We start from the raw sequence: 72,089 nt of genomic DNA, 5'->3' as shown, positions 1-72,089 counted from the left end.
AAAGACACTTGATGTCTTGATATTTTTGCCATTTAATTACCTATAACATGTAAAGTTTGTTATAACATCTATAGTGTTTATTTCCATTTATATGTCCATAAGCATAAATGTTGTTAACGGGTTATTTTATATTTAATAAATTTGGTTTTTCGTGGTTTTTTTAAATAAAAACGGTATGACGGTTTGCTTCTTGTTGGTAGTGTAATGCAATGTTCATCGCTTGCATTATAAAGTCATTTCAAGATTGAATTAAATTTTACCGTACATCAAGTAAATATATACCTTAAAAACAGGTACTTGAAGCTTTTTGCTTAATGTTTATTTCATTTTCATGTGCATTATCAAAACCAGGATCTCCTCAAACTCGTGAATTTAATACCACTTTTCTTTCGAGACAGCACAATGCTTTATTGAATGAAATTTCTATAAGATTGGCACATAATACAACATGTTCTTCTTCTTATATATGTAATACAAGATAATATGTCAAACCTGCTTAAAAAATGTGCGTCGTCTAGCCAATTAATAGTTAATTACATTATTTATTAAAATGCGTCTAATGTTTTATACTTTCTGCTGACCTTTATGTATTATGTTGGTAGGCAGCTGTTTTAATGTATATCTTATACGATTTGTGTTCTCTTCTTTATATCTTAACAATTATATCTACCTCCAGAACTTGGGGTTCTCGCGTCATTCTTAATAAACTCATTCTCTTCTTGGGTTTCTAGTTCAACCAGTTTTCCACCAAGGCCTTGACAGCTTTCCTTAATGAAAATAAAGATATCTGCAAAATATCTTTTACCATGTGACATTCCTTGCAATTTTCTTACAAAACTGTATTAATTGAAAGAATTCCACTACTTCTTATTCTTACAACACAGTTGAACATTTTGTAAGTTACAACCAAAATCGTATACCAAAATTGTATGTTGTACTATAGCTGAGTGACATTCAGACCTGAAACATATTTGTAATTCACCTATCCGACACACGGCTACATTATCTACCTTTGCAAAGGGAAAAATGTGCGGACTTCATTTGGCTCGGTAGTAAAAGTGAAATGTGATGGATTTGTTTTAATATAGGTCAAAGGTCGGACGAAACAGTTGTCAGATTTCATACTAGTCTTACCATTATGAAATAATTCGAAGCTTTGGGGTTATGAAATTGTTTTTTATTTACTTTATTCAATACAAAAATATTGTTTCTCCAATTGGTAACTACAAATACTACATGCAATAGCGAACATCAACGTCAGTTTGACGTTTCTACCCTGATATAAGTAGACCAATACTTTTGACAATATATGACTGAATTCAAATGAATTTGTCCTTAAACGTCCAATTTGATATTGAGAATGCAATTATAGAGAAAATAAAGATTTTTTTTCAAAGACACAAGTAAAATAGTGAGATAGATATCGAAATAAAAAAAGGTTTCAATAGTTGACGTTTTCGTCGAATCAACAATAATGAAGGCCTCCTGTTTGTTTAAAGGCTGACAACCACGTCAATGTCGTAGATCCTTTGGCGGTCTATACAAATGTTTATATTTTTGTATATTTTATCTGTTGTTAGATATTTCAAGAGTATATCGAAGGGATTTTGATTATTCTAATACATTGTTTTCACGTCATGTGATATCATCTATATGATTGTTTGTAATCTGACTTTTACAACGTGTTGTTTGAAATACAATTCGTTCAGTAGAAGGCGAATAAGAGAGTAGGATTTGCTAGTTGTAAGTCTTAAATATCTGCATTTTGGGTCATACAACTTACAAGTTCTCTCGCAACATAGGTATAGATGTAAATTTCTGGGTGATTTAGCTGTGAAAGACACGCAAGTTCTGCAGATGAAGACAGCTTTAAAACAGACTTTTTTCCCAATGTCGAAGGGGCTTGATGAGGTGTCACAACCAGTAAGAGCATGAAGTACAGGTCGAATTTTAAGTGTCGTGTGTGTTAGAGAACTACATATACGGGGATGTATCGCCTACTAACCTTACCACTATTGACAGCAGCCATGAGTAACCATAGCTAATCTGTGTTAAGCATATAGGAAAGTAATGACAAGAGAGAACTAAATCATCAGTTTCAGAACATTTGACAATCGTTCTCCCTCTAGCATGTCTAACATTACACACTTTGAATTGTTTGTCTGCATGGAGAGTATGTAGAACGAGTATTCTGTCGTCTACCTAATGTGTGTCTATCTAGAAAAAATATTCCCGTTTGTCACAAAAATAATATGGGAGTATAGTGCGGACTGAAGTCAAATGAAGTGGCTGTATACAATTTCTCTCTGCTCGAATGTTTTGTTGCATGCTACTCAAATAATTCAGAAACTAGTCCCAAAAACTGACTCTAGGGGACACAACACTGCTCCATTCCTTAAATTCTTTCAATAGAGGCGCTTGATATATGTCAACTGATTCCATGAGGACATATCACAAGAAAATATATCATAACACATCTGATGGGCGTCCGAAATTATTTTTTTGAATTTTAATAAGAAGATGTGTGGTCCTAAATCACACGAAATTAGCTCGAACTGCTATGATGATTTTTTTTCCGGAAATCATTTGTTTAACAGTACATGCTGCGTATACTATCAAATCAACGAGCAGATCTACTAGACTCCCATCACCCAAAATTTTCCAATAGAAGAAATAAAGCATAATACGGTGTGGAAACCTCCAAAATGAATGATATAACTTTGGAATTCAAAAGGCCTAGATCATTTGATCTGATTTGCAATGGCGTACACCTGTTGGTCAAAGGTCTGACCTGATTGCTGCTGGCCGGATTTCGTACGCATATCAGCAGTTAACGACAAGTGCATATGCTACTATGCTGAATATTTCTACAGAGCACAGATGTTTAACGGTGATAGATCAAAAAAAGAATGGTTCATCTCTCAAGTAGCCAATTTTGAAATAGTAAATGGTTCTCAATTGCAAAATCAACAATATTCATTGACAATAGGCTTTAAAATACCGAAGCCATGTCTGATGTTTTCGGGCATCACACTTTGTGATTTATTTATATTCGTCCTCATCACTTAAAGGTTATGCGTTCTTTGGTTTTCCGTATTGCATACATCTGATACGAGTAATTGCAGCCTTATTCAAAGGAAGGGAACGCAATTGGTTAACTCTGATCATAAATTCAATCCAAGATTAGTATGAAACAAAGACTGAACCTGAAACTACGCCCTGGCCATTGAGTGAAACTATTGTGTCAGTAATAATGTCAACTGTGTCTGTACCTTCCTATATGAAGTTAACTTCAAAGGAGATGAACAAATACCTTGAGGAATCTGGTCGATCTCATGCTAGTTGTATGATTAGTTTTAGTCAACATGGTAAACAATGACACTAGTCTGTGTCAGAGTAGGACTGTTTTATTGTTCTAAGTTGGAGGAAGTCAATTGGTGGTATGACACATAATACCGTCAAAACAACATGTAATAAATTAGGTAAAACATTGGAAGGATAAAAAGATTGATTTTTTTTAAAACAAAATCCAGTAAGCATGAAACAACTACAAAATATTAACAAGAAGGGGTAGGATTTTTTGAAAAATTACAAAATGTAACAAAAAATACTTTTCGAAAACGCAATATGTTTTTTTTTTAAATTGTTATATTAAACTAAAATATGTAATATGCCTATAATCAATACATTGTATTGACAGAAGAGGAAGTAAAAAGATATTAATTAAGTTGAGAAACAGGTTATAATTTTTTAATTTGAAAATATTTCTCCACTTTAATTCAATTTTAACAAAATATTGCATCGTGATCAATGAGAAAGGAAACCTGTTCATGAAAAATCATTCACAACATTCATCTTAAATTTCACAAAAGCTTACGAAATGTAAAGTTCTAATTCTAAACTTTTTAACTTACGTTCGCCTTCACCCATTCTTCATGCTCTTCAATAATACAGTACGTGGAATTGCCAAAGCTAATGGATCTTGAATTGGTCATCGGAACTTAAACACAAATATGAGGATTGATCGTAAAAACGTTATGTGAATTTTATCTACATGTATTTATAATCAATTTACACAAATTATTTTTTTGGACGACTATTAAAGTCAAATATAACATCGGCATTCAACCCTACGTTACCGCATGGTCATGCCATGCCGATCAACAAGTTATGTTTAATATGACATCTACATACAGTGTCGGCTGGCCACCATTTTCATCCGCATTCCAGCGATCATTTGATAAATAATTTGATTTTCATACGTATTATATATGTCCCGCATTTCATCATTATGCATTATTTTCTTACTGAATGGTTATAGATATATAAACTCCATTTGAATACTAGTAGATATCGCTTTCACGTTGGTCAACAGACCTGCGAATTCATACCTGGTTCAAATTTGTCAATTATATTTTAAGTTTATACTGACATTTCATGAGCGTTTGTCTTGTGTCCGTAAATAACATCTGTTTAAATATTGCTTTCATATACATTATAATGTTCTTATACAATAGACATCAATTTATTTGAAACAAGAACCAATGAAGGTAACAATAGTTTAGCGATGTCGAAAATTCATACATCGATAATATTGTAAATAAATCTGTATGACAATTAATTGTAAATATGACAATTATTCAAACATTAAAACTTACAGCATATGTTCCGTCGAATAGTAGTCCATCCGTTTATGGTTTCTGTTTCTATGTCACATTTCTCTGAAATATCAATACGACATGTTGATGTTCCTTCCGAAAAGCTTGCCAAACAACATTGTCGATTTGATAGACATTGCAGTGCACATTCAATTTTTGACGCCGAGTAAACATCGACGGTGTTTTTGCTCTGTATAGCTCTAGTGCTGCCCATCGCTTGAAATCTGACCTCTTTGGCAATTGTGTTTACTAAGTTAAGAAGACATGTTGCAATGCAATAAACAGTTGTACAATACAGAAAACTACGAATTGTCATACTTTGCTGAAGAGTGGACTGCAGTCATGGATGTGATATTTTCAGAACAATAAATCTTCAATATCATATATAATGACATTGAGATGGTTAAGTAAAAGCATTGATCTGATTTGTTGCAACTAACCAATAGAATATACATCGTACTACTGCACAAACCAACAGCGCAACTCTATATTTCATCATAAAGAAAACTTCTGCTATCAATATCAGAATCAACTATACAATAATACGGAAGCTAAAATTTTCAATTCATAAAATATTTTTGTGTTGTGTTATATCAACGGAGATTACCATGAGATTATTGAAAATATTTCCTTGTTGAATAAATCAAAGAGTATAGAATAAGAAATAAAGAAACAGAGGTTCTGTGAATAATATTTCTATTCAATTTAAATATTATTTCAACATACGATCAATACACTTTTCAGTGTCGTGAAAATATTTCCTTTTTGAATTAATCAAGGAGTAAAGAAAAAGAAAAAGAAATAAAGAAACAGACGTTCTGTGAATAATATTTCTATTCAATTTCAATGTTATTTCAACATACGATAAATAAATACACCTTTCTGTGTCTCTGTAGCAACATTCAACACAGCCTGTTCCCTATGATTATTTATAAGACAGGATTACTGTTTACAATGAATCAAATCCAATCCAATAGTGTCAAAGTAGATGTAATCTCTTACACAGTTTTACGGATTTCATCAGGACAGGTTGAATATTATGTGATGTCTGTTGCACATATGGCTACGGAAATGTTACAATTGTCGTAACCATAATATTGTCCTAGTTCCTCAATCGTTACTAAACCGAATGAGACTTATCACTGAATTTGAACTTTACATGAGCAGCACAGCAGATGAAACTAGTGGAACATGATTAGGTTACTTATATCAAATACATGAAGTCCCCCAATATTTGTTAGGTTCGTGTTGCTGAATCTATGTTTTTTCGAGGGTTTTTTCTGGTTTGTCTTCTCGTCGCTTTAGGGTTGTTGTTTTGTTTTTGGCTTGCCAGGGCTTTGTCGTCCCTTAGTACATTCTGCATCTTGTTGCACAACCAGAGCAAATTTGAATAAGCTAGCTGTTTTCAAAAATGCAAGTGTGACTTCTTTGCAAAATGTTCTTCCAAATAATACAGCTTGCAGAATGATAGTTTTAACATATCAACATTTGTTAGAAACTTATTTCAAAAAATCGTACATTTTGCTCTATGATCACTGGTCCATTTCATAACACTGTTTTACCTTTTATCTTGTGTTTAGTGCATTATTTAATATACAGAAGTGTGAAAAATTTAAACGTCTTTATTGATAGGTAGTTCATCAAATCATTATACGTTTTAGTTCCCCGTATGAACGGTTTTAAACTACTGAAAACCGGGAAATTTTCGCACCGTCTTTATTTCGCGATTTACTAACACAATCCAAGTTCGCGCTGTTTAGAATTCGCGATTTCCCTGTGTTCTATATAAATATTTTCATAAATGATTTTCAAAAGTGAACAGCTATAATATATCCTAAATCAAGTTATTAAATCAATCATAAATCTTTTGTTTTCGGTTTATTAATCATGTGAATTTTAAAGTAGATTAAAAGTTTGTCAAAAGCTTGTAAAAACACATCCACAATATCAGAAAAGTAGACCTAATTAGGAAAGAATTAAAATTAAAAGCTGTCAGGATTAATGCTAATTTTTCGATCGTTTGACCTGATTAATCTGTATAGTAGATTCAACGAGGTGATACTTTTATTACTGATTGACATGTGTCATTAACATAATGGTAATGCGTGTTGTTTACATAACCATATACATAATGATCGCTTATGAGATTACTGATTTGAGTTAAAGACATGACTTCTAACATTGCTTTTCATTACGATATACAGTTATGATTTCAGGTATATATGTGTCATCTATAAATTCAATTTTATACAATAGTCCTATAGATATTTTATCCAGATATGTAGATATAAGAAGCTGTGATATGAGTGCTAATGAGGCAACTCTCCATCTAAGTCACGATTTGTAAAAGTAAATTAAATAAAAAGAGTTTACTTGATATTTTCGCTGTCGTTTTATTTTCGCGGTTCAATGCTAACAGCGAAAATAGCGAAAATTAAACTACCGCGAAAATTTCCCTGTTTACAGTAGTAATTTTGTGGCCCTTTATAGCTTGCAATTCGGTGTAAGTCAGGGCTCCCGGTTGAAGGCCGTACTTTGATTTATAACAGTTTACTGTTACAGTTTTTTGGCAAACACCAGAATCTGACAGGTAAAGGTCAGTCTGTCGACACAAAAAGTACTCGTATGTAAAATGTGTACGCCAACAAACAGCACAACCTAATTTTTTTTTCTACGATGTTCTGTTCTGTAGGGAATTAAAACATTAAATAAACTAAAACATAGAAAAGTAAGTGAAGAAAACTAATTAAAAGATATTTTGCACATGGTTGGTTATGTATGTTACTCTGGTAATGTGCGCAATGTCCTTTAATCCAAGATTGAAAATTAGTTTGTTTCCTACGTTAAAATGGCGTATTCCGATGTTTACATTTTCCCATCAATTTGAGAGCTGACACAATTGCGTATCTAATCATTAATTTGCATATTACGCATTGTGTAGGGTAGCTTATCCAATGGGACTTATTGTTACAAAGTGGCTATACGTAACCAGCCATCGTTACAAAAGTACCATTTGTTTTGTGGGGTGCATTCATTATTTTCGGTAAAAAATCAATGTTATCTTCATTAAAATTCCATGCATACATAAGTCATAACAGCAAGTGCTTTTTTATACAACTTATTAGGTAAACAGACATGTTTAAATGTCTGCATTAGCAAAAAAATGTGTAAATAAACCTGATGGGTCGTTTTGAATTGAAGCACAGCAGACAAACACATGGTAGATTGTAGATGTTTGTTTACCTAAATTACTAAATTGATTAAGTAAGCAACAGAACTTCTTATATCGGGTTCGAATCCAGCCAATTTTAAACGGATATGGGGTATTCGCAACCCAGGATAAAGAGGGGTGGAGGTCCAATTTTATCCTTCTATCTACCAAAAGGGTGTTTAAGAATTTACAATTAGTCTAAGTTTCAGAGAAAAGTCAGTTAGATCTATAATTTTCTTCTTTGGAAGTTTCCAAAAACCTGTAAGTACGTGGAAAAAAATGCCATATTCAACCATTCCATGACTACTTTAATGTAACAACAGAAGAGATACATGACATAATAAAAAGTTATTCAAGAAAGTGTCAAAATATAACATGTATAACTACAATCATTAGTTTTACCCGAATTTACTTGTGAACTTGTAATATCCTACGATGCGTGTACCGAGTTATCTCCCTTTGATCACCGCTTCGCAACGAATAAGCTGACACTATTTCGTATCCAGAATTTTTGTGATCAATGATGAATAAAATAAGTACTAAAAAATTATTCACTTCATATGCAATACCCCCCCCCCCCCCCCCCAACACGTTACCATACCTATTTAATGAAGAATTAGGGATTTTCCGTGGACCAACTCAAATTTTCAAACAAAAGTTTCACTTCACTCTTGAATTTATAATACTTAAACAAAACTTGTAAATAATAATTATATAAAGTAAGGAAGCTTATTTAATCTAGAATTGACCAATTTGATTTTTGTTAATGTATGAGTTTAAATAAGATGATACGAGTAAACAAACCACGAAGCATGCACGTTTACCAAAAAATCATCAACTCTGAACTTGTGTCACGTGATCAATGTCTTGACCTTATAAGTCATTAAACCGTTTGCTCTCCAACTGTTACAAATTGTGACTTGAATGGAGAGTTGTCTCATTGGCACTCATACCCTATCTTCTTATATGTATATGCAAATCTGATTGTATGTTGTTTGAATACGAATAATTCAATTACTAAACTTGCTCAATTTGTTTAAATGCATCTAAGGATGGTAATATAAGACAATGAGCTGCGCCTTTATATTTAATCAACCAATCGGCGTGCAACCTTTTTTTAAATCTCAGTTCAAAAGACAGCCGATCATTGTTTGGTGATTTGACTGAGTCGTATATTCATTTAAAATCATTTTGAAGTAGTCTATTGTTAATCTAACCGCCAATTCTTCAACAAAGGTAGCCAGATATACATAATATTCAGAAACTATCATAGTATTATTGATAGGTGTTAAGAGATGACATAGCCTAGTTTTTATTCAAATGTTCAAGTAATGAATTATTCGATCAATTTTATTCCATGCTCGAACTATTCGTTTACTTTTTATGCAGTTTTACTGATAGGTTATAGATCAGATACACCGTAAAATATTTTCTTAACTAAACACTTGTCATTTTATCAAGAGATACAGTTAAGTCGGTCTCATATCTTGACTTACATCTAGAAATTGACAATGAGGGTCAGTTGAAACAAAACTTTACGACAAAAGAGATGATTTCGGCTTTCCAATTGAGAACATTCCATTTTAAAGTGGCAACATTCCAGCAGCACCTGCATACGGGGTATATATATTCCAATTGTTACGATAATCCCGTGCTAGTATTTCCTTTCTAGAGAGCAGTACATATTTAAAGGTATCTGTTTGATGAGTGTAATTATTGTGTACTATCCGACTGTAGACCTTTTTTTGTTTAGATATTTCGGAACCTTGCTTTTACGATGACATACGAATATTTCTGTAAACATTGTACAAGAAAAGCCTTCTTCTTTTTTGTGTTTAAAGCTTATGTTTATGGCGGTGTGTTTGTTTTATGGATTTCTGTATTGCCCTGGTTTTTTTCATTATGACGTGAAACCTGACTCTTGTTTTACAAAATCAGAAACAAAGACATCAACTTACATTGGTACGACAGATCGATATGCATACGTTGAATGACGTGATAAGTGTTGTTAATAAGCATGGCTAATATAGAAAATCGTTTTTTACCTTTTGTTAAGTGTATTTTATATATAAAGAAGTTTACAAATTCAAATGTCTTTACTGATAAGTAGTTCAGCAATACATTTGACCGATGAATTTCCCGTATGAATGGTTTAAAACTAGTCATTTGAGGGGTCCGTTATAGCTGACAATTCGGTGAGCGTCAGGGCTCTGGATGAAAGACCGTATTTTGACTTATAATGGTTTACTGTTACAAATTGTGACTTGAATGGAGAGTTGTCTCATTTTCGATTTATGAGTTTGACTGTCTCTCTGGTATCTTTCGCCCCTCTTTCATATTCCAGAGTTCGAATCGGTCTGCCTTGTTTGGAAAATATCATGTAATTAAACAAATACACACAATAGTTTTATTTCTGTTTTATTCATTTCTGTGTGTTCTTAGGAAAAAACGGAACCTTTCTGGTCCGATGAAACATAAACAATTTCGTAAAATTTTACAAGTCTACTTGTGTACTGATTTTTTGTTGTTAAAAATTTCTGCAAATGATGATCGTTTGTAATGTGTATTTTTGTATTTCATAGTGGGTTTTTTATTCATTAAATCATGGTGTACTGCCCGAATTTCTTTTCCAAGATAAGTACAAAGACGACAACTTATACTGATACGACAGATCGATATCCATTTGGTAACTGACTAATTTGAAATACTCATTGCATATTTGAATAATTCCACGGTTCATTGTATCCCATTTAACGAATATCCGTTAGATGAAACGTTCAATTTTTATCTTTATGTGTATTTACATAAATTTCGAAACATAGTCTTATATTTTTAATAAACAAGCAAACGTAACCGAATTTATGAAAAACTGAAAAACGAATCATTTGATTACATAACTTGCATTCATTTCGTAACAACGCGTAAATATGTCGTAACAAACACTTTAACGAATCAATGAATAGTAACATTTCGTTATATAATAATAGCAATCCACAAAAGCATTTCGAATATATATTTGATGTAGTTATCCTTGATAACTCGTAACAAATCGTTGAATTTTTCGTAAAAAGTCATATTACAAAATCGTAAATGTAGAAATAAACAAATCGTATGGATCTGTTTATTTGTGAATCAGTAAAGAAAATCAATGGATGTAAAGTGGGCATGGCATACATTTTATCGACATATTTAAACAACATACATAGCAAAACAATATTGTACAAAACAAGAATATTGTTACATGAAAACTTTACATAAAACACAAAATGAAGCACTATCATTAGGAATTAAGGAGGTAGACCTAGGTTAAGGGAAATAACTCTTAAAATCATCAGTACGTTTGTGTCAACCATTTTCAAAAATATATTCTTAGCTTCTAGGTTACATAGATTATTTTCAATCTGTTTCAGGTAAATGCTTAAAATACATTGATGAACTTGACTTTTACAAACGCTTGACTGATTTAAAGAGTTATCTCCCTGAACCAAGGTCTACCCCCTTAAACAATCTTTCTTCTGTCCTCATTATACCACCTCTTTTCTATGATAAAAAAAGGAAGCAATCCAAGAGTTACACGCTACCAATTTAACTCTTTGAAACCAAGTAAAAGTATCAACATTGCATCATTATGATCGTTACATGACAATTTTATTTATACAAGCTATATATCATCACTTAATGTACCGGTAGGCCTGTAGTCAATTCAGAGTGATTGCTTGCTTAGTTGTCAGATGTAAGTTGTAATCCGATGACAAACATGTATAATGATTGAGAAAAATAATAAATATCTTACGATCTATAAACTTGTTTTAAAATTGATCACCTCACCATAAAAATTGTAGCTGTATGATGTATTATTGGTTGCACTCGGATTCAGATATCAGAAATACCTCATATGACAATTTCTGTCGAACTTCTGTGTTTAATTTTAATTTTACTTTTTCAACATTCAAAATGTTAATTACATATTCATATTTATTCTCGATGATCTGGTAGCACAAAAATTTAATGAAGTATTCTTTTCAAAGTTGTACGAAATTAATGATTATTTCAATGTAAATACGAAGTGTTTTTTGCAAAATGTACTAGTCACTTGCATTCATTTCGTAAACTATTACAAAACTCAAACTTCAAAAAGAAGAGCAAAAGACACCAAAGTAATATTCAAACTCTAAAGATGAAAATACTGCACACGTAATGGCAAAAAAAAAAAACGCAAAAAAAAACGAGCATATTAAACACAAGATCGAGATCTATAAGCTAAGCAATACAAAACGAAAAAAAAATCATGAATTTAATAATAATATAATTTTCTTTTGATTTTTTAACTCTTGTGACTTTTTCTATAGTAGTGTTTAAACCTGTACATATATTACTTGGCGTCATGTATCAAGACAACTGTATTGACAAGCTGCTCTATTTAACTGTCTTACAACGCACAATTATTAGAAAACTTTTAGTAACAATAAGAGGATTCATAAAGATGTTTTTTCTTAACCAATACAATGTAAAACAAAAGTGTTAAAATTGAATCACAAAGACTTCAGTCATGAATAAAAAAAAACACAATAAAGACGTTAAATAATCAAACGTATAAAAGTTGTACTTACAAAAAAATGTACACATTCATTTGAATGATAAGCAGTAAATCACGAAACCAATTATAATTTATAAGGGAAAATATCAAGGTTATAAGGACGAATATATTAAATATCAAACGTAAATTGCTTACAAAACAGTCAATAATATTTTGTCAAAAACATATTCAGAGTCTCCAAAAAAATATCATGCACACATAACCACTACCATCATTAGTAACATCATGATTAAAATTACAGGTATGATCTGGTCAAGCTTATTGGAACTCAAATTTACATATGTATGAACTGTGGGTCTCACAAATATGATCACCCCAAAGAAAATCAAAAACCGTCTAAATCCCCGGGCATAACTGCTCCATAGGCATATTTGGTTGGTTCGGGCCCATGTCACTAAATGGCATAACCTAGTTTGGTTTACTTATCCATTCCATGTCACCATCATTGTTGAAATTATAACCACCGATCCAGTATCTGTCGACTTGATAGAAAGAAAATAAAGAAGAATTAAAAACCAATTGTTCAGAGAACAATTGAAGGTCTTTCCACCAAAACAATGTATTTTAATATGAAAGGTGTAAAAATAGGTTTAAAATGTCATTTCAATCGTCAAATGATAGCTTATTGTACGCTGATTCCAAAAATATATGGTTTCTAAACAATATTTTTTTAGATAAGGGAGATAATTTCTTACTTCCGGTTTGAAAACTCTATTTCCGATAATATTTGACTATTTACTTGACACTGATTCCAAAAATATCTTGTTTTTTATACTTTTATGTAATAAAGTACAATAAATAGCTACTTCCGGTTTACACAAGGTCACTTCCGGTTGTTTTTTTAAGTTTAAATGGTTTGATACCGTTTGTCAAAAAGTCTCATGACTTTATTATGTATACAGATGGGGTAAAAGCAAAGGTCAAAATCTAGAACGTCAAATTAAGCTATGACCTTGTGATCAATTTCAAGGTCATTAACCAAGAACCTCAAATCAAAAGACCATAGGTCTTAATTATGTTTAGTTAATGAGTTATATCACCATACGCGTATTTTTAAATACCAAAGGGGAGAAAACTCCCTTTCACATTCAACGTACCCTTGCAATCAAAATTTACGTGTTACGACATGTCACAACAAACGATTTAGAAAAAATAATTTGTCGATATCTTAAACGTTTTTTGGAAATGAGTAGAAATGAGCCATATTCAAAAATTAGAATATGACCTTGACCTTTGACCTTGACCTAATTTTCATTTTTTTGGACCAAGGACCTCAAATCAAAAGATCCTAGGTCTCTATAATTATGGTTTACCAGTTAGAAATGCAATTCACTTATATCAAATGAATAAGGGGAAATAACTCTCGTATGGAGCATTCATATCACTTCGGTCAAAATAGGACAAATCATGCAAAGGATATAACGAGCAATTTTGTAAAATAAATTTGTCATAATATTTTACGTTTGCGAAGGAGTTGCGCTCACAAGGAAAACAGTGTTTGGGGAGATTACTCCTACAAAGAAAAGTTTTCGGTTACGCAGGGTAAATTTCAAAAGCGCATCAATTGTTCGATATCATATACCAAATATCTAAGCGACATATTGCAAAACAAATGTTTATCGCAAGAACAAAATTAGGCGGAAGAAAAAAAAAAAAAAATTCAGAGAACAATTGAAGGTCTTTCCATCCTTTTTGATATGAAAAGTTGTGAAACTAAGTTTAAAATGTCATTTCAATTGTCAAATGATAGCTCCTAGTAAGCTGATTCCAAAAATATATTGTTTCCATACATTTTTTTTTTAAATAAGGGAGATAATTTGTTACTTCCGGTTTGAAAAATGTTACTTCCGATTATATTTAAATATTTACTTGAAACCGATTCCAAAAATATCTGGTTCTATATACTTTTATATTAATAAAGTACAAAAAATAGCTACTTCCGGTTTACAAAAGGTCACTTCCGGTTGTTTTTTTTAAGGTTAAATGGCTTGATACCTTTTTCTAAAAGTTGTATATCTTTATCATGTATACATATAGAATAAAAGCAAAGGTCAAAATATAGAACGTCAAATTAAGCTATGACCTTGAGATCAATTTCAAGGTCATAAACCAAGGACCTCAAATCAAAAGACCATAGGTCTTAATTATATTTAGTTAATGAGTTATATCACCAAACGCGTATTTTTTAATACAAGAGGGGAGAAAACTCCCTTTCACATTCAACGTACGCTTGCAATCAAAATTTACATCTTACGACATGTCGCAACTAACAATTTAGTAAAAATAATTTGTTGATATCTTATACAGTCTTTGGATATAAGTGAAAATAAGCCAAATTCAAATATTAAAATATGACCCTGACCTTTGACCTTGACCTAATTTTCATTTTTTTGGACCAAGGACCTCAAATCAAAAGATCCTAGGTCTCTATCACTTATGGTTTATAAGATAGAAATTCATATCACTTATATCAGATGCATAAGGGGAAATAACTCTCATATGGAGCGGTCATATCGCTTCGGTCAAAATAGGACAAATCATGCGAAGGATATAACGAGCAATTTTGTAAAATAAATTTATCATAATCTTTTACGGTTGCGAAGGAGATGCGCTAACAAGGAAAACAGTGTTTGGGGAGATAACTCCTACAAAGAAAAGTATTTGTTTACGCAGGGTAAATTTCAAAAGCGCATAAACTGTTCGATATCATATACAAAATATCTAAGCGACATATTGCGAAACAAATGTTTATCGCAAGAACAAAATTAGGCGGAAGAAAAAAAAAAAAAAAAAATAATCAGAAGAAAAACAATAGGTCTTTCCACAGAAAAGTGGAAAGACCTAATTACTTGATTGTTTACACAATATATGCGCAACCAGTTTACAATTGGTTAATAGTTAATAGCTTGTCGTGTTTATAATTTTGTCAAAAGGTGTAGCTATTATAATTCCAAACATTTTTACATTAAACGAACGTAAATTTTACATAATACAAATTTGTTATGGTTAATTACAAATTCAACATAAATTTAAAAATATACCTCTATTTATCGTTCCAAATATTTTTCACTTGTCAGACTTTAAATTAAACATTTAAAAACATTTTTGTTGCTATTGTTATTTAAGATCCTTAGGGTTGATAATCTATGTTCCTCATTTATTCAAACCAGGGACTATAACGATCCAGACAAATGTATTAAACTGTCAATTGGTATATCGATTGCTTTTGTGGTTGTGTTTCGTTCTGTTGCTGGCGCATCTTATATACTACACATATCTTTTCATTTATATCTATAGTTCCTTGATTATTTAGTCGTTACGGCAAACAAATTACATGGATATTATCAATATGTCGATTCCGTTATGATCTTTGTTTGAATTGGATATCATGTTCCTTTCAGAACAGAACAATGTTTTCGTGTATTCTATTCCTTACAGTTTAAGACGGGAATTCAATACAGAGTTTTAAAATTTATTCTTCTTCTTGTATGTGTACATTGGTGTATGTGTCAACATGGTCAAACCAAAATCAAGTAAAATCCTTATCGATTTTATCTGACGTTAATTGTGCGTTGTTTATATAAAAATAAGAAGATGTGGTATGAATGCCAATGATCCAATTCTCCACAAGAGACCAGATGACACAATATTAACAACTATAGATCAACATACGACCGTCAATAATATAGTGTTATTAACTGGCTGTTTCTGTATTGGCATTGGTATAGATTCAAGGTTTGCTGTATTGGCCTCGAGACCCGTAGGGTCGAGGGCCAATACAGCTGAACGAGAATCTATACCAGTGCCAATACAGAAACAGCCAGTTCATAACACTTTTATTAAATGATTATAAGAGAATTAAAAACCGGAAGTGAACGTCTCGTATTAGCCCATGGGCCAATACAGCTTTTTCCCCGCTTTTTTTTCTGTACTGGCCCTGTTTTTTCCGTTTCAAAACTTTAAGACGTTACAAAACATTGCACATCATTTAACCTGTTTATTTTATGACTTTAATTTAAAAAATATTATACAAATGTTTTTATGCATAACGATACTTCCAAAGTTAAGTAATGGCGTAAGAAAATTGAAAACCGGAAGTGAACGTCCTGTATTAGCCTTAGGGCTAATACGGCTTTTTTCCCGCTTTTTTCTGTATTGGCCCGTTTTTTTCCGTAATGGCCCTGTTCGAAGAGCAATATTAAATCTTGATTTATATCGACAGTGGAACGTTTTTAGTATTGCACATGCTGATTTATCCGTATTAGGGCTTATTTGCTCATATCATTTAATAATAAGTAAAACCCATTCCACATAGTCAGCTATTAAAAGGCAAAAAAACCACTCAATATCAAGCTCCTAACTTACGATATACACATTAACCATGTGGCGGTGGAAAGCTACATTGAAGGCGCCAACATCCGTATAAGCTGGAACAGTAGTGTAACAGGACAACTTAAAAACAAATTTTGACATTAAGTTGGAAAGGACTTAACTCATCAGATCGAAACAAAGCACATAACATCCGTATAAGTATTCATATTCATATGATAATCATTCAACGATTAGGATTTTGTCAAAGTGTATCGAATGGTTCATTTTTCAACTGATTGATGTCTGGACGTGTTTCGTTTAGTTGCTTTCGCATTGAGTCTAGTCCACACATCATTTTGTATTCATAACACTGGTTCCGTCGATAATAAATGTACTACAGAAAACAAACGGCATGAATAGTATTTCGATATGTTTTTGGAACTGGCATATTCTGTTCCTTTAATAACAGAGCAGTGTTTTCTGAAACATTATTCCATACAATTTAAAACAGAAATAATAATCTTAGTATAAACATATTAGCTTATTCTTTTCAAAACCCAATTCAAGAAAACGACAATATGCGGGTTTCGTTAGTTTAATCTTCATGTTTTTACTTTGAGGTAGCTGTGGCTTGTCTCAGCAATTCATGTTTTTTTCTTTACTATATATGTGTCATATAATAAAAACTCTTTGCTAACTGTATTCCTGTTGTATGTTGATGTTCTGTTTTACTTACGTTTAACTCATTTTTTGGGATATTCGTACTTTAGAAAAAAAACAGTACCTCCAGTATTCAGAGTCCTCACTTTATCCTTGATAAACTCATTCTCCTCAGATTTTTCCAATTCTACCAGCTTACCTCCCAGACATTTACAGTTTTCCTTCGCAACAAAAATATATTAAGTTACTTACAAACCTGCTCGTGCATTTTTCATTGTTATTCAACGCAAATTTCTTTTCTAAGATACCTGGGACGATCTTATTTCACAAAGGATTTCTATTGTCTACTTATTGTACCTCGAACTTATTTACCCGATGTAGGTCTTTAAGTTGAGGTTCAATTCAATACAAGTTAATCGGGCATGACTAATTAGATACGCCCTCTTAAAATCAGGGGGTCCGAAATAGGATTGGGAAAAACACCCAGCAAAATACCTCAATTTACCATTTCAAGAATTTGTTTGATTCAAAGTGCTTTTGGTTGCTTAAATATCTTCGATCAATAATCAGGTGGTATTTTGTGGAAATAAATAACCTGTCCCGAAACGGGAGATGTTGGCTGCAATAGGAATAAATTTATAAAAAAAGTCCATATCTCATTTACTTATAATGGCCGTTATTGTTTGTAAATTCATGACGTTTTGTATATGACATTCGTCTTTCGTGGAGAAAAAAAAGGAAGGAGGGCTTTATAACTTACGAGTTCGATCATTATGGTTCAAATCTATTCTATTACGGTATACGTTTTACCTCTAGCGAACGCTCTGCCTTATTGTAAAAAGTGCCACTCTAAATTTGTAAGCAGTTGCTTCAAATTGATCCACTTTGAATCTAGTCGTGAATATGCATGACATATTTGCCACTGGACACAAAGGAGCAATAAATTAATCAGCTTCATTTAGTGATTTATAATAATTTGTTCTCAGTTGATTATAGTCTCAAACAATTTTCCAATTTTTATATATTTCATTTTTATTTACATTTGAATTTTTATGCGAAAATCTTAGCATTTCTTCCATCATTTTTCTCTTTGCATTTAAGTTTTTTTTTTTAATATTAAAAAAAACGTTGTCGTAGTACACATCATGGGTTACATTGTATAATTTCCAACAAAACTAACAGGGGAGGGACTACATCAGAAAAACAATCTTCATTGAGTGGCAATAACTCATATATTGAAGCATACAATGACGGCTCCCTCGTCTAGGTGACAACATTTGCTGTTTGAAGTTTATTTATATCTCAAACTGGTATAATAGTTATCATAAAATGTGAAACAAATGATAAAAAAAAGGTTGACAACAATTTATAAAAAGAGATTCAACTTATTTTGAGCGTTTCATTTGTTTTATATTGTCTTGCTGATCGGTTTTGTTATAATTTTTTTCCATCTACTATTGTTCTAGAAAAAGTCACAAAAATGTAGTTAAAATCAGCCATGCGACTTATAATTATTTAAAAAGATTAAGCTGACTTTTCTTGTTGTTTACACATTTCAATCATTCAACTCGTGTGTAGATCGTCTTTCCCTCTAATGTTTTTTTTAAGGTAAAGATAGCGTGGAATTCTCACTGCACCAGGCATCTGATATACATTCCTATTATATTTTAATCAGACGAAGCTGCGTATTTATATAACCAATAAGCCAAACGAACGCACCAATTTAGCAAGGGTATCCTGTGGAACAGGAGAGGTCTAGAGATGTAAATATTTCTATACCCAAGCAAATCTTGGTTTTGAATAAAAGGAGATAAAGGTATACATTAATGCGACAGCAACCCAAAGACACAGATAAATAAAAATATTTAGAGTCAACATTCGGTCTTTTTTATAGAACATTCCGTATACAGAATAATAAGCTCAAAACTGACACATGACTAAATAATAGTTATACGGAGTTAATAAAATATGTTCCGTCAAATATTATATATCCGAAAAGGCACATTTGATTTACTATTATTTACCGTGAAAGATAATAATCCCAACAATCACAAGTGTTTTATCAAATTCACCTGCCATTTTTTAATTTTGATTGGTGAAAATTTAAGAAGTTTTAATATATACTAGCAAAAGAAAAACACTTCACTGTATAATAAAACGGTAAAATAAATAATGATAATGGATGACGACCAGCGGCGAATAAAATTAATATTCAGGACGATTACGTGAAATATAACAAGAGCATTAACCCCGTTTTTTTACTAGACTGAAAAGCTGAGTCTTTTTTTATCGTGTAAGTTCACAAGATATTAGTTCGCAGGAAGAAAAGTTACCCGACCAGGACACATTTCTCACGCTGAGCCGGCCAGTCTGTGCTCTTACTTTATTATGCCACGTGTTAAGCGTTGAAATAGAATACCAATTTAATTAACGTCTTTGTTTGACCCGAACGCCCCCACACGAGACCAACCAGGAAAGCAGTAGTGATCGGTAGTACAGAATATCATACCAAAAACTAAAGTACAATACACAATACAGTTTCACAGAATTCTCACAGTTACTAAAGCGAGCTAAAAGTATCTAATCTAAATTGGATGCGTGAAATGATAATAAATGTAAAACTACACGTAAACATGGATGATCGACTTCAGGGTAGATTTTATGAATCAAATTAAAAACTCTTGCACCTATTGTACGACCTACCTATTGTATTTAAAATTTATGTGTTATAGTCATTAACAGGCATGAAATATTTGCTACTGGACTTAAAGCAAACAACAATCAATCAATTTGATTAATATCCCTGTTACAGTACTAGTACTTGGCACACAAATACAAGATCTTGTAAAATGCTATAATTTACAATTTTCATTTAAATTTTTATGTTGTTTTCTTTTCTGGTTTTTTTTTTTTTTTTTTTTTTTTTGGGGGGGGGTCTCTTCAGTTTATCACATAAATGATTGCTTATTCAAAAGTTTTAGATATTTTTTTACTATTGTTCTTATCTAATGTTTAAATACGATTTATGACATATGATTTTTTTTGTCAGGCAAGGATAAAACTAAGAAAGATAAAAAAAAAAATTCAGGTGTTTTTGCTTCATTTAGACACGAAAAGGAATAACGGACGACTAAATTAAAGTGTTCGTTTTCATATAATATATTGAACTTGCTAATTTATCTCACCCAACACGTTTTGATCGGGACAATGAAACCTAGTTCAATACGGTTTTATTCATTGAACTTTGCATGCATAGTTCTTATTTAAAAAAAAAACACACAAATATTAAGCAAGATCTATAAAGTAATTGGACTGAATAGACAAAACTAATTATTTTGCATTCGCATGTATCTTAATGTAGAAAAATTACCAAATCAGAAACAAAAGGAACATTTGCCGGATGAATATTGTGAAGGACCTTATGCATCTAGGACTGTCCGATTAAAAGTTCTAAAACAAGCTGTTTAAAAAGCTAATTGTTGGAAGAGTTTACTTACTGTTTTCTAGGGTCTGATCTTTACGATTCTATTTCATGATTACTGACAGATCAAAAACATCAAGTATATATAGCATGAAGTTGATGGGCATAATATTCATTAGTCAGTTATAAATGAGGTCTGTACGGGGGTTTTGATTGCAGATTTATTAAATAAGAAATCGTTATTTTGAAAAGTTGGCTAAAAAATAATAATTTACCCCCTAATTTTGTAAAACTATCATTTGGTGTTTTTTAGATGCAAATTTTTTTTTATCATAAATAAATAATTATATGATGTAATGCCATTAAATTGGTCCGTTTTCATTTCAATTTGGTAACTGTTAATTGTATATATCAGTCTGAGTACTGTTTAACTATCATTTAAGTTTAACATATTTAGACTCGTCCAGTTCAGGGGAATTAGGTTTCTGCAAGTGCTTTTTATGTACTTTTCATATATTTTTGACGGTTTGTAAGTCAGTAAAAGTTCAATGATTAAGTTAATATTGACATTAAAAGACCTCCTCACAAAAAGGGGTCTTCAAATCCCCTCGCCCTTCGGGCACGGGGATCTGAACACCCCTTTTTGTTCGGAGGCCTTTTAATATCAATATTAACTTATCATTGAACTTTTACTATTACTTAAAATATATCGTATCATGCATAAATGTATATTTAAAAAAAAGGGAAAAAAGGGACATTGTATTCTATGCATGTATTTTTCTAATTCTCAATTTTTACTTAACAATTGACCATTTTGTCAGATACAACCAATGGCCAATAATGAAGAATAAATACAGTTCTATGTGATCCTGCAGAAAAAATGTATTCGTCAATTTGTGCAATATTTATATTCATCAATGAGTCAAATTAGTCAATAGGAATGTGTTGGTTTTTTTTCTTAATTTGAACAGAGCGCGATATTTCTACTTTAATAAATCAAACGTTTATTTGATAACAAATAAGATCTGTTAAAAAATTGAATACTAGAAAATCCTCAAGGTAAAACTGTATATGATTTTTTTATAGATGAAGTTCTGAATACTTTTATTTTTAGTTTGATTTGTGTTTTCTGAATCATTGGGATTTTCAAATTTAATGATAGTTGAAATATTACTCTTTGAATAAGTTTAATCTCAATATGTGTGGCATACCGTAAGTGAAAGAAACATATTTAGAAGTATGAGGTTTTTTTTTATAATCTGAAATAAAGACTATTCTTTCCATCCTGAAAAACAGAAAGGAAACATGTACATAGTAGATTGTATGCGGTGGCTTTCCCGTTTGAAAGGTTTTAAACTAGTAATTTTGGGGCCATTTATAGCTTGTTGTTTGGTGTGAGCCAAGGCTCCGTGTTGAAGGCCGTACATGGACCTATAATGGTTTACTTTTATATATTGTTATTTGGATCAAGAGTTATCTCATTTGCACTCACACCACATCTTCCTATATCGATTTATGAAAACAAATGCCATGCACATTTAAACATTACAAATTTAAGTGAATTTGTAAATATCCTTCCATTTCCTATAATCAGTTTATTTTTTACAAAACTAATAATGAACTATTTTAAACCAATAAAATGGTAAACTTTCGCATTCTTCCATTCTTCATACTTTGGAATGATAGAATACATGGACGTGCCAAATGATATGCTTCCTGTACAGGTAATTGGAACTGTAAACACAAAAATGTCGATTTACAATTTAGATAAAAACAAATATAATCTTTGTAATTTTTTTATCAAGATATATTAAGTATATGACAGCACTAGTTAAATACAACAATCCTGTATCACAGCGTAATTTACCGTGTGCTTATTTTCCCGTCACTGTGTTTTTGTGTTATTGTACATATTCGTGTTTTTGTCTTTCATCTTTACTTTCATGTTTTGTCGAGCAATATCTTGTTTTTCACATATTTGTTTGGTTTTATAGTAATTAAGATTATTACACAAAGTTGATTGCTTTTTTCTTTGGTCGGGTTATTGTCTCTTTGACACATTCGCCATTTTATCCTATATCACTATTTTGGTATAATGTATGTTTGTTGTATTTAATTAGTGCTGTCATATACTTAATATATCTTGATAAAACAAAACATTGATCGCACAAAGATTATAAACAAATATTTCCGAATTGAATTTTTTTGTCACCAGACCTTGAATTTAATGCAAGTTAACACTTTCAATGGTATTTGAAATGACAAGGTTAATTTCAAAGGTAAGTCCAACTATGTCTATAATACCATTAGCCAAAATATAACTATATAAATAATTATGATCTTAAAATTATCATTATAATTATCAAGGCAATGATTTCAACTTACGATAATTATAGACTTTTCGAATTGATTTTCCTCTCAGTTCAGTATTTTTGAGATTTTACTTTATGTTAAGTTCACAACATTGATTATTTGTTAATATTACTGAATTTGATGCGATTGTCATACACGTGAGAGGTTAAGCTGGCTATAAAACCAGGCATAACTCACCATAGTTTACATCAAGAAAAAAATGTACTAACTCCGGGATATCACAGATACTGTCTATTCCTGTGTTGCGTTTTGGGCTTTTGATTTCATCATTTGATGAGGACCTTCACGTTTTGAATGTTCGGTCTGTTTAATATTTTACTTTTCACTTGTTAATGTGTTATGCATGCTGGCCAACAAGACATTTAAAATTTCAAATAAACATACAGTTTAAAATTATATACGACTGATTTGTACATACTGTAACAGTTACAGACAGAAGAGAGACCCTTTTTAATTTCCACATCTTAATGTCTCGAGCGAAGGCATATCGTCTACACATTTTGCAGTGGTAGACTAGATTTATGTCAACCTTTAAGTCAAGTGGTCTTATCAGTGAACAACAATAAATATTTTAATTCAGAATGTTTATAACTTTAAGATGCAACCATTTGTTTAGAAATGTTGTGTTCTCCAGGTAGAGAATAAAAGTAAATTGATACTTCCTATGCAATTTAGAGAGTTGACGATATCAAACATACATTTTAGTTTCGAGTTTCTGATGAGTTTTTCTATAGTTCAGAGGAAACGTTTTTTTATTTAATTTTTTTGTCACCAGACCTTGGAATTAATTCAAGCTAACACTTTCAATGGTATTTAAAATGACAAGGTTAATTTCAATGGTAAGTCAAACTATGTCTATAATACCATTAGCCAAAATATAACTATATAAATAATTATGATCTTACAATTATCATTATCATTATCAAGGCAATGAATTCAACTTACGATAATTATTTCGTCGAATAGTCCTCCATCCGTCTTTGGTTTCAGTATCAATGCAACACTTCTCGGAAATATCTAAACGACATGTTGATGTATTCTTAGAAAAGCTTGAAACACAGTATTGCCGATGTGATAAACATTTCTGTCAAATACAAGTATTGACTTAGAGTCTAAGGTATTTACGATCCATATAGCTCTTTTGCTTGCCTTCGTTTGAAACGATTCGACATCTTTAACATTCATGTTTACGGCGTATAACAGGAATGTTGTAATGACATAAACAGTTGTTAAACAGAAAACAGCCTATTGTCATACTGATTGCAGTATATACATCAATGTATCTTGTGTGTTGCAGTTTGAACTGTCGTCTTTTAATGAAGAAAATATCTTGAATAGGTTTTCCTAATATAACCCCATAGTAACCAAACATATGGAGGGTGAACTAAAATCATTGGTTTGATTTGCAATTATCCAACAGAATATAAACGATACTAAAGCATAAACCAAACAGTACAGCACTGAATCGTATCATCAAGAACAAAAAAACGTTATCGATATTAGGAACAATTACACGGATGTTGAAAATGCAGTTCAGCCAAAAGTGACGTATTCTCTTTTATTTGGGAGAAAGTCAATAATATTTTGTTTTGGATTCCTTTAATCATTTAGAAAAGCTGTAATCAGGGGATAGGTATTGAAATCAAAACACTTAAAATGAATGTGATTCCCTTAATAGCAATGCATTATATTTTTATTGTTTCATATCAACGGAGATTACCATGATATTATTGAAAATTGTACTCGTTCAAGAAAATGAAAACCCGATATATAGAAAAGGAAACAGAAAAACGGACGTTGTGAAAACATTATTTCTATTTAATTTTTAGCATACGATCTAAACACTTTCCTGTGTCTGTGTAGAAAAATTTCAGCACTGCCTGCATATGAAGTTTATTCCTCTATTTGTTGATATTCCAGCGCATGCATTTCCTATAATGACTTCCTTGGTAGGGTTGACGCTTACAGTGAATCTAATGAACCTATGGTTCATTTTTTGAAATTAAAAGAATCTCTTCGACAGTTGTATGGAGTTCATCAGGACAAGGTTAACTGTGATGTGATATCTGTGTGACATATGGCTACTGAAATGTTCCAATTGACGTCATCACAAATTTGCACTTTTTTCTTCGATCATAACTAAACCGAATGAGACTGTTCACTGAATTTGCACTTAACATGAGCAGCACAACGGGTGACACTAGTTGAGCATGATCGAGGTATTCTTACCGAACACTTGAAATCTGCGTGTATTTAATGGGTTTCATGTTGATAAATCTAGTTTTTGTGTAGCGTTTTTTTTTTTCTTGTCGCTTTGTTTTTTGGTTTGCAACGGCTTTGTCAGTTTTGTTTCGATTTATTTATTTATTTTTTTCCTTCATACATTCTGCCTCTTTTTGCACAACCAGAGAAATTTGAATAAGATTCCTCAAAGCTAACTTTTCCAAAACAAAAAGCAAGTTGGTCTTATTTAACCATTTACGAACTGTTCTTCCAAATAATACAGCTTTGAGAATGAAAGAGTTCTAATATACCGAACTTTGTTAGAAATTGAAGACTGTTTTCAAGTTTTTCAAATCATTGATTAGCTTTCTATTCGAACTAAAATTTGAAAGGATCAAAATTTCAAATCTTACCGGACATCTTACGCTAGAGAGTCTTTTTAATCATGTTGATATTCTAAAAATATTCTTAAACAACTTAGCGTATTTCCATCCGCTCAAACTGATAGTCATTGTGATATGTTGCTGTTGGGTGCATTCTGATAAAAACTGTTTCCGCCGAGTCAATTTCTTTTTGCATCACTGCTTTCGCCAAAACAATATTTTTTTCGCCATTCTCAATTTTTTTTCGCCAACTCACATAAACATGTTTTTGTTTATTACTTGTTTGCCTTACAAACAAATCAGTTTACAGCCTTGTTGTCTTATTTATTATAACTGTACATATCAATGTTATATCCTACCTTTCAATAAATGAATAACTAATTATTACAAAACTTTCTCTAACTGTCAAAAAAAACAACTGTAAAATTTGACTTCGAAAGACGATGATAACACAAAATGAATTATTTTGTGAATCACAATACATTTATTAAGCACCATTAAAACGTTTAATCCCACTGAAAATGTTTGCACCTGTCCTAAGTCAGGAATCTGATGTACAGTAGTTTTCGTCTGTTTATGTAGTTCATACGTGTTTCTCGTTTCTCGTTTTTATATAGATTAGACCGTTGATTTTCCCGTTTGAATGGTTTTACACTTATCTAGGAATTTTTGGGGCCCTTTATAGCTTGCTGTTTGCCGTGAGCCAATGCTCCGTGTTGAAGGCCGTACCTTGACCTGTAATGGTTTACTTTTATAAATTGTTACTTGGATGGGGAGTTGTTTCATTGGCACTCATACCACATCTTACTATATCTATTATATGAAAATAAGAAGAGGTGGTATGATTGCTAATGAGACAATTCTCCTCAAGAGACCAAATGACACAGAAATTAACAACTATAGGTCACCGTACGGTCATCAACAATGAGTAAAACCGATACCGCATAGTCAGCGTCAAAAGGCCCCGAAATGACAAATGTAAATTAATTCAAACGATAAAACAAATGTATGTACAAAAGAATTAACGAAAAACAAATACGACATACAGCCACAAACGACAACCACCTTATTACAGGCTTCTGACTTGGGACAGGCAAATATAGAATGTGGCGGGGTTAAACAAGTTTGTCGGCGCCCAGTCCTTCTCTAACATAGGACAGTGGTGTAAAAGTATAACTCTACTTCCAACAGAGTGTTTTGCTTTAAATAGTTTGTCTAAAAAAATTGTCATGTTTATGTTTTAGAAAACTGATTAACTGCCTAAAATACTTTACCGGGCTTCTACACCATTTACACATATGGTCGCGGGCTATAAATGCCTCTCGTGTATGAAGAGTATAACAGAAATTTTGCCTAGCAAATGATCTATGTTGACAAACTGCTTCGTGAAACCTCTGTGTACCAAAACACGACCATTAGAAATATCTTTGCTATTATTAATTAGGCATATAATAATAATGATTGTTTCCTTCTAAACCAAGACAACTTGAGCCTACTGTTAAAATTTCAACCACAAAAACACTAGCCATATATCAAAAATGTTACTTTTGCTTTGAAAGGTTTATAATTGGAATGAATGGAGTTTGAACGAACACATTCTTTTGATGTATGGATGTTCAATTGTGAAAACAAATACATTATGCAGAACAGAAGCTATTAGATACAGAACAAAATATTAGGACAGAATTTATTAAATGCTAAATGTCCCAATGCTTAGTACAACATAAAACACCGAACAATAGTTTGTCTATCATCATGCAAGCATGGCCGCTTTCATCAATGGCAATGTTCTAATTGCCAAAAAATGTTTGAATTGGATAACTTTATTGGTACTGAAATTCACATATATGTGAAGCCGGGAAGTCACAAAAATAATCAGTCCACATAAAATCATAATCCCTCCGCATCCCCATGCATAGCTGGTCCGTCGGTCTATTTGGTTGTCCGAGTGCCATGTCACTAAATGGCATAACTTGGTTTGGTTTACTTATCCATTCCATGTCATCATCCTTGTTGAAATTATAACCACCGATCCAGTATCCCTTGACTAGAAAGAAAGAACATTTACTATACAATATTTTCGTAATCATTTTACAAGTGTCAAATAGTTTACACGTCATTTGTAATGTATTCTTTTGAAAAAGCGTAGCTCTGATAATTTTCGTAGCAGTTTTTACATCTCCTAGGGACGTATGAATATTGATATGATACAATTAATGCATCAAAAACACAAACAACAGAAAATACTAAATGTGACGCCATTTCAATTTAATTAAGTGAGCATTTATGACAACAAATTAAATTAATACGAGGTTAATATAGACATTCTTGCTATCCATAATGGATTTGGCATGTCCAAAAGCGGAACCTTGTTGGCGGTTTTTTAAAGAAAATTTTTAATGTTGTTGTGTTTGTTTATTGTTATAAGTAGTTTTTCGGGGATGTAGTACTGATGTATCGCTTTAATAGTTGATGCTGAATTAATTTACATGTCGGTTTTTTTTCTTCTAAATCTAGGCCATTTCACATCATGTTGATTCAAGGTCTTGGGCTTTATTAAAGCCGAAGATATCGAAAAATTGCATTTAAATTATAAGAAGAGAAGTTTAAAAATTACATAAACTGTTCATCATACTGTATATTTTCAGTTAGTTAGAATGCTGTTATATGTGACTTGATATATGAAAAAGGTCAGCTACTGGTTGACATTGTTAAAAACAGAAAATTGTATTTTAAAGAATGTATAAATAGATATGTAAGAATCTAATTATGTGAAGCCAAATGACAAGCTTAATTCGTCCTGTTAAGTACGAGATATATTATGTAAATGTTGATGAAGTGATGTTTGGTTCTCACAGATTGTGAGAAACAGCCTTTCTTTTTGGAGTGAATTCAAACAAAGAGTTATAGATTATTGTATATCTTAAGGTTATACTTTTTTTGAAAAACTACTTTGTTCCAGTATTCTCACTATTGCAACACTGTGCATGTTTACCTTCGTCGCTAATTAAACAGTTTTTTCTAGATATTATAATGCTTAATATAGAATAAATGCCTATGAACTGTGTAAGCAAACAGGCAAATATTTTGGTACAACCTGTAATGCACGTTTTTGTAGTATGTGTAAACAAAATTGCTATAATTGTAATACTAGCAAGTATTTTTTAATTTAGATCCTGATAAATAAAGGATGTCAGAAATTAGTATATCAAGGTTAATTATTATGACAGACCGCCACTTTCAAACTAGTAAAACTGTAAGCTGTGAGAAATTTAAAAAAACAAAAAAACTTCAATAATATTTACATTCTTCAGAAAAGCCGTGTAATAATAATTGTTTAAACGGATTTATCTGTTGAGTAGGTCTTTGTGTCATAATTCGATTTAAAGGGCTTGACCGTTAAATCACGTTATCAGAGGAAGACAAGACTTGCTACAGTTCATGCACAGGTCAATGTAACGCGCATGTCTTAATTCGATTACACGGCATATCAATTTTACCAGCTAAAGCACTCCTCACAATATTTTGAATGCACGGTCTGCTAGGAAGTAACTATATATATCTAAGGTCAGATTGTTGAGTTTATTTTACGCATAATTATTGTAAATACTTATCTTAATAATTTTTCAATTTCAACTGATTATTGATTAATTAATTTCAAATCGGTCACATTCAATTTGATAATTCATAAATTATTGGACAATTTACTAAAGCAAGGATTTATATATAGTATACAAATCTTTGTCTAAAGTTATTATAATACGAGCGAATTTATTTTAATTTATTTTTATGATTGTATAATAAATTTTTGATTCGCATAATTTCTAATTCCAGTTATATTGATATTTTTGTATCTTTTTATCGAGGTATTAAAATATGAAAACTAGGTTCCAGGTATTTCTATTCAATTTACATTTCGTAATGCAGATTAAAATGGTAATGTTCCATTATCAGGTATGTTTAACTATTATTTAATAATGGGGTTTCTTGTGAGACATTAACACCATCAAATGCAATAATTAATTTATGGTATCATTTATTGTTCTTTAGCGTGTTTAGGACAGCAGTAAATCGTAAATTATATTTCAAAGTTGAGCATCCGTTAAAAGAAACTAGTTGATAAAATTTGATACGGCAGCTACAGTAATGTCTTTATAACCGATTATTTTTCAGTCAGCCAAATTGCGTTGCACATACATGTATACAGCGACATATAATACAATATGTCTCTGATATTTATATTTAATATTTATTTCAAATAATATTCATTCATATTTTGAAGTAATGTCTTTATAACCGATTGTTTTTTCGGTTATAAATGCAAATTTCATTGCACACATTTTGATATTTATTTAGTGTATAAAATCAAGGATCTGTATAGTTGTATATTATTTTAATTATATTTGTTCATATTGACATTTATTGTAAGGTTTATGATGCCTGAGAAGTAAAGGCGTTAAAAGAGGTGATATAATTGGGGTAAAGAAAACGGCTTTAGCCACCTGTGAGGTCAAATAGCTACGCATCGGAAACAGAAACTGAAATTTGTTATCTAGGATTATTTCATTCATCAGCAGGATCATTTTTATGTATGTCAGTCAGAGAAGTGGCAGTATGCCTTATCTAAATACATCAATAAAAAAGGTACATCTTTTATTCTTTAATTTTAATGTAACTAATTCAGTACATGACATTTTTAGCTTTAGCATTGATTTGAGTAGTAACATTTCGAGCATAATAAGAAAACGATTCTAAATGGCGGATACTATATTGATCCGGATTGCTTTTTACTATGAGAGACCATACCACGAATAAGAATAAGATTGATTTAGTTAATTGGTTTCTTATCTATATATCTCACCACGATTAGAAAACATTTCAACATTGATTTATTTTATAATTACACTGAGAAGGTATAGTCCCGCAAGTCATTTTATATTCAGTGCATATTTTTAGTATGTGTATATATCACGAAGGAATTTTTACATTTTTCTCTTTTTATCACTCTGACCACAAGTATACCTAAATTTGATTTATTTTCACGCATCTTTATAAAAGAGAGATTCATTTCACTAATTTCAGAAACTAAATCTGCACTACTTAATATAAAGTATAAATATAAAAATAAATGGTATCTCGCAGGTATATAAAAATTCATCAACAAAATATCAATGATGATGCATTTTATATCAGATATTTATTTGACAACCAATTTTAATTAGGCAAGAGAGCAAAGAAGACTTGGAGCTAGCAGGGTTCAGGTCATAAGTTGGAAACGAGCTGTTTCGGTTAAGGAAAGCAATTTCACAGTCTTGTAATTGGGGACCAGTTGATTTAGATCTATGGATATTATTCATGTACCATGATCACAACAAATCATTCATGCCCTGTCTGTATTATGTATAAATAATGTGATCAAAACTAAGGTCTTGCACAAGGGTAAACCGTCATGACTCATAAACCTTTTTTGCGCACGTTTTAATCGTGCCCAGAAAAATAAAATGTTACATGTAATGGACAAGATAATCATTTGTTGATTTTCAAATATTTACATAAGCTGAAAATAGTATTGCCATGTGTTTGACGTTCAAGTCACGAATCTTTATTGGTTTTTTTTTTTTTTTTTTTTTTTTTTTTTTTTTTCGGGGTTTGTTTAAACTAGCTTTTATATTGGATTTTTCATATGAGTGGAACTAGTAGCTATTAATTCGGGATCCACTTGGGCATTTTTAACTTTAAAGTTTCCATTAGCCTCAAATTTTAGAAAATTGATCAGCAAGGCAAGATATTTTTACTACTATACTTGGAAAAAGGCTTCGTTGGTCTATGTCTGTCATATTTGTTTTTCGTAAACTGCTTTGTTATAAATTAGGCCGTTAGTTTTCTCGATTGAAATGTTTTATATTTTCCATGTCGGGACCTCTAATAGCAGACTATATGGTATGGGTTTTTTCTCATTGTTGAAAGCCGTAAGGTTGACTATATTTGCTTACATTTACTTCATTTGTACTTTCAAGTGGATAGTTGTCTCACTGGCAATTATAATCTTTTAATTAACACTAATAACGATTAGAGCAGAAATAGTATACACTTCTGCAAGTTACGTTTACAAACTGTATTACCAGATGCGTAGATCTCTGATAAATTATCGTCTGAAAATTGTTGATATAAAAATTTACAACTTAAGCGAGTTTTTGTCTGGGTTAATAGTTTTCTTTAATCTTATGTATATCATTACAGAGGTCAAGAACAGTTCAAATTAGTTAGGTGATGCATTGATTTTATTGCTTTTGTAGTATAGATATTAAAGTTGCGTATATCCCAGACTATAAAATTGCTAATTAGTACGATTTTGTTATCTGAAAGAGAAACAACGTAATTGTGTTAAATACTGTGAACAGTTATACATGGAATTTTATGTATATACGTTTATTAGAGAATACTAGTTTTTTGTAAGCAGTCATAAATGATTTGGCATAATAATTGTTGTCGAACGCCATACTAATGATATGCAATAAAACAAAAACAAAACAAAACAAAACAAAACAAAACAAAAACAAACAAAACAAAAACAAAACAATAAACAAAAACAAAATTAAACAAACAAAACAAAATATTACACGATAAAAGTTTTAATGCCGTATTGACGAGCGCCCCTAAGACGGCTTATTCTCCATCGGCTATTTTTAGAGTCAAATTTTTGGGGGGTCTTAACTGCACCTCAGTTTTAAAAGTTTTTGTCTAGGCAACACGATTCATTAACTAGTTTGAATTGACTCTGAACATGCTTTCAGTAACTGCGAGTACTCTTAGGTGGGTGTCTTTAGTCTATTTGTTAGTTGTGTATTGTGTTTTGTGTCTAGCTAATGAGTTAAACCTACCTCAACTTTGTTTCATTTTGCGTTGTTAACCAATGTCCCCGGTTACGGTAGGGATAAATTCTCACAAACTTGTAGTGTGTCGCAGTCTTTTATACTTGTTGTACGTTTAAATTGATTTATACTAAAATATGGCTTTGTTTTCTTGTTTGCCGGGACCCTTTGTTGCTATTATACTGTATGGACTATGTTTATTGGTGAATGCTGTAAGGTGACCACGCTATTAAGTTTAAAAATAGTTCATGTCAGATCTTCTAGTTTATTTTCTGATAGTAAAAGTAGAATTCAGCCAATGGTAATATAAAAAGTATCAACCATATATCTGATTACAAACATACATATAACAGTTGGCAAGTCAAATATTTTTTATCTGTTATCATATCAATTTTATTTATTTTTCTATATTGTAAATTACCAATCTAGAGCTGATTATTGATTGATTGTCAATTTAAGATATTTCATGTTTCCAAAAGCGTGCTTGGAAAGTGGGATTTTCAATCACCAAAACTTCGTTGTTGCTCGGAAGTTTGTAGTTACTTATTTTTGTGTTCTCTTATACATTTTCGTATCACAATTTTTTAGCAAGGTCAAAGTGTTATGGGGCACTTTAAGTAAAGAGATAAACTAATCGTATGCTCATTTTTGAAGGGCCCTGCAATATTAAGTAATCCACTAAAATGAACATGACATCGGACAACCGTTCTATACGATAGGTCCTAACTTATAAGTGATTTGATTTTCTCCAAGATTTGTTACCTTAGTCAAATTTGCTTTGTTCAAATGTTACCACGATTGCAATACAAGCACAAGATTCCAAATAAGTGATTGAACCAAACTACAGTGAGAAGGAATATGTTATTTGTCAGATTTGAAAGCTATCTAATTTTATACAAGTTACAATTTTAATTTATGCTATTATCTATTTTCATCTATTTATTGTCTATCAAACGGCGAAGTAGGTTATTGGCTTCGGGAATCTGTTAGCTAGTAGTTACTGCGGTCAGATTCTTGTTATTACACAATATAACAGTCAGAGTTATCTGTTATATCGACTCTCAATGTATGGTACTGGTTGGCGGTAACAAGTTCCAAAACATTCTTTGTGAAATCAGTGTTTTTGAACTTGTTTAGTGGCGGACTTTATAGGCTGCACCAGTACCGATGAACTTGATTTATCACTGTATTATTATTTCATTTAGAACATTAATCCAGGTTATCTTTATTTTCACCTCAAACGAAATTTCTCATGTTGATTTTGGACATCTGTTGCCAGGGTTCAATTCAGCACCCCATTATTTCAAAATTTTCATTTCATTTTAGTTTTTATTTGAATTTTGAATTTTATTTATCTATTTTATTTGCATTTTATTTACGGTTGCCCAAAGACCCTTTGTTTGTGGGTTGGTAACCGACAGAAGCCATGATCTTACTTCGCCAATAAAATATATTTTGACTTTAATAACGTCTTCTCTCTTATAATTCGATTTAAAGGGCTTGACCGTTAAATCACGTTATCAGAGGAAGACAAGACTTGCTACAGTTCATGCACAGGTCAATGTAACGCGCATGTCTTAATTCGATTACACGGCATATCAATTTTACCAGCTAAAGCACTCCTCACAATATTTTGAATGCACGGTCTGCTAGGAAGTAACTATATATATCTAAGGTCAGATTGTTGAGTTTATTTTACGCATAATTATTGTAAACCCACCCATCCCTCCTCTTATATTTTTTCGATACTGCTGTTTTATGTCTTATTTTACAGATTTCTGCTTGTTTTTAACCTCAACATAGAACTCCTGTCACGGCTTCTGGATTTACAACTCTTCGCCAGTCTATAAACACAATTAACCACATTATGCCGTCCATCTGACGAGTGATAACGGATTAACAGTCATAGTGAATCGATAAATAATGTTATGACAGTCTTTTAGAAGAGTTCATCACTAGGGCGGACTTTATAGGCTGCACCAGTACCGATGAACTTGATTTATCACTGTATTATTATTTCATTTAGAACATTAATCCAGGTTATCTTTATTTTCACCTCAAACGAAATTTCTCATGTTGATTTTGGACATCTGTTGCCAGGGTTCAATTCAGCACCCCATTATTTCAAAATTTTCATTTCATTTTAGTTTTTATTTGAATTTTGAATTTTATTTATCTATTTTATTTGCATTTTATTTACGGTTGCCCAAAGACCCTTTGTTTGTGGGTTGGTAACCGACAGAAGCCATGATCTTACTTCGCCAATAAAATATATTTTGACTTTAATAACGTCTTCTCTCTTATAATCCGCTTTATTCTTTCATTAATTTGTATAATATGTGTATAAATGTTATACTAAGCTGTATATTGTCTATTGGATATAAATATTGGGTGAATCCAATAACGGTATTTGCTTATACAAAATATTATAAGTATTATTATCAAAGACCGACATGATGCCAATTTTATCGTATGTGTGCTGCCACGGTTAGATATCAACACTTTCGGTAAATATCAAGTTCAAAGAAATAGTACTCCGTTATACAAGTTATTATCGTGAGCATGCGCTTGTCTCCCCCATGCCCATAACAGAATTAATGTTTTGTTGTATAATTTGTTACTGCCTTTCTATATCAGAAAATCAGTGGTGATAGTCATTCTTCCATTTGCTTTTTTGGATCGGTAAGCAAAAAGATTTTGAAAGAGTTTATACCGATTGGTGTCTTTGATTATATTTCGTTCTGTTGCTGTCCGGCTGAAGTAAACCGCAAATCTCTTTTGATTAATATCTAGTTTGGTATTATTTAGTCGTTACTTGGACGAGGCCTCACAAGTAGCTATACTGCGAAACAGTTATGATATGTGTTCACATTAAATATCATGATATTCCTTTCAGAATAGAACAATGTTGTCTTGTCATTTATTTAGCGCAGTGAGTTGGGGACTGGAATTTAATAGTCAGCATGAAAACTTTTTCCTCTTCCTCTATATGGTTAACGGGTTAAAGGAAACGACAAAAGGTACAATGTTAATCTTGATACTTTAAACTCAAGTTGTACAGACATTGTTTATAATATACATAAATATTTGGTCCTGACGTTTAAGGTCTTTTAGGGTTGGTGTGCTATTTTATTGGAGTCAACCGTATACGTTTCTTTATGTGTACTTGTATTTATAAAAAAAAAGAAACACAATTACCTCCAGTATTCCGTGTCCTCACTTCATTTTTTATAAACTCATTCTCCTCTGATGTTTCCATTTCCACCAACTTACCTCCGAGACATTTACAGTTTTCCTTTAGAAAAACAAATCTATTTACAACTTGGATTTTGTTTAAATGTTTCAGAAACTGTAATAGTTAACATGTAAATGTATGTATGTTTGCAATTAAAGATTTAAACAACAAAAATACATATTTTGGAATAAAAAAAACAATCCTTAGTGTATATCAAGCTATATTTAAAGCAGTAACCTTTGGTACTGGATGTTCTAGTTGTGTTTAAGACTCTTCTGTTGTCATCTGTTCTTTTCTACTGATTTATGTGGATCTTGATTCTTTGACACATTCCTTGTGTCCATTCTTTATTTTATTCTTTTGCTGCATAATGATTGTGGCTAATATGAAATTCCGTCTTATATTACATACTATCTGCGTTTATTTATATATATCGTGCAGTGCATTTTAAATTTTTAAAACATACTTTGATTGTTAAGAATTTCAAAAAAGTGTCTTTCTATATGCTATACTATTGTTTCAGGGTAGGGTGAAAGTTGACGGCTATTCAAACGTTTAAACATGCTGCAATGAGCCTGAAGTTCACTGGATGTCGTTTGTTGATGTCGTTCATACATGTTTCTCGTTACTCGCTTTTTTATATAGATATAGATTAACACTTGTTATGTTTGGGGCCCTTTATAGGTTGCTGTTCGATAACGGCTAAGGCTACGTTTTGAAGGCCATACTTCGACTTATATTGGTTTACTTTACAAATTATGACTAAGATGGAGAGTTGTCTCATTAGCAATCATACCATATCTTCTTATTCGTATATCATGTATAGGTGAATCCCAATGAGTCATTTTTTGTAAAGGAAAACAAACAACGTATTGTATATTTACCATAATGGGTTTTCATTACATTTGGGAAAGCGAGGAGATACGACTGTTAATAAGCGATTTTATGATAAAGTTGACCATTTAGCATTGTTAAGATGATTATATATGTGCCTATTTATTCATCAATAACTCAAATAAAATCAATAAATGATCCGAATATATAAATTGACTGTTTCATTTCAAAAAGATAAGCCAAAAGTGTTTTGACCTACGTGTATCTCACCAATGCTCTAAACCTATACTATTTTTACTAACTTTCGCTTTCTCCCATTCTGTCAAATCCTCAACTATAGAATACATGGAATTGCCAAAGCTGATACATCCTGCACATGTCGCTGGAACTTTAAACAACAAAAAATCAAACAGATTTAAAATCGATCGTGAAAATATTTAGAATTGATGTTAATGTATTATAAATTTGCTTTCGTTGTCAATTGAATATTTTGTAATGAAAGGTCAACTCAACAGTCACTGTTTACATTGCAAATCTACCAGACGTTCACTTAAGTGTACGTATCGCCGAAAGACAAAGTATTATATACATGACATATACGTATTGTGTTGTCTAATACATTATCAATTTACAGAATCTTTAGAAACAGACAAAGATATTAGGTAGAGGGTTGCTGAGGTGTATTATATAAATAATCAGTTATCGTTATATACACTTACTGTACTGGTTTCTTGTCAAAACGCTCCAACCTGTGGCATTTTCGGTGACAACACAACAGTTTTCAGTTATGTCAAGACGACATATTGATGATTCTTTAGAAAAACTGGCAACACAACATTTATCGTGTAATAAACACATCGTTGTGCATGCTGCTCGTGATTTCGTATAAATGTCTGTTGTGGCACATGACAACATTATGCTTTCTCCACTTTTCACTCTAAAGGTACTTGTTTTCTTCTTCATAATTTCAGCATGCACGGTACAGTAACTTAGGATCGTTGTTAAACAAATTATAGAAATTATTAATAAGAAACCTTGCATCTTCATTTTGAAACGTAGCCGAAGTGTTGAGATTGAATGCCTAACAACTTTTAAATATGCAACAAAATTCAAAAGATCCAATTAAATTGCTTTAATATTTATCGGAATTTTTAATTAGTCATAATTACATGATGTCGGAAAGTTGCAATATATATTATGGACTTGTTCGATTATATCAAATTATATGACGACACCAGATTTTAAAACATCTTCTTTTAAAAGATAATAAGGCTTTTTGATAAAACGCTTCCAGTGTACATCTATAATGTTAATTTAGAACACAAATCATTTTATATTTCATGCTGAAATATGCTGTACTGTGATTATTTCCTCGATGATAAAAAGGAGGAAGGCAATAAAACATGTTAAAACTGACAAAATAGAACTTTCGAGCTTCCGAGCGAAAGAAAAATAATTGCCATATATTGTTGTACATGTGTTGTAAGACAAATGCAGGGGATTTCTTTTTTGTTTTATTACTAACTAAACCTCCAAATAACACTTGTTAACAGTTGTTTATAGTTTTAAAAAACCACAGCGACATCACCCACGTTATCACCAAAGTAATAGCATCATTAAGATAAGGATTAACGAAATCAGAACTAGGACCGATTGCACCGAAAACAATGTTACAGAATTATCAAAACAGGTATTTCTAAATTAATAGCATATGTTTTTATTATTTTTACCTTTTGTTTTTTGTGTATTTCAATGAGTAAACCAAAAAAAAACAACATTGAATATTTTCACGTTGTGTACTGTTCATGTGAATTCTCAAAAATATTTATCTGCATTACATTATAATTATATTTCAAAATATTTTATTTCATATTTCGATCGAAGTTATTTTAAACTTTCTTTTATTGTAGTAAAGAAAGACATTTTAGTGAAAATTACATGTTTGTTTTCTTAAATTGTTTATATTGATACATATACAAATAAAACACAGCCTTTTGCGTCACTGTGTGTCTTGAAATTGCTTCTAAATATTTTCATCTATGCAACGACGCTCAATGATGCAATTTTGATGGGAATTTGCAGATGGCGCATGCCATGTCATTGCATTATGTTTACTTATGAATTCATTGTTATTGAATTATATATGTTTCGTAGAATTAAAGGTAGGTATTAAATTTGACCTACCAAGAACTAATAACTGTTGACTCGAAATTAATATATATATGGCTGCCATGGATGTGTTCAGTCCTTTTGTTGTTTCAAATTAAATAGTTTTTTTTTAATAAAATCAAACTAATATATGTTTTAATATATGTACTACAAGAATTTGCTAAACGATATCAAAATCTATTTTGTCCATAGTTTACAATTTCTATTTCAAAGAAAGTTTCATAGATGTACATTATATACCTTTATTTTACAATATTTGAAGGATTGATAAATGATTCCGGAAGCAGTTTGTTTAAATGTAGCAAACACATTTACAGTTAAATATAGAATTAGAAAATCCTTAACTCAAAGGAAATTTCTAAACGGAAAGTCTTTTATCAAATTGCAAAATAAAACACTCAAATACACCAAATGACTTGAAAACAATTGCTTCGTTCCTGACTCAGTGGAGGCATTTCAATATGTCGAAACGAGTGGATTAAACCGGAATGTTTAGCCAGCTAAATCTCTTACATATATTGACAACCATGTTTCAACAAAACAAAACAAATATATTAGGTACAAATGTCAAAAAATATATTAAACTGATATTCTTATTTGATATAACAAAATCAGCCCGATAACAACATACAATTTCATATTCATGATCGATGGTCATGCAGTTTTACTGTCATATGGAATTGTGTTCATACATTTGGTTAGACATAATTTATTACAAAACACTTTTTTTAAATTGTACTTTTATTAATTTAGAAATCATTTAGAACTAAGGTTCAAATCCATCAGACAAAATATACCTTAGATGGATTTGGATATATCTCAAGAATTGTTTTTGCAGTACAAATGTAGCTGTTTAGTCGGTTGTGTTTTCATACATCCATGTATGGGTTTAAATATTCGGCTTCGCCCACGCTGGATGAATGAATTCAAGGCAAATTTTAATGTTTCTTTGTGTTTTCTTTTGATTTCTGTTTTAAAAAATCTTCGATTATGTTTCTCTAATATATAGAATACATAACGTTACACCACTTGTTATTTGTTAAGTTATTTGCACAAGGGTTCAAACATTTAATAGAAAAGCCCAACTATATATATACCTTTGCTGGATTTGGCAAAACCTTTAGGAATTTTTGTCCTCAATGCTCTTCAACTTTGTACTTTATTTGACCTTTTTTACTTTTTTGGATTCGAGCGTCACTGATGAGTTTTTTTGTAGATGAAACGCGCATTTTGGCGTATATGCAAAATTTAGTCCTGGTATCTATGATGAGTTTATTTACAACCACTGGGTCAATGCCACTGCTGGTGGAGATCTATTTTCCCAAGGATATCACCAGCCCAGTAGTCAGCACTTTTTGTGCCGACATGAATTATCATTGATATGGTTATATTTATAAATAAACTGTTTACAAAATTTTGAATTTTTGAAATACTAAAATTAAGGCTTTTCTTCCTCAGGCATAGATTACCTTAGATGGATTTGGCAAAACTTTTAGGAATTTTGGTTTTCAATGCTCTTCAACTTTGTACTTTATTTGGCCTTTTTTATTTTTTTGAATTCGAGCGTCACTGATGAGTCTTTTTGTAGGCGAAACGCGCGTCTGGCGTACATGTATATACAAAATTTAGTCCTGGTATCTATGATGAGTTTATTTACAACCACTGGGTCGATGCCTCTGCTGGTGGAGATTTATTTCCCCGAGAGTATCACCAGCCCAGTAGTCAGTACTTTTTGTGCCGACATGAATTATCATTTATATGGTTATATTTATAAATAAACTGTTTACCAAGTTTTGAATTTTTGAAAAACTAAGGCTTTTCTACCTCAGGCATAGATTAGCTCAGCTGGATTTGGCAAAACTTCTAGGAATTTTGGTCCTCAATGCTCTTCAACTTTGTACTTTTTGTGGCCTTTTTTACTTTTTTGGATTCGAGCATCACTGATGAGTCTTTTTGTAGAAGAAACATGCGTCTGGCGTATATACAAAATTTAGTACTGGTGTCTATGATGAATTTATATACATATTCTCTATAATTTTCGGTTTAATTGAAAAAAGATGTTGTATCTAATTTGAAGTAAGATGCTGTATCTAATTTGAAGTAAGATGCTGTATCTAATATAAAGTAAGATTGTATATTCAATATTTTATTAGAATTAAGACAATACTTAAGTGACAAAGCTACAATTGGACATTATGTATATATATATATATATATATATATATAAACAAATAACAAACGACTACACCCAGTTCATAGTAGTCGTGTTTTTTTTTTAATTTCTTAGCAAAAGGACTTATTTTCCCGGTTTTATTTGATAGTCTTCCACTGTTATGATCTTTTTTCCTTTTGCTGAAGAATAAACAGTGGTTATCAAATCCAACCCACATTTAAGACTATAATTAATATTTGTAACATGATATATTTACTATTCTTTCTGTATGAAATACCGATATTGTACATCCATTTCATTGGAAAATCCGTACGCCTTTTATTTTGTTTAAAATCCAACACGTAGATGATATATTTTCTAATATGATCAAGTTAGACTGAGTTGCTTTATACCAAACAATGTAACTATGTATTTTTCTTATGTACAATTAGTTATAAACATTCAATGATTCTGTAACTCTATGGTCTGTCACTTTTGTCTGTATTGTGCAGAAAGGTTTTTTTTAAATACAAAGGCTTTTTTACCTCAATGCCCCACAACTTCGTACGTTATTTGGACTTTTAAACATTTTTGGATTCGAGCCTCACTTATGTGTCTTTTGTGGACGAAACGCGCGTCTGGTCTAAATACAAAATTTAATCCTGGTATCTATAATGAGTTTATTTACAAAGATATATATAAAAAAGAAGATGTGGTATGATTGTCAATGAGACACTGTCCACAAGAGACCAAAATGACACAGAAATTCTAAACTTGTTTAAGCTAAAAAGAAACAAAGCACTGCACATCCTTCAAAGAAGTAATGGCATTAAGGCCCGGTTTTAGCCCAAGAAAATAAAAAGTTTGACAACGCTTCCAAACTGCCACACGATGTTTGGAAATAAGTAGGGTCATGAAATATAAACGTAAAACCTCAACACTTTTATCTGATGACGTCACAGTTACGTCATAATATGTATCGTTTCACAAAAACAACCAAAAATAGAATTATGCAGTTTTCCGTCGTTATTACAATTGATAAAACATCATACGTAGCAAAGTGATTTCAGAGAAGGTTCGTTATAACACTATTGATGTTTTCACACTAAATATAAAATTGTTTCTTACGTGCACACATATTTTCCCATCGAAATAAGGCAAAAGAAGTATATCAAGTGGTCAAAAGTCATCAATCGATTGAGAGAAAACAAATCCAGGTTATAAACTAAAATCGAAGAGATCACATTAAAAATAAGAGGAAAACAACAAAACAACAGAAACACTGAAGTGCAACAAAAACAGACGACAATTCAACATACATAAAAGGAACTACTTAGTATTAAAAACCAAATGACATATTCCTGACTTGGTATAGGAAATTTTAAGAAAAAATTGCGGGTTGAACCTGGTTTTCAGGCAAGCCAAACATCGCTCTTAATGGAAATGTTAAATATGCCGCTAAAATGACAACATTACACCAATGATTATATTGACAACAACGTGTGAGCAAAAAAAACAAAAAAAAAGTAAAATGGTGGGGCACAGAAGCCAACAATGCGCTATACTTTTTTAACAGATTTTAATAGTTTGTTTACATGTTGCACTGCTACACCACTGTCTCAGGTTTTGGGAGGGTTGTGTATGAAGATAATTCGTCAAAGGCTGTAACTTTTTTTTATTGTAAATGATATTTCAACCTAAAATACACAATATTACAATATGACAATAACACACAAGTCACAAGTTTGATATGTTGACATAATGATTGATAAAAGTTAATTAGACACAATAAACAGCTCAAACATCTGCGAAACAATAATGTTGATATCACTGACACATGGACAGCATATTTCATATCAATCATTTGATATTACAATGTAACTTGTCGGTTTTCCAGAAAAAAACAAGTTCAAAAACCATGATTCTAGTTGTAATCCCTATGCTGTATTTTTTTTTCTTCAAATAATCATACCTCCGTTATATTGAGTACCATTTCTTTAACTTATAATGTACTTCATCACATCATTAATTCAGGATAAATCCGTCATAAAATCAATACTAATGTAAGACCATGTTATCAGATTAAAATAATCGCCATACAATCCAAAATTAGTTATCAATTAAAACTATTTTATTTATCGATCCGATTCGATAGAGGTTGGACGTCCGCTAATATATATTATACTAGAACACACCCGTGATATCGCGGGTCCGTGACTGAATTAAAGTATATAACTATGCATAAACCTTTTTGTTTTCTCTGCTTTCTGTGTGGACCCGTCGACCTGGAACTTATCAATGATTGGTAATATTAATTATTTGGAAAATAAAAGGTCCTGAAATGGAGTATTATTTAATCAACAGCATTGTCCTATATTATTTATAAATAAAGTTGAATTCTTTGATTCGCTGTTTTACGTCATGCCTGCTAACAAATTGAAATTAGTAGTGTCAACCCTGTGATTATGACTCGTGTATATCGCAAAATCCTAAACACACCGTCGGGTGGTGCGCCTGTCAGATGTGGAACGTTCAGATAAGGTACAATGTAATAGGTAACAGGTGAATATACTACTTGTATCGGTATCGGATTCGACCCGGAACTTGTTAATTATTGGCAATATTAATTATGTGAAAAACAAAAAGTTTTGGAGTGGTGTAATTTTTATCTATACCAGTGTCCTATATTAGCTATATAAAAAGTTGAATTCTTTGATTTGTCGTTTTTTACCCCATGACGGCTGACAAATTGGACCACGTTATTTTAGTATTATAGATTATATTCAGACATTAAATACTCTAGTTTTATTTAAGTTATACACTGTCAATAGAATTATCAACCCTACTCCATGTTCAAAATATTAGTTAGAATATCATGAATTTAACCGATTGATTAAAAACAATACACAAGATTCATATATTCATTTATATTTACATGAACTCTTAAATAAAAAAGGCGATTTTGCCTTTGTGTTGAAAATATAAGGTGTTCAAACAGCAGTTGTGTCGAGATTTCGTTTTCTCTCATGTACATAATCTTATTTATAAAAATTATTGAACCTAGCCTAGAATGTGGTCATCTTAACATTTTGTCTGATTTGTACAATCTTTATTTGTCTGAATTATCGTTTACAAATCTTAGGATAGTATGAATTTGTCTTAAAGGTTCTTGCTTTTTCTTGACAATTGTCTTGACAGTATGAACATTGTTTTAAACTTTTTCGACACTTCCTGTATCATCTGATAAGGTTCTTGTTAAGTCTTTGTCTCGATCAGTCTTGACATATTCTTGACATTCTTAATAATGTCTAAATATGTCTTGACATATTCTGGACAGTCTTAAGGCTGACTGGATATACCTTGACACATTATTAACTGTCTTAAAGATATCTTGACACTATCTCAACAGTATAAATTTAGCCTAAAATGTGTACAGACACTTTCTGCACTGTTTATGACTTTCTATTTTTGTTATATACTCATAGTTACTATCGCCAAACTAAACTTTGAAGAATCAAGGATTAATTTTGTATAGTAAGTTACCCTTTGTGTTATCTAAGTGGGAAAGCATCCCCAATGTAGTGTAATTTTGATTTATTTTTATTAAACGTTTAATCAATTGTTTTCACCTGGAATATATGGCAAAGTAACTGAAAATCAGCATTTAGATTTTTGCCGTTCGATAAACTGCCAGTCAAATTTGCTTTGTGGCCATGTGTTTCTATAAGACACCACAATTCATCTGCTGCGTGTGTGTGGCTAAAAGGGGGAGGGGCTTTCGTTTGGGACAAATAATTTGTTCCCATCTTCATTAAAAACATTATTCCTTTTTTTAGAACAACCAATACATTTTTTATTCAAAATTGAATATTGAATTTCATAATTTTTAATTAAAAGTAAATATTTGTGCCTCCTGATTTTTTTTCCTAAGAAATCATAGAGCAAAATATAGAAATCATTGATGGGACCCTTTATAAGTAAAGTTTTCTTATATTCCCGAAGTAGATAATAATTTTCTTTTAATCTTTGAGAAATAATCCAATTTGTATTTACATTAACATAGTTTACTTCATAAATTTTATGAAGACAATCTATTTTAATTCATTCTTTTTTTTTTAATTTTAATGATGATTTCAATTTTATCTATCAACAAACTTTTTAAATTGTAGTTGCTTGGTCAGTCAACTGATAAGTAATATCAGTAAAGCAGTAATTTTCAATATGACAGTTGTGTGTACCCTTGGGTTAGGAATACCTTAATTTTAGGGGGAACAGCATGTCTATGTGTAATACTTTTTATATATTACAACATATGACATTACACATATTTTCTTCTGTTAATCAAGAAGAATTAAGATACAATAATACTTCGCTATTAATAAAAACCACATTTTGGTACAATAATTATTTACCATATTAACCTTGAATAGTATGCATGTAAAATAAATAGGTCCACAGTATAATTGGTTTATTTAGCAATTATTTTTAAGTTTTTGGAATCAATATAAGTAATTATTTTTTTTAAATCAAATTGTTCTATATCAGCGTACCTGCATTTGTATTGTTAATACTTTAGATTTGATAACTATATGTGTACGGTAATAAACATGTATAAACCCAAATATTTTGATTATTTTACATGGCTAACTTTTGGTTTTGTTGTAACAAATGTAACAACAGCAAATCATATAAAGAGAAATAAAGATAAAGTTATATCATGTATATTGGTCATGATTTGTAAAACTTGGAATTCTCAAGTAAATGTAAGACACAATTCAAAACGATCAGAGTATGTCAAGCCATACGGAGAAAAAAATAAGAAAGTCGAGAATCTGTTGAGAAATTTCAAGACAGTATTCAAATGACAAGAATTTGTCAAGAAATTTCAAGAATGTCGAGAATTTGTCGAGTAATTTTAATACATATTTAATATAAATGAGAATTTGTCAAGAACAATTAAGACACAAGTGATACTTTTGGAGAATGTCGGGTACAAATTCATGCAAATTAAGACAGAAATTGGGTTTTTTTCAGACCTTTTAGACTTGTGTAGTGTTATTATCCGATGACAAATATATATTGTAATAATAATCTTTTTTTTTTTTTGCTAAAATTGAAACAAATTGAACATATAACGTTTGTACAAACAAACTTATTCAATTAATGAATACTATATTTTTTTAAAGAAATCATTATGGAGAACAGATACAGATAAAAATTTAAAAGAAAATACTATATATTCAAATTATGAATAATAATATGAGACACTGATTAATATCTAGTCTAAAATATAGGCATTTTTTAAAAGCATCATCACACAAATTCGCTCTTCTCATTGATAACATAATGAGAACATGTATGGTCCTGTCAAGTTTATTGATGCTGAAATTCACAAATATATGAAAGCAGAACGTTACACATATGATCACCCCAACGAAAATCAAATTTTCTCCAAATCATCATGCATGGCTCGTCCGCAGTTCCGTCTGGTTGTGGGTATGTCTCCATGTTCCAGTCACTAAATGGCATAGCTTGGTTTGGTTTACTCAGCCATTCCAAATCACCATCACTGTCAAAATTATAACCTCCGATCCAGTAACCTTTGACTGAAATGAAAGAATGTCTGCATTATCGTGTATTAAATCAATGCGTAATCATTTTTTAAATGTTATTTGTCATGTTTGGTTTTTTTGTCATAAGATAAAGCTTATTTTATATTTAGTTAGCAGTTTCAGAAATCATACTGACCAATTATTCGTGTGAATATTGATATAGATTCACTTAAACTAAAAGGTCACAAAAAATAAGGGCAACATACAGTACCAGGATTATAATTAAGTACGACAGACGCGCGTTTCGTCTACACAAGACTCATCAGTGACGCTCATATCAAAATATTTGTAAAGTCAAACATGTACGAAGTTGAAGAGCATTGAGGTTTCAAAATTTCAAAAAGTTGTTCCAAATACGGCTAAGGGTAACATAAATAGTTTGTTATAAAATCTAAAGTGTTCATTAACATCTATATGTCCGAATTGAATACCACGTTTCTTTCGGGACAGCACAATGCTAAATTGTATGAAATTCCTTTAAATTTTAGACAGAATGCAGTATTTTCTTCTTTTTTTTTTAAAGAAATACAAGATAATATGTCAAAAATATGTTTTTAAAAAAGGGTGCGTTATCTAGCCGATTAATAGTCTGTTCAATTTCATATCAAAATGCGTCTGATGATTTATACTTTCTGCTGACCTTTCTGTTTTATTTTGTTGGTAGATTGTTTTTTTAACGCATATCTCAATTTGTGTTTTCTTCCTTATATCTGTACAAGTATATATACCTCCAGAACTTATGGTCGTCACGGCATTCTTAATAAACTCATTCTCTTCTTGTGTTTCTAGTTCAACCAGTTTTCCACCAAGACCTTGACAACTTTCCTTAATGAAAATAAAGATATCTGTAATCATGTTACATTACTTGCAATCTTCACACAACTGTATTGATTGAAAGAATTCCACTACTTTTTATGCTTACAACACAGTTGTATATGCTGTTAGTTACAACCAAAATTATATTTAAAGCTTCATGTTTCTAGTTCTTAAATATAACTTTCGGGAATTAGGCAAACTTTTCCCAATAAAGTAAATAAAGGCAAGATAAGTGTTTTTATCATAAGTATCTTTCCTAAAATTCAAAGATTTCGTTTTTACCACGTTTTCAACATTTTTATCACTTTTTCCTATTTACAATTACAAATTAACATTTTGCATTCAAAATATATCTTGGCAAAATTACACCCCTAAAACTTTGATTGCTTTATCTCCCCAATTAATACCGGCTATTTTGTCTATACATGACTTAATTTTCCTAATCCATAACCCTTCTGTTTTATTTCTATTTATCAATAAACCTGAAAACGAACAAAACATTTCCATGACATTCATTGCAGATACTACATCAGGTATATCTTTATAAAATAAGGGGTTGTGTCATCTGCTAATTGCGAAATTTTGATACTGTGACGTTTACCATCTAATTTAACAGTGAATCCTTTTACTTCGTTGCTATATCTTAATTTGAGAGCCATAATTTCAACCGCCAACACAAACAATAAACCTGATAAAGAACAGCCTAGCCAAATTCCCCATGAGCTTTTGAAATTTTCTGATACCCTCCCATTAATCATGACACATGATTCAACGTATGTATACATAGTTGTAACCAACTTAGTAAATGATTCATTAAAACAAAAAAAAATCAAAATTCATAGCAAAAATCCCATTCTAACGAATCAAATGCTTTCATGAAATTAATAAAAAAAAAAAAGAAACAATTGCCCCCTTGATTTAGTATGTTTCGGCGTAGTCTATAACATCTTTGATTTGTCTCAGATTAAACCCCTAACATCTATTTTTAACATAACCAGTTTGGTGCTCATTCATAATTTTTGTAAGTACTGTTTTTAAACGTTGAGCAAGAACATATGACAAAATCTATATTTAAAAGAGATATTGGATGATAGTTTTGTAAAAAACAGGGTCCCCCTTTTTGAATATCAAAGTTAATATACTAGTGCGATGTGAATATAAAAAAAAACTGTTTCTATCCTAAACATTTTAACTTACCTTTGCCTTCGCCCATTCTTCATGCTCTTCTATAATACAATACGTGGAATTGCCAAATCTAATGGATCTTGTATTGGTCATCGGAACTTTAAACAAAAGTATTAGGATTTGTCGTTAAGTGAATTATATCTATTTATTATCAATTTACATTCAATTTGACATATTAGTATGGAAAGCTGTTCTTGAATTTATTCCCTATTTATGAATATTAATAAATCATTTATTAATATTAAATATTATTTATTTAATATTAATACATCGAATTCTTAATATTATACAAACATAGCCTTTGTATGAGGTCGATACAAGGATATATTTACCTGAAAGAAGTATATTGACTTCTTTGGGTCAATATATCCTTTATTGACCTCACACAAAGGCTATATTTGTTATATTATTAATTTTCGACCATATCTGTATCAAATCGTCAATTGATTTTGTTAGAATTTTATTGATATCATATTGTCTCCTTGACAATAACAAAATATTAGTTGATATTTCAATTGCTTTTTATGTATTTGAAGATTTTTTTTAGTCAAATAATCGATCACAGATATCACTTGTTTCAAAATGTTTAAGATCGTTTGATAGTATCCTGAAATTCATCACTTGACGTCACAAAGTAAATCGGTTTTTGAGATATTCTAAAAATAACCGTGCAATATGCTTTTTGCTGTGCAATATGTTTTTTGCTATCTGCCGTTTTCTCTCTACCTTAGAAAATATAGTTTAACAAGTGACTATCCCTAAACGAATCAAATTTGTTAAAATATACGAATTATTAATATTAATAATTATTTTTTCAATATTAATATATCGAATTCTTAATAAAAAAAAATCATAAAAAAAAATCTTCATTCTTTAATATTGAAAAAGAGTTTTTATTTCTCATATTAAAAATGATGTTTTAATATAAAAAATTCGATTTATTTATATTAAAAAATAATATTTAATATTTAAAAATAAATCCTATTTGTTAGTATTAAAAAATAATCATATATTTCTTTGTCTCCATTTGAATACTAGTAGTTTTTGCGATTACGTAGAAAACGAAAAACACTTCACTCAATCTAAAATTAAACTGTAAATGAATTCAATTGTTTGATCAGAAGTAAAAAACAAAGACAACATCATTATCACATGGATTTATTTTTTAGGCAAGAATTGCATTAACGACAAAAGTTTCGTTTTTTTTTTTTTTTATCTTATGTGGCTGATTATTTTGTCTGTTTGGTTTCTCTCTATCTTCTTCGATGTTTGCTCAAAACACAAGAAACGGTAAAAAAAAAGTCCTCATGTAGGGGCAATCACTACAAAAAGTGATCAACTGTTTCAGCAACATTGTCCTTGTTTCTGGAGCATGTCTTGTTGATACTATTCGCATTTTAAAGTGTCAATCTATCTATTATACTGTTTATCATATAAGGCAAAACGCATACAGAATGTTAAAAATCATCATTCTGATATCGGACTCTCTTAATCTGAATTTTACTATGCGTATTGTTGTGTGGTTTTTTTTTTTACATTAGCTAGGGGTATAGGGGAGGATAAGATCTAAAAAAAAACATGTTTAACCCCACCGCATTTTTGCGCCTGTCCAAAGTCAGGAGCCTCTGGCCTTTGTTAGTCTTGTTTGATTTTTAATTTTAGTTTCTTGGGTATAATTCGGAGTTTAGAATAACGTCCATTATCATCGAACTAGTAACATGTCTGTCAAGAGACCAGCTGACGGACTCTTCCGGTTGCGGGAGTTTCTTCGCTACATTGACGACCGATTGGTGGCCTTCTTCTGTTGTCTGCTATATGGTCGGGTTGTTGTCACTTTGACACATTCCCCATTTTCATTCTTAATTTTATTCATCACTCAGGGTTTCGAATCTCTGGTCACAGCTATACATTAAAACACTATTTTGTGTTTCTTTTTCTTAGATCATTCAACATGGAAATTCATACCTTCAAATTCGTTAATTATTTTTTTATTCACAAATTTATATTGATAATTCATGAGCCTTTTTGTGTCTGTAAATAACACCAGCTAAACAATGCTTACATGTAAATGGTTATGATCTTACACAATAGACAATACTTGATTTCAAAGAAGACACATTAAAGGCAACAGTAGATTCTTGGTGTTCAAAAGTCATAAATCGATAACATTGAGAATAAATATGTATAACAATTAATTGGGAATATGACAATTATTCAAACATTCAAACTTACGATATATGTTCCGTCGAATAGTAGTCCATCCGTTTATGGTTTCGGTACCAATGTCACACTTCTCTGAATTATCAATACGACATGTTCCTTTCGAAAAGCTTGCCAAACAGCATTGCCGATTTGAAAGGCAGAGCAGAGCACATTCAATTTTTGACGCCGAGTCAACATCAATCGTGTTTTTGCTCTGCAAAGCTCTAGTACTGCCAGTCGTTTGAAATGATTTAAACTCTTTAGCATTTGCTTTTACTAAGATTAACTTCAAACAAACAGATGTATAATACAGAAGACAAAAAAATTTCATACTGATTTCAGTATATACATCAGCGTATCTAGTTTGTGGTAGGGTGGACTGCAATATATGAAGTGATATTTTGTAGAACAAAACAATCTTAAATATTGTTACCTGATATAACAAGATCGTTATCAAACATCAAAAGGGTTAAGTTAAACCATTGATCTGATTCCTTGCAACTAGCCCATAGAATATAAATGGTACTACAATCAAAATGTCCTAAAAGATATCGGTATTTTTAATTATACATAATGACACGTTGTTAGAAAGTTTCAATATATACCATTGATTTGTTTATTTTAACACTGTTTAAGTGAAAATGATATTTAGACAACAATCTTAAAAAAAACATCTTCTTCTCATCCAAAATATCCTAAAAAAAATACTGAAAAACATTTAAAGTACATAACTTACAACAATCTTGAATTAGATGAAAAATTATACCGGATTTCTAGACAAATTCAAAAAACAATAGGAAGTTCAAAAAAACTGAAAAAAGAAAACTTAAGACTTTATTACCATCGGAACAAATAATTAACAAATGACATATTCCTAACTTGGTACAGTCATTTTTAGGTTACGGTGGTAGGTTAAATATAGTTGTGTGACTTTGGCAGTGGAAGGCAGTTGTTAATAGTGTATACTTATTGACTGGGTATAAGTGGAATAGTATGTTTATTTTCCAGAGATACTTCTATTGCCCTGAGACGTAACCGAGAGCAATAGTTTATCTGAGGGGACAATAAACTTACTATATCATGAATTTCCAGTCAGTAAGTGTTTCATTATATTGAAACAGACAAAAGACAATAAATGGCGGGGATTAATCAACTCTCGTTATGTAAAAAGCAGAACCCTAGACATATTGTTTAACGTTTACTACATAATTATGCTGAAGTCAAACACAGATGCAATAGGTAAAACTCGACGTCGTAACTACCGCGTTATTTTCAAAATCCTCCAATCTCGAAGCTGCTTTCAAAATTTCGCGAATATATAATGACTTTTGCGTTTCATCGAGGTCCAATGGTTGGAAAATATTGACCGGTCCAATAGTTCAACATTTGAAATTTGACAAATAGTCGAGAACATAGTGTGTACTTATTTCTTATTGAAAATGATACCTGAGGTATAGTTTGTTATATTGACGTAATTGAAACAGATATAATTGGTCAGTGTGATAAAAATGTTTGGCAAACTCTCAAAACTATGCAAACGTACATCAGACATACACCACAACTGACTGCAAAACTGAGCAAGCACACAAACAAATCTGACTAAGGTGCCAATAACAAAATAGTATGGAGACAAAATATCTCAACAAAATGTGTTTGTAGTGGATACTTAAAACGTGTCTTTTTTGTAATCATAGACGATGTTTATTTCCCGTGCATTCTGATTATATTTCAAAATATGTCGTTTCAGAGTTCTGTTAGGAATTTTTCAATATAGTATGAAAGAATTACAATTTAAGTAAAAATTACATTTATGAATTCGAATTTCTTTTATATTGTTACATTCATAAAGAAGATGAAGGTGAACATGTATACGTTACTGTTTATTGTTCATTTACTTACCCAATAATTTTAACCAAAGTTTTAACTACACCATCTGTTTTGTAATTATACAACAACAATGAGAATGTTTTTAAGACTGTGCATATCAATGTATCGGTTTTATTTTTCTATGATTGCAGAGCTGTTTTCGTTCATTTGTTTGGTAGAATTAACGGTAGTATTAAATCTAACCTACATATACATACAACTGTTACATGAAAATGTTCCCTCAAAATCAATTCAATGTTGGATACTCAATACAAATGATGGTTTCCACAATATGTATAAAACTTCATTTTGTTTTCAATATTTGTCGAATTCCGTACCGTTATTTTAATCTAGTCAAATGTTGATATCTATATTTTTTCTTTCTTTGTCATTGGTCAAATTCAAATTTCTTGACGTTAGCTTTTTATGATGAGTTTCAAATACTTTTATAATGGCCGGTTTTTCTTGTGTCACTTCAGTGTTTTTGTTATTCCCATGTTTTCCTCTTATAGTTGATGTGTTTCCCTCATTTTTAGTCTGAAACCGGATGTGTTTTCTCTCAATCGATTTATGGCGTTTGAACAGGGTATACAACTGTTGCTTTTATTTACCAATTTTACATTACTTCTATGATATATATGTAGGACTCAAATATATGGCAGATTCATAATCTATGGCGAATTTGACGTCATGCCATCCCAAATCTATGGCAGATTTTTTAAATTCTTATCTATGGCAAGTTTTGTAATTTCCAAATGTATGATTGATTTTTGTTGTTTCCAAATCTATGGCAAATGTTGTGTAAATGGAAAACAATGCAGTCAGTACATATACGACCAATGACTTGTCTTAAACAAGTGAACTTCTCATTTCTTCATTTGAAATAGATAAGACAGTTGGTTTTCCCGTTTAAATGGTTTTACACGAGTAATTTTTTAGGCCTTTTATAGCTTATGTTCGCTGTGAGCCCAGGCTTAGTGTTGAAGGCCGCACCTTGACCTAACATGGTTTACTTTTTAAAAATTTGACTCTCAAGGAGAGTTGTCTAATTGGCACTCATACCACATCTCCCTCTATCTATGTACGACAACGGGGTCATGTCTATAAACATTTGTGAAATAAACATAATCATAATGGTCAACTAAAACAGTTTGAAAATGCATTCCATATTGGTCAACCAAATCGTGATGGTAACCAAAACATTTGGTAAATGATGAATTCATATACCTCAATACAGACTTCAGGATTCAAATAATGTGCCCCGAAAAAAATCAAAAAAATATAATCATGATACCTATTTACCCCATTTATTAAACCAACTAGCAAGTCCCTTAACAAACGAGAAGGCAGTTTTTTTTATAAAAAAAAAAATGAAAAAAGGAGTAAAATATGAACACTGAATTTTCAGATAATATTTATTTCATCGTTAATAATAAATCATTTTATTTGATGTCACTTTTATCAAGTATCCATTATTCTATTTTTCACTTAATAAACTTTGTCAGCCGTAGACAGTAAAATATTTACTATAACTCCTTTTCTAAAATATCCGGTACTGAAAAAAGCATTGTCCTAGCTGGTTCATAGGTTTCGACTGTCACAGCATATTTTGTCCCTCTTCTGAATATCTTCTTCTCAACCATCCGCAAATTGTTTTAGAGGGAAATACCTACATCTAGAACCAAGTTCAAATCTATGAGCTCCGCAATCGTTTGTGGCGGCGACGATGTAAGATTGCGGTATTCTATTGTGACCCAATTTGAAGATCTGCCATAGATTTGTAATAAACAAAAATCTGCCATAGATTTGAGTTGTATGGCGTTTGTAACGTCATATCACATTTGCCATAGATTAGGAATCTTCCATAGATTTGGAACCGCCATAGATTTGAGTCCTACATATATATATTTGCATAAGGTGTTTTTTGTATATTTACTAACACAATAGTTTAAAACCTTACTGTAAGTGCTAAAACAGATATTATAGAATAGATATGCACATATTCCCATGTTTGTATATTGTATACCTATATGTACATACATTTTTTATGTGATAAACATGTATACACATATTTCTAATATTTTTGGTTTAATTAAAAAATAAGATGTATAGCACTTAAAGTACAAATAAAGATTCTACACAGTACCACTGCTAAAAGCGTATTACGATATGTATTCATTCTCGTAAGCTGGATTTTAACATTTGAAGCACGAGTCTGTCGAGTCATTTGAATAAGAAAACAATAACTGTTGAGAGTGCAGAATATCGTAATCCATGAGTTATAGTGGTCAGATCTGTCTTTCTAATGATTTTTATTCTTCCTTATCCAAAGATTTTCAAAATGTTGTGTTCTGTGTATGTGACGTCAAACAACATGGTCACATTTTTTCATCAATTCAGATTTCTGAAGAAATCAAGAAAATTTGACTTCAAAATTTAATTTCGACCAACCATTTGCTTAACAAGAAATTTCACAAGCCGATCAATACATGTGATAATAGCACAAAAGTTAGAGAAGTTGATTTTCACAATTTTAAAAGAAGGAAAAAAATTAAGAAAACAAACAAGCTGGATTCGGACACTTTTTATATATTGAGATGAGAATACTCACAATTTGTATATATAGATAAACTTTATACAATCCATTTCCCTTTTCATCACGAATGTGACCTACCGAGCTAAACTATTTACTAGGTGTGTAATAACATGTGCAATACAACGGGTACCACATGTGGAGCGAAATCTGCTTACCCTTCCAGAAGACCTGAGATCAATCCCAGTTTTTGATAAGGTTCATATAGCTTTGTCTACCTTGTGTGTTATGTCTGCAGAAGATTACAAAAACAACACGATTTTATTTGATGCGCTCCACTGAGATACACAGTCTAAATCATCTTTTTAGTTGACGTCTATTGACTATCTGTTGTCCTTTTAAACCTATACTACTAGCAACATGTATTTTATAAAGTATATGAACATTCTGCATTAATTCATCTGAGCCTTATTCCACCTGGTCACAATTTTTTTATTTTATAATTAGTCGTCCGTTATTCCTTGTCACGCCTTAAGGTGGTACCCAACACTTTCACTAAAATTAATTTGGCTCGTTTAATTTTCATAAAGTTTTGACAAAGTATTTACTTTGACCCTTTAACCAAAATATATAAATTTCAAAAATTTTGAACCAAACATTTTATCAGAAAAATTACACAGGTTATATAGCAGATTGACAAACACCAATGTTGATCATTGAGAAGCTTAATATTCCCTTTACAACACAACGTTATTAAAACGTTTGGCTGATTTTACAGAGTTGTCTCCCTGTAGTGTTAGGTACCACCTTAATGTAACATAAACCAAAAACCTTGTAAAACAATGTCACCTTTCATAGTTTAATATTCGCCTGACAAAATTATATTTCATAAGTTGTCATAAAGCAGTAGAGCCATAGTAAAAAAAATCTTTTCAGTTATGAAGTAAATTACAAAAGCACCAGAAACAATATTTCGTTTAATAACCACTTAAATAAACAATATAGTTTATTTGGGAACACTGAGACAAAATTTACATGTGTAACAAGAGGCAAAATACAAAGTCGTGTTTATGGTTACTACAAAACAATGATAACATAGAATCACTTATCACTCAATTGAACGTGTGAAGTGTGTACAATTACTTTCTTTTTAAGGAAACAGACCTAGGTTAAGGGAAATAACTCTGAAAATCATCAGTACGTTTGTGTCAGCCATTTTCATAAATATTTTCTAAGCTTCTTGGATGCATAGATTATTTCCAATCTGTTTCAGGTAAATGATTAAAATTCATTTACAAAACTTGACTTTTACAGACGCATAAGTGATTTAAAGAGTTATCTCCTTGAACCAAGGTCTACCGCCTTAAGTGGATAAATCATTCTGGAAACAAATATACTATGGCTTTTAGAAACAGTTCAATATATAAGAAAGAACGTATTCAATATCAAATAGTCAAGTACAGTGACAGATATATTGTCTAATACATAATGAGTTTTTTTTTTCCAAAGAATAGCAAGCAAACCTAACCAATCCTAGCATTGGTACTGATTAAAAGTACATGTATGATCTGGTCAAGGTTATTGTAACTCAAATTCACAAATAAATGAAAGCTGGGTGTTATAGGGATGATCCCCCAACGAAATTGAAAATCCGACCATATCATCATACATGGCTGGGTCACAGGTCCGTTTGGTTGTCCCGGTTCCATGTCAGTAAATGGCATAACTTGATTAGGTTTACTTATCCATTCCATGTCTTGATCTTGGTTGAAATTATAACCCCCGATCCAGTATCCTTCAACTGAAAAGAACGAATATTTACTTTATCGTCCATACAATATACGCTTAATTATTTTAAGATAAACGTTTTTTTTATTTGCTAGTGACGAATCATAAGTGTTAATATTCATCATGTTGATATTATTACACTACAAAAAATTGCAAACGACAAAATGTAAAAATGAGTTATTGCCTTATGTATTTAAGTAATTAAGCAGAATTGAAGTAAAAGCTCTTCAAATATATTAAACTGTCAATTTAATGATCTATTAGTTTCTTTGAATATTATATCGTTGGATTGATGTCATGCTTAAGTAAACTCCACATCAAGTAAGATGTCAAATTGAAAAACAAGGTTATTAATATAAGTGTTTATTGATCCCTGAATTCAATGTTATGCGCAAGGTTATGTGTTTGTTCCAGACCAGGATCCTCCATTGTATTTTATCTTATTATTCTGAATGTTATTGTTATTTTTGTACCTTAGTGTTGATAGTCTATGCTCCTCATATATTTAAACCAGCGACGATTTAGTGTATCAAACTGTCAATTTTCATATCAATTGCATTTTTGTGTTATTTTTCGTTGTGTTACTGTCGCACCTGATATACTGCAAATTTCTTGTCATTCATATTAAAAGTTGCTTGATTTTTAGTCGCTTCGGCAAATAAATGACATAGCTAGTTCCAGCATTTCGATTCCATTGTGACCTTAATTCAAATTGGATATCATGTTGCTTTGAAAACAGAAAAATGTTTTTGCATATGCTATTCCTAACAGTCTAACACTGGAATTCAATGCAGAGTTTAAAAATATGTTCTTCTTCTTTTATATGTTGGTTTATGTGTCACACCCAAAAAAAAATCGTTGTGGTTGTATCTTACTGAATCGTGCGTTGTCTATATAAAATTAAAAAGATGTGGTATGATTCCCAATGATGACACGAAAATTAACAACTATAGGTACGACCGTCAACAATGAGTAAAAACCATACCACATAGTCAGCTATAAAAAGGTCCGCAAATGACAAATGTAAAATAATCCAAACGAGAAAACTAACGGCCTGAATTATGTACAAAATAATGAACAAAAAACAAATGTGATATACAACAGCAAACAATACTGATATACAGGAAACTGACTTCTAATATGCACATTCAGAATGTGGCCAAATTCGTACCCTAACGTTGGACATTTCTGTAACAGCAGAAAACAAGAAGCCACATAAAACAATAAACGAAACACAAATCAGATACACAGCAACAAAAAACAACTACTCAATGACAGGCTTCTGACTTAAGATAGCCACATTAAGCATGTGGCGGGGTAAAACTAGTTTTAAAGCGCCAATCCTCCCTATAACCTTGGCCAGCAGTGTAACAGAACAACTTAAAAATAACTTTGAATTAGTTGAAAGGACCTAACTCATTAGATCGATACAAAGCATAAAATCACCCGTATGAATATTCATATTAATTTGATAATGCACTAAAAACAACGTTATATTGACATGCATACTTAAATGTGACAGTTATCTGATCACACCTGATACAGAATGTATGATGGTTCATGGTCCATTCAACATATAAAGTTTCAATTACTCATTTTCTATATCTGTTTCTGATATTTTTCAATTTCAATTTGGTTATTTGTTAAGTCAGTCTGTCTTCATTAAAGACGTCGTAAAACAGGCACATACAGGATTTGTAACTGCTCATCATCAAAAAGCATTTTCTTGTTGGGAAGGTCTAGTGCAGATCGTATCAATTCGTTGTTGAATTTATTTGCAATGTTTGTGTAGAATCTGGTCGATTGAAAGCTTATGAAAAGTATCAAACTATTATCTGTGTATAGATGATTCGATGTTACTCACGATTATAATGTTAAAAAGGAATTAATGATATGTTCATTCAAATGTACCCGTTCCAACCGAAGAACTATCTAAAACAACATCGTGTTATTATTTCTAAAATGTCATTAGTGTTGGTGTTCCTTGTTATATTTAAATTATAACTCGTAAACGATTGAGATTCTGACAAAGTGAATCAAATTGACCATTTGTTTACCGAATGATATCTGGACGTGTTTCGGTTAGTTGCTGTGACACTGAGGCTATCTGACACATCCTTTTATATTTACATCACTGATCTAGTCGATAATACACTCACTATGGGGAATTAATGGCAGAAATAGTAACATATTTCGAACACTTGTAAATGATGTTGAACTTGATTATTTTGTTCATTTTTAACAGAGCAGTGTATCTCCTACTTTGTCAAAACTCAACTCAAGAAAAGCAACAATAGGTGGGTGTCTTTAGTTTATTCTGCATGTGTTCACCTTATGGAAGCTGTGTCTTCTCTTGACGATTCGTGTTTTTTTTTCTGTAGTATAAATCTATTTTGTAAGAAAACTGTTAGCTAACGGTTGTGTTGTTTTATGCATGATGTGCTGTTGTATTGACGTATATATCATACGTATTTTTGTATTCGTATTTAAGAATAAAAGTACCTCCAGTATCCAGGGTCTTCACTGTATCCTTGATAAACTCATTCTCCTCTGACGTTTCCAATTCTAACAGCTTTCCTCCCAGCCCTTTACAGTTTTCCTGAATCAAAACAGGAATAATTAAAAACCAATTGTTCAGAGAACAATTGAAAGTCTTTCCAAACTAAAGTAATTTGGATAAGAAGGTAGTTTCTTTATACTGATGCGATAAATGATGGTTTAATTATATTTTTGAGTGATATAAGGGAGATAATATGCTACTTCCGGGGAAATTAATGTCACATCCGGTCTCATATGATAGCTTCTTTCACACTGATTCCAAAAATATATAGTTTCTATATACTTTTGTATGTAGAATGGGAGATAATTGGCCACTTCCGGTTTGTTGGAAGTCATTTTTAGTCTTCAGTAATCTGTTAATGTATCTATATGACAAAATATATGGATTCTGGGTACTTTTAGGTGAAAGAAATTGCAAAAATAGCTACTTCCGGTTTTCTAAAGGTCACTTCCGGTAGCCATTTTTCAAGGTCATTAGTCACTTAACCTTTTGTATGAGGTCAAATGTCTTTATAATGAACTTAATTGAAGTTATAATCAAATAACTTCATATCAAGACATTTCAGGGGCACCAACTCCTATAAGATGCCATTTAATTGTATAAGACTAAATGTAACATATCTTCATTACAATAAAGCTGACATTTTGCACTTGTTCTTTTATGTGTATCTCTCAAAGTGTCGGAGAAAATGCAAAAACAAGCAAAAGTCACAATTTAGAACTTGACCTTGACCTTTGACCTTGACCTCATTTTCTAAGTTGGGACCCATTGGACTCAAATAAAAACATTCCAGGGTTATACGGTTAACGGTTTATGAGTTAACAAAACATACCGACAAATTTATTTTGTAAAGGTAGATAACTCCTATAAAATTTCATCGAATCGCTTCGATCCAAATGCGCCAAAAATTACTGAGGATGTAACGAACAATTTGTAAAAAGAATTTTGTCGCTATCTTTTTTTGTTACGAAGGAGATGCACACAGATGATAAACAGTGAATAGGGAGATAACTCTTACAAAGAAAATGGTTCGCCTTAGCAGGGTGAAATTTAAAAGCGCATAAACTATACGATACCATATGAGAAATATCTAAGCGACATATTGCGAAACAAACATTTATCGCAAGAACAAAATTTGGCGGAAAAAAAAAATAATAATAATAATAATAATAAATATAAAGCAATTGTTTTGAAAACAATTGTTAGGCAGTCTTTCCCCTCTGATGAATGGATAATTGGTTTTTTTTATTGATTGATTTGGAAAAAAAGGGGGGGGTATTTGTTTGTTTGTTTGTTTTTGTAAAGGGTCTATATTATTATGTTACCGGAGAAGTTTCATGTTTAGTTTGGAAAGTTTTTCTTTTATTTTAGATACAGCGCGCGCGCAATATTGAGGAGACATCACGTGACGCGGGTTTATATTAAGAAAAACTTAGTCTTTTAATTTCTTTTTAGGTCGGGACCTTGAACAGACAACAAGTCTAGAGATGGAATGTACACAATGTAATTTCTTTTGTCATTGTAGGAAATTGACATTTTGATCACAGTTCACCAGCAGTGCATGTTTTGGATTTAATCGATCCGGTGTAACTTTAAAACACATTTAATGATTATTTTTTGATAATGTCCATTTTTCAGCACCTGTTTGTAACACAGATTAGTATTTCAATCTCGGAGCGGACATTTTATTGTAGGTTTTTACTGAGATTGACGGACCTAGCAAGCGATTTTTACGGCATTGCCATTTCTATTTTCTAGGAAAAGTCTTGAGAGATATCTGCAAAAAGTTTTTTTATGAACCTTCAGTACATGTATGCCCTGCTGACTGCAAATTTTCAGGTCGATTGGACTTGTAGTTTCAGAGAATATGTGGATTTTTTTTCAGAAGAGACGTAAGAACAATAATAAAATAAAAATTTTCTTGAATAATTGAGAGTTTGTTCCTTCAATATACTGTCATAAATAAACAGTCATACATATTGATTGATTGATTAGTTGGTTGATTGATTGATTGGTTGGTTGGTTGGTTTTTTGGTTGGTTGATTAAACACGTTTGATAGGGTCACTTAGAACAAGGGAAAAAAACCTCAAGAGACCTTGCATCCCGTATTAAACGCATGACACGGAAATATACATTAAGTGATTGATTGGTTGGTTGGTTGGTTGGTTGGTTAAACACGTTAGTTAAACATGTTGGTTGAACACGTTGGTTAAACACGTTGGCTGGTTAAACACGTTGGAAAGGCTCAATTTAAACAAGCGAAAAAAAAACATCTTGGATCCCGTATTTAACAAATGAAACGGAAACATGCATTGATTGGTTGATTGGTTGGTTGGTTGGTTGGTTAAACACGTTGGTTAAACATGTTGGTTAAACACGTTGGTTAAACACGTTGGCTGGTTAAACACGTTTGATAGGCTCAATTTAAACAAGCGAAAAAAAACCATCTTGGATCCCGTATTTAACACATGAAACGGAAACATGCATTGATTTATTGGTTGGTTGGTTGGTTGGTTGGTTGGTTGGTTGATTAATTAAACACGTTGGTTAAACATGCTGGTTAAACACGTAGTTTAAACACGTACTTTCAACACGTTTGATAGGCTCAATTTTAACAAGCGAAAAAAACCATCTTGGATCCCGTATTTAACACATGAAACGGAAACATGCATTGATTGGTTGATTGGTTGGTTGGTTGGTTGGTTGGTTGGTTGGTTAAACATGTTGGTTAAACACGTTGGTTAAACACGTTGGCTGGTTAAACACGTTAGATAGGCTCAATTTAAACAAGCGAAAAAAAACAATCTTGGATCCCGTATTTAACACATGAAACGGAAACATGTATTGATTGATTGATTGGTTGGTTGGTTGGTTGGTTGGTTGGTTAAACACGTTGGTTAAACACGTTGGTTAAACATGTTGGTTAAACATGTTGGTTAAACACGTTTGATAGGCTCAATTAAAACAAGCGGAAAAAAAGAAACCTTGAATCCCGTATCAAACACATGAAACGGAAACATTGATTGATTGATTGATTGATTGATTGATTGATTGATTGATTGATTGATTGATTGATTGATTGGTTGGTTGGTTGGTTGGTTGGTTGGTTGAAATTCAAACACTCATAAAACTGTTTAAATAGTGCCAAAACCACATAATTTGATGACCTTGACCTTTGACCTTGTGACCTTCGTCAAGGTCATTGCTCCACAAGGTCATTGCAAAAGACCCTATGGGTCAAGGACCTTTTGTTTAAGAGTTTTGCTTAAAAATGGCTTTTTAAAAACCATCGATGGGAGTTATGTCCCTTATATGATGGTAAAATCAATATAGTCATAATGTAAAAAAGTTGCCCCTTAAAGTACCAAGCATTTTTCACTGCTTAATTTTTTTGTATCTATAACCGTTCAAGAATTATAGGGAAATGAAAAACTTATAAAAATCTAAAATATGACCTTGACCTTTGACCTTGACCTAATTTTCTAAGTTAGGACCCAGGGGACTCAAATAAAAACATTCCAGGGTTATACGGTTAACGGTTTAGGAGTTTAGAAAACATACCGACAAATTTATTCCGTAAAGGTAGATAACTCCTATAAAATTTCATCAAATCGCTTCGATCCAAATACGCCAAAAATTACTGAAGATGTAACGAACAGTTTGTAAAAAGAATTTTGTCGCTTTCTTATTTTGTTACGAAGGAGATGCACACAGAGGATAAACAGTGAAAAGGGAGATAACTCTTACATAGAAAATGGTTCGCCTTAGCAGGGTGAAATTTAAAAGCGCATAAACTATACGATACCATATGAGAAATATCTAAGCGACATATTGCGAAACAAACATTTTGCGCAAGAACAAAATTTGGCGGAAGAAAAAAATAATAATAATAATAATAATAATAATTAAAAACCAATTGTTCAGAGAACAATTGAAAGTCTTTCCAAACTAAAGTTATTTGGATAAGAAGGTAGTTTCTTTATACTGATGCGATAAATGATGGTTTAATTATCTTTTTGAGTGATATCAGGGAGATAATATGCTACTTCCGGTGAAATTAATGTCACATCCGGTCTCATATGATAGCTTCTTTCACACTGATTCCAAAAATATATAGTTTCTATATACTTTTGTATGTAGAAAGGGAGATAATTGGCCACTTCCGGTTTGTTGGAAGTCATTTTTAGTCTTCAGTAATCTGTTCATGTATCTATATGACAAAATATATGGATTCTGGATACTTTTAGGTGAAACAAAGTGCAAAAATAGCTACTTCCGGTTTTCTAAAGGTCACTTCCGGTAGCCATTTTTCAAGGTCATTAGTCACTTAACCTTTTGTATGAGGTCAAATGTCTTTATAATGAACTTTATTGAAGTTATAATCAAATAACTTCATATCAAGACATTTCAGGGGCACCAACTCCTATAAGATGCCATTTAATTGTATAAGACTAAATGTAACATATCTTCATTACAATAAAGCTGACATTTTGCACTTGTTCTTTTATGTGTATCTCTCAAAGTGTCGGAGAAAATGCAAACACAAGCAAAAGTCACAATTTAGAACTTGACCTTGACCTTTGACCTTGACATCATTTTCTAAGTTGGGACCCATTGGACTCAAATAAAAACATTCCAGGGTTATACGGTTAACTGTTTATGAGTTAAATAAACATACCGACAAATTTATTTTGTAAAGGTAGATAACTCATATAAAATTTCATCGAATCGATTCGATCCAAATGCGCCAAAAATTACTGAGGATGTAACAAACAATTTGTAAAAAGAATTTTGTCGATATCTTTTTTTGTTACTAAGGAGATGCACACAGATCATAAACAGTGAATAGGGAGATAACTCTTACAAAGAAAATGGTTCTGCTTAGCAGGGTAAAATTTAAAAGCGCATAAACTATACGATACCATATGAGAAATATCTAAGCGACATATTGGGAAACAAACATTTATCGCAAGAACAAAATTTGGCGGAAAAAAAAAATAATAATCAGAAGAAAAACAATAAGTCTTTCCACAGAAAAGTGGAAAGACTTAATAATAATAATCAGAACAAAAACAATAAGTCTTTCCACAGAAAAGTGGAAAGACTTAATTAAATTACCAAAAATATCTTGCATCATGCAGAAATGAATTCTTTATAAAAAAAAAGAAAGGGATAGTGCAGCCTTTGCATGCATTTCTCTACTTCTAATGTTTTACTATATAAATGACGTATTTTGTCATATACAATCAACAGATGATAATGAGAAATATAGTTGGTACAATGTGATCCTTTTAGAAAAATGCGTAGTGTGAGAAATCCTTCAATGAGTCAAATTAGTTGATAAAAAAAGTTCGTTTAAAACTTGTAACAAGTGCGATATGTTTACTGATATAAGTTGGACGTTCCTTTGATAACAAATACAATCTGTTGAATATATTAATACTAGAAAGTTTTGAAAATTAAAAATATCAAATTCTGAATTCCTGTATTTTCAATGCAGTATGTGTTTCCTGAATCCTGAGGATTAAAGCCTAGTTGAAATATCATCGTTTGAGTCAGTTTAATCTCAATTTTAGACTACTAAAAGTGAACAAAATACTTAGCAATATGTGTTTTCTTTCTATATTCTGACATGAAGGCTTTCCGTTACGTTCCGAAAAAGCGAAAGAAAACATGTAAATAGTATATTTTATGAATACAAATGACATGTCAATTTTAATACTACGCATTTAAATTGATTTGTGAATATCCTTCCATTTCGAATATTCAGTTGATCTTTTTCTTTTAAATAGTAACGGCCTATGATTTTTTTAAACCAATAAAACGGTTAACTTACTTTCGCATTATCCCATTCTTCATAATCTGGGATAATAGAATACACGGAATTGCAAAATGTAATGCATCCTGTACAGGTAATTGGAACTGAAAACACAAATATGTTAATTAACTATTAAGATAAAACAAAATAAATTTTGTACGATTCATGATTTTTTTTATCAAGACCTATTGAGTATATGACAGCACTGGGTCAATACAACAGTCATGTACCACAGCGTTATTTATCATATGTTCGTTTTGGTGTGGCTTGGTTCCTATAAATCAGGTCATTCTGTAATGGCGTTATGGTTAATTTTCGTATTTTTTTATTTTTTTATCCTTACGTAATTTGCTTTGTCGAGCAATATGGTTTTTGACATATTTATTTGGTTTTATAGTATAAGATTAGAAGGACACAACGCTGACTGCTATACCCATAATTTTGACATTTTCTGTATTATGTCTGTTTGCTTTGTTCACAAATTGTTGTCAATATTATGGAATTTGATCCAACTGTCATAAACGTGAGAGGTTTGTCTCTCTATAGAAACAAGTATAATCCACAAAAGTCTACATCAGGAAATACCGGATTCTAATCCTAATGATGTTGTCTATTTGTGTGATGCACTTAAAGCTTTCCATTCCGTAATTTGATGAGAAGATTTCCGTTTTGAATGTTTGGTATATGTGTTATTTATTTTTTTCTAATGTAAATGTGTCATGCATGCTGATACACAAGACATCACCAATTTCAAATAAACATACAATTAAAGATTATAAACGTCTTATTTATACAAGCTTAGTAACAGTTATAGACTAACAAAAGATGTGTTTTTAATCTGAATACATAAAAAGTAAAAACACAAAAATACTGAACTCCGAGGAAAATTCAAAAAGGAAAATCAAAAATCAAAAGGCAAAATCAAAAGTCCAAACACATCAAACGAATTGATAACAACGTCTCGAGCGGAGGAATATCATATATACGTCATGCAGTGGTACAATCGATATATATCAGCCTTTAAGTCGAGTCTTTATATCAGTGAACAGAAAAAAAAGACTTTAAATTGTCAAATTGAATATTGTACTAGGTAAGGGTGAATGTGGGTACCTATAAAAACGTTTAAACTCCCTGCAATTGTTTGCACTTGTAGTTGGCATGCTAAGTCAGGAACCTGATGTTCATTTGTTGTCTTTTGTGTCTTTTGTTGATTTGGGTTCCTCGTTTTTCATTTAATATATTGGTTTTCATGTTTTAATGGTGTTACACTAGTCATTTTGGGGGGCCTTTTAAAGCTTGCTGTTCAATGTGAGCCAAAGCTCCGTGTTCGAGACTGTATATTAACTTATAATGGTTTACTCTTTCAGTTTTTTGTATCACCAGACCTTGAATTTCATACAAGTTGAAATTCTTTATGGCATTTGAAATTACAAGGTTTATTCCACAGGTTATTAAAATTATTTTTATATTTACCCTTAGTCAAATTATGAAGGTATAAATGATTATTGTCTTATAAATCAGACCACCATTATATAGCTCAGGTTGAATTGACATTGTCATTATCGAGGAAATACTTTCAACTTACGATAGTTTTTTCGTCGAATAGTCCTCCATCCGTCTTTGGTTTCAGTATCAATGCAGCATTTCTCTGAAATATCCAAACGACATGTTGATGTTTCCTTAGAAAAGCTTGCAACACAGCACTGTCGATTTGATAAACATGTCTGTGCACATATAAGTAGGGAATTACAGTGAAAATCTGAGGTACTTAAGCTTCTTATAGCTCTTGTGCTTCCCTCCGTTTGAAACGATTCGACATCTTTAGCATTTATGTTTACGGCGTATAGCAGGCATACTGTAATTACATAAACAGTTGCACTTAGCAGAAAACAGCGAATGGTCATAATGATTTCAGTATGAACATCAATGTATCTTGTGTGTTGCAGTTTAAACAGCCGTCTTTTAATGAACAAGAAATCTTGAATAGGATTTCTTTATATAACCTCATAGTAAACAAACTCAAAAAGGGTGAACTAAATTCATTGGTCTGATTTATGCATTTATCCAATAGAATATAAACGATACTGAAGCATAAACAAAATAGTACAACAGTGAATTGAATCATAAAGAAAAAAATACTGTTTTCGAATTCGATATCAGGAACGATTAAACGGATGTTGAAAATGTAGTTCGGTCAAAAGTGATGTACTCTCTATTATTTTAGAAAATGTCAATAACCTTTTGATTTGTTTTCCTTTTATCATTTAGAAAAGCTGTATTCAAGGGATAAGTGTTGCAATCGAAACACTTAAAATGAATGTGATTCGTTAAATAGCAATACATTATAATCTTAATAGACTATTGTTTTTTATCAACAGAGATTGCCATGGCACTTTTTAAAATTTTACCCGTTCAAGAAAAAAGAAATGCCTATATATAGAAAAGGAAACAGAAAAACAGACGTTGTGAAAACAATAGTTCTATTCAATATCAATGTGATTTCAGCATACAGTTCCCTGTGTCTGTGTATTTCAAAACCACCTGCATATAATGATATTCCAGCGTAAGAGTTTGTCGATATCCGTGATAGGATTGCGGCTTTCAATGAATCTATTGAACTAATTGTGTTAAAGTCGATGTAATCGCAATTATTTGATGAAAAATGAAGAAGCTTACGTCATGTACGTTTAAGTTCCCGTTATTATTTTAAAAAGCTGTATTCAGGACATAAGTATTACAATCGAAACATTGAAAATACAATATAATGGTTCATAATGCATTAGAGTTTTAAATATCTATGTGTTGTCTTACAATGTATATCAACGGAGATTACTATGACGTTATTGCAAATATTACCTTTTTGAATAAAGATAAAACATAGAAGAATATAGAAAAGTAAATAATTTCGAGGTGATTTTAGCCTACGGTTTATACACTTTCCGTTCCTTTGTAGGATCATTTCAGCACAGCCCGCATATGAAGTTTATTCCTCCATTTGTTGATATTCCAGTGCATGCATTCCCTATAATGATTTATAATTCAGGATTGCTGCTTACAATGAATCTAATCAAATCCAATTGTGTTAAAGTCGATGTAATATCTGAGAAGCTTTTACGGAGTCCACAAGGACAGATTAACTATGATGTGATATCTACATGTGGCCAGGGGTATTTTTACTTACTCAATCGAAACTAAACCAAATGGGAATCTTCACCGAATTTGTACTTAACATGAGCCAAACAACGGATGACACTAGTGGAGAATCATCAGGTTACTTTTACCAAACACTGGAAATCTCCCATGCATTTTATTAGTTTCGTGTTGCTGAATCTAAGTTTTTGTAGTGTTTTTTACCGGTTTGTCTTTTTGTTTTTTTATTTTCCCACAGCTTTGTCAGTTTTGATTCGACCTATTAATAATAAATCTTCCCTCAATACATGCTGCCTCTTCTTGCGCAACCAGAGCATTTTGAATAAGATGGCTCTAAGCTAACTATTACAAAAAAGTGTTTTCTTCGCCAATTGTTTTTACATATAACACATTGTATAATATGAGAATGCCGACATTTGTTAGAAACTGACGACTGTTTCAAAGTTTTTTTAAATCGTTCATAAGCTTCCTATTCTAATTTGCATATAAAAAAAGGCTCAAAATGTTAAATCTTACTTGAACTTTTAAGCTAGAGAGTCTATTCAATCAAGTTTATATACTAAACATCTTTCTAAACAACTCAACGTATGTCAATTCAATCAAATGATAGTCAGTGATATATGTTACTGTTGGAGGCATTCTGATAAAAATTTGGTTTCCAACGGGTCAATTTCTTTTTTCAACACCTCTTTTGCCATTGTTTTTTTTTTGCCATTACTTTCTCACGTAACATGAATAAAGCCTGTTGTTTTTTATTATAACTCTAATTATACATATCGTGGTCATATCCCACATTTCAACAAATGAACACTTTTTGAATACAGACATTTCTTTTTTTTTTAAACTACTGTAATATTTTTCTTCTGGGATTGGTCTTCAATCAAATTTGCCTCGAAAGACGAAAACACAAAATGGACCATTAGTAATTCACAATGCGTCTATTATATGGAACTAAAAAGAGGTGGCCTGATTGCTGATGAAACAACTCTGCAAAAGAGAGCAAAAAACACAAAAAGTTATAACGAACTATGGGTCACGATACGGCTCAACAATGAACCAAACATATACAACATAGTCAGCGTTGAAAAAGCGAACAGCAAACGACAACCATTGAATTACAGACTCCTAGATTGGGACAGGCACATACATGTACATAATGTGGCAGAGTTAACCTAGATTACCGGAGCCGAGCCCTCCCCTAAGCTAGGATAGTGAGGTAACAGTAGAACTTTAATCTGCAGTTTTCAGTCAAAAAAGAAGTTTTGCCTAGCAATTAGTCAACTACTGACGTCTGAAAGAACGTTCCCCTACGAGTTGAGAGTATTTGTATGGGGCTATTAACTGTACTGCAAAATAGAAAGTATTTTCCGTTTTATTTTGTCAAAGTTTATGTAATACCACTTATCCGGGCCTAGTCAGAAAGGACATACCAGAAGTAGTACATATTTTTAGGGTCCTGTTTGATGTGTGTAATTATTGTGTGCTATCAGGATGTAGATTTCAATGATAAGTGTGCTGCAACCAGCGATACGACAGATACGGTATGATGTAAAATAGTTATTATCAATATTACATGACTTTGTATTAAACTGAAAAACTTTTTTTGTTTAGATATTTCAGTTTTCTGTTACGATGATATACGAATATTTCTGTTAACATTGTACAAGGCAAATTTGTGTTTAAAGCTTCTGTTAATGGAGGTGTGTTTGTTATGTGGATTATCAGTAACAAAGACATTAAAAGAGGGACGAAAGATACCAGAGGGACAGTCAAACTCATAAATCGAAAATAACCTGACAACGTCAGGGCTAAAAATTAAAAAAGACAAACGGACAAACAATAGTACACATGACACAACATATACAACTAAAGAATAAGCAACACGAACCCCACTAAAAACTAGGGATGATCTCAGGCGCTCAGGAAGGGTAAGCAGATCCTGCTCCACATATGGCACCCGTCGTCTTACTCATGTTATAACAAATCCGGTAAATAGTCTTATTCGGTAGGTTACATTCATGATCTGTCAACCAACTCGTGATAGTGTCCGTAAAATTTACGAAGGGATGATTTCAACTCTTGGTTTAATAGCTTTCATTGTGAGTAGCAACCCTCTATCAAGAAAATCATGATAGGAAATACAAGCACGGGAATATCGTATTAATTGGGAGATATATACCCCGTATGGGGAGAGGGTTGATAGAGGGTTGCGACTGACAAGGAAGCAATAGAACCAAGAGTTACAACATTAACTTATAATGATACGACAGATAGACATGCATATTAAATGACGGAATAAGTGTTGTACATAAACATGGCTTATTAAGAAAATCGTTCGATTTGTTTATTTCATTGATTGAATGTCCGTTGCATACACATACTTTTACATAATAACATTAGATGTATGTTTCATTATAATATTTTATTCTGATTGGCTAACTGCACATCACGTGTTATTCCGTAAGCAGTTGCATTGCTCAATACAACTTTTCATTCATGATGACACGTGCTCCAACAATAAAGTGCACAGTTGAATTAAATAATAAAATATATAAAGTTCGTGTTTTCATAATCATAGCTAAAAAATGTAATTATAAGTATTGAATGCTTCTTTTTGTAACTTTATAGGGTTGTAAAAGCGTTGACCGTGCGTACATTTTTAGAATGAAGCGCTTCCGCGCTTCATAAAAAATGTACTTCGGTCAACGCTTTTACACCCCAATAAATTTACAAAAAGAAGCATTCAATTATTAATTATTATCTTTTCTTTTAGTGTTTAATTTGATGAATAGAACTTTGAAAAGTACATACGTATTGAGGTGTAATACCACCATTGATTTCGCCCTATTAGTCTTTGTTAAAATTGCACTTTTCAAAAAAATATGCAGAATTTATCTTTGTTTCAAATAAAGAAATACTTGGCATGAGTAAAGTTTTATCCTGAAAAAGAAAATAACCATCATTGGAAGTTAACCAATAAAATTTCTCCCCTTATTTTATCTGTGTACAAGGTTTAGTCACCATGTAACCTCAAGATTACAAAATTTTCTATAGAAATCCCAAATAAAAAATAATGGTGTTTTAAAATACCCAAGACATAAGTTCATGACATAGAAATAGTTTTACTGAAATAAAATGTAGGATTAATTACCTACAACTGTCAAATTCAAGGGAATATTTTTTTCGACCTACTTTCGTATACAACCGGATGTTACGTACCATAATTTGGTGGTATTACACCTTGATCAGTAGTTCATCAATACATCAGGCCGTTGGTTTTTCCCGTTTGAACGGTTTTTTCAATAGTCATATGTGGGGCCCTTTATCATGTTTATAGCTTGCTGGTCTGTGTAAGCAAGGGCTCCGTGTTGAAGACCGTACTTTGATATATAATGGTTTATTTTTACATATTATGATTGGATGGAGAGTTGTCTCATTGGCAAGCATACCAAATCTGCG

At 31.5% G+C, this 72,089-nt stretch overlaps 1 protein-coding gene and 1 long non-coding RNA gene across 2 annotated transcripts; one reads left to right on the top strand and one right to left on the bottom strand.

The window, feature by feature from the left end:
• Positions 1–29,215: 29,215 nt before the first annotated feature.
• Positions 29,216–34,998, top strand: LOC139481918 (uncharacterized). The gene is made up of 2 exons (XR_011654725.1): positions 29,216–30,481; positions 34,484–34,998. It is a non-coding gene; the product is annotated as an uncharacterized lncRNA (long non-coding RNA).
• Positions 34,999–46,472: 11,474 nt separating this feature from the next.
• Positions 46,473–48,805, bottom strand: LOC139483272 (ladderlectin-like). Its single transcript, XM_071267302.1, has 3 exons — positions 48,725–48,805; positions 47,440–47,536; positions 46,473–46,705 (listed from the first exon to the last, which is right to left on the bottom strand). Exons 1-3 carry the CDS (start codon positions 48,803–48,805, stop codon positions 46,473–46,475), a joined length of 411 nt encoding a protein of 136 aa, XP_071123403.1.
• Between the last annotated feature and the right edge of the window lie 23,284 nt (positions 48,806–72,089).

The sequence above is a fragment of the Mytilus edulis genome, chromosome 7, assembly GCF_963676685.1.
Source record: "Mytilus edulis chromosome 7, xbMytEdul2.2, whole genome shotgun sequence".
NCBI lineage: Eukaryota > Metazoa > Mollusca > Bivalvia > Mytilida > Mytilidae > Mytilus > Mytilus edulis.
This window is presented reverse-complemented; position numbering and strand designations above follow the sequence as displayed.

Coding starts and splice junctions, on each gene's coding strand:
- LOC139483272 (XM_071267302.1), bottom strand. CDS start 48,805: ATGACCAATACAAGATCCATTAGATTTGGCAATTCCACGTATTGTATT. Junction 47,537..48,724: donor AAGAATGGGCGAAGGCAAAG/GTAAGTTAAAAT, acceptor ATTTTCATTAAG/GAAAGTTGTCAAGGTCTTGG. Junction 46,706..47,439: donor GACGACCATAAGTTCTGGAG/GTATATATACTT, acceptor CTTTCATTTCAG/TCAAAGGTTACTGGATCGGA.